The sequence below is a fragment of the Thermobia domestica genome, chromosome 4 (genome assembly GCF_964235325.1).
Source record: "Thermobia domestica chromosome 4, izTheDome1.hap1.1, whole genome shotgun sequence".
Lineage (NCBI taxonomy): Eukaryota > Metazoa > Arthropoda > Insecta > Zygentoma > Lepismatidae > Thermobia > Thermobia domestica.
Window position 1 is genome coordinate 232,348,661 of NC_137457.1, and position 72,089 is coordinate 232,420,749.

Below are 72,089 nucleotides of genomic sequence, written 5' to 3' on the forward strand. Positions count from 1 at the left end.
TACGTTGGCTAAAACAAATATAAAAATATCCGAAAGATATAATCACACAAAATTTTGTTGACACCAGGCAGGAAACTTCCAAAACTTTTACGGAAAGAAACGAGATTTTTTGAGAGCTAAAATTAATGAACTTGAAGATAATAGTAAAAATAACATCATTCGGGATATATATATATATCCCGAATGATGTTATTTTTACTCGCCGTTGATGATGTTATTCTCGCCGTTGATGAAGAAAGGACAGTAATTGTGCTAGTGCAGCCTAGCGGACATTGGCACGAGATGTATTTAACAGTAAAAACATTAGGCTTTCAGATATGTGTATGACTTTCGAGTGGAGTGAAAAGAACATATCTAATTATTTAGTGCCTTGAACATCTCGGGATTTGTATCTAAAATCAGTATTTGCAAGCAGTTTCTGTTCTGCTTCATCCCAAGAAATCTGCTGTAGAAAGTTATCATTTGTCAGTGGAGGCATATAGAAAGCATGCTCTCTCGGAAACAACCTGCACAGATTGGTTTCGACGATTCAAAGACAACGCTTTTGAGGTGAATGTCAAAGTGCATCCTGGTCAACCCAAAAGGTTGACGACGGATAGTTAAAGACATAACTGGCGGAAGATTCATGTAAAATGCTTATGCAGTTGTCTGGAACTCAATGTGGATGTACCAAATGTTAGTAAGCGCTTAAAAGCAATTGGAATGATTCAGAAATTGGAAAACTGTATCACATGAATTGAGAGAAAGAGACGTTGCGAAACGCTTAACCATTTGTGTATTGTTACTTCAAAGACAGAAACGGAAGTCATTTTAGCATCACGTAATGACTGGCGATGAAAAGTGGATTCGTTATGACAATTCAAAGCGCAAGATGTCATGATCGCATTGCGGCAAACTATCAACGTGAATGTCAAAATCAGATATTCATGGCAAGGAGATTATGCTAGGTAGTTGGTAGGATCAAGTCGTTGTGGTGTGCCATGATGGGTCAAATCGTGAATGCTGAATGCTCCGAAGCACAATTATTAAATTTGAATCGCGCACTTAAAGACAAACAAAAGTAATATGCTCAAAGACATGGCAAAACTATTTTGCTTCATGTCAATGTCAAACCACATGTTGCAAAACAAATGAAGGAAACCTTGAGGGAACTTCGATGGAATGTCTTACCGGACCCGCCATTTTCACAAAACGTCACCTGTTTCGACTACTATTTATTTCGGTCCATATAGCATGACCTTTCAACATTTCATATCATTTAACGATCTTGAAAACTTGTTTCATGAGTGGATCACTTCGAAAGATTTTTATTTATTTATTTATTTTTAGCGGAATCCATTTATTTCCCGAAAAGTGAGAAAAAGTTGTAGCTGCCAAATGGCTACTTTCAGTATATTATCCTGTATCGTTCAATCAGGATAAACGTGTGGTTTCTTTCCAACAAACAGCGAGAATTAATGCAAATCCCCAATATATATAAGAACATCAAAGAATTTAAGAAAAGCTATCAACTTATGTTTACATATTAAAAGAAAGCCGATGGAATAATTCTCACTGATACAGATAGTATCTTGACTACATTGAAAGATTTCTTTGACGATTTGCTCAACAAGCAGCCAAAAACTTCCGTGGAGAAAGAAAAATGTACATAGCAGAACCGTATATTAAAACGCCTTACCGAATAGAAAATACAGTAGGAATCCCTATAAAGAAATTAAAGAAACACAAAGCTCCGGGTGCAAACGAAGTTCCAGCTGGGTTAATTTTAGTTGGAGAGGGAAAATTGTGGAACAAGACACACAAACTCATCCTTCATATCTGGAACAAGGAGGAAATGAAATGAAATTAAAGCTTTGAGTTTTACGTCCCACAGTTATGCCGGTTAGGCTAAAGGAGACGGTGATGATGAGTGATGAATGAAATGGTGGAATGAAGAAAGTGGGAGGAAACGGGAGAACCCCGAGAAAACCCACGCACACGGTGGAACATGGAGGATTTGCCACAAGAATGGAAAGAATCAATCATTGTTCCAATTTACAAAAAAGAGACAAAACTTATTGTAGGCCTATACATATAATTATCTCTTTCTTCATTATCCTATAAAATCCTCTCAAACATTGTATTAGCAAGATTGATCTCACATACAGATGAAATTATTGGAGATTAAGGGTACGGATTTAGCCTAAATCGATCAACTATCGTCCAGACATTTACTATTCGACAAATACTCGAAAAGAAATTAGAATACAATACCCCGATACATCATTTATTCATTCATTTTAGAAAGGTCTATGACTCGGTTAGGGGGGAGACATTGTACAATATTCTTGCAGAGTTTGGAATATCATTAGGAAGACCTAGACGAAGATGGGAGTAGAGTATTAAGATGGATCTCGCAAAAATAGGAATACAATGTAAATGGGCAGAAGTAACAGAAGTAAATGGACAGCTTTTGTCAAAGTGGCATTGAACCTTATAGTTCAAAAATGTCATATCTATAGTACAACAGATTAGCAGAACCAACAGATAAATGAAAGCAAAATTCATTTTTCAAGGGTACTGTAATTAAACAAGATTTTGCAATTAAACAAGATTTTTTAAAGCTAGTCTTTCATAAGATTTATGGACCTAATGCAAAACTTCTGCTGTATTATATACTAGCAGCGTTCACCCCGCTTCGCTGCGGTCACCCCGGAACGCAATAAACTTTGTTACTTAGATAATTTTTACTTTTTCGCTTTCAAGTGATATGATAAAAACCATAGAAGATTGCAGTAAATCTTAACATTATATCGCCTGTCATTTATGTTAACCCGCCCCGCTTCGCTGCGGTCATCCCGGAAGTTTTCGCTTTCAAGTGATATGATAAAAACCATAGTAGATTGCAGTAAATGTTAACATTATATCGCCTGTCATTTATGTTAACCCGCCGAGTGACACGGTCATGCGGGTTGCATATAAATACGTTTATTTTTACCTATGATGAACTAACAAAGGATTTGTACGTTATGGACACTTGAATGGTCAATTATCTCAAGACACTGGTAATTAAAAATTAAAGTGATATGATAAAAACCATCTAGGGTCCAAATCCTAATAACCCCCCAAAAATAAAAGAAATTGGTTCAGCCGTATTAGCGTGATGAGGGAACAAAGGATTTGTGCGTTCTCTTTTATATATAAGATAAGATTAAATGTTATTTCAAGGAATTGAAGACATAGAAATGCATGACAATTTAAGAAAAAACAGTATCAACATTTTATTAATCTGGACACAGACAAACACCGTAGCACTTGATTTATAACTATAATAAACTCGAAAAGGTTACTATTGAATATACACATTCAAATAAAATTCACGTTTAGTGCTCTTTGCATTTGACAACATAACTTGCAACACCACATACTTGGATTGGATTGGATTTATATTTTTAGGCTTTCGGCATCTATCGCCATTTAGCCCGTCACGTACATGAGGGATCACGTCCCTAGGCGAGCACACTATCCGGGGAAAGGGAACGAAGAAAGGATTGGGGAAGGAAGGAAGCGGCCTGGGACCTGTAAGTTAGATACCACCCCGGCATTTGCCTGGTGTGAATGAGGAAAACTTTATTCAGGATGTCTGCCCTGAAAACTTTTTAAACACTTTTTCGACCGAGTGCCCCCACCGGGAATCGAACCCGGGACAACTCGCACCAAAGCGAGAGCGTTAGCAACTACGCTACGCGGAGCCACTGCAACATCACATATTAAAATAATGTATTGTATAATGTTAATTACATTCTCACAAGTAAATTAACTAAACAAGAATATGTAAGTTAGAGTACGGTTGTCAGAGATAGCAACCCAGAGCTACAGAGTTAAAAGTACAGTGCTATTTATAATAATTTCGTTACTCTAAAAAGAATTCGATATTTCATAATGAAAACAATTTGTTTGCTAAAATTATAACCCCCTGTTACTCACGAACTTTGTGAATATGTATTGCAGAATACACCAAGCACATTTTTGATTTAAAAGATGTATTATTTTGAGTAACAGCAAGAACACATGCATAGAACAACAGAATTCCTAAGGCTTAAAAAAAAAAAAAAAAAAAAAAAAAACTCGTACCATTTGGAAATATGTCAAAAAAGGCTGTTTACTTTCCTTGGTACATACTAATATAATTCAAATTCAAATAGTCCAATTCAATATTCAAATATTCAAGTATCTATATATTCTTTTGTATATTGAAGTAATATAATTATTAGAATAAGTTGAAAAGTTTAATTATGCAATTGGAATACTATTTGATTTATTCTTATAGACCCTACATAATATATTAATGCAGTATTTCTCTTAATTACAGTCTCGTCGCGTTATTTGTGATTACCTCCAAATCATAACACTGCACTTTAAATGTCGATCCTAAACGAGACATGAATCTAGGGTTTAAAATGACCAACTTCATCGAATTCAGATCGTGCACATTTACCTACGATGCATAATTTGCATTAAGTCTTTTTGTATTTAAGGTGCAACTGAACCGTGCTATGCTTAATATTTAATTCGTTCAAAGAAGGTAAGCTTGTAGGAGCTGATATAAGAATGAAGTGAAAATGTTTTAACTAAGAAAATGCCTTAGTACCATTCAGGTATGTACGCAGGAATTTATTTCGGGGGTCCAAAACTTTTCGGGAAGTTCAAATTCAATATGAGGATTATAACAAACTTTGTAAAACCATCCCTGAAATTACATTAGATTTACTGAAAGGTCAGGGTTCGGGGGTCTGGACCAAGGATTTTATAAAATAGAGGATCTGCCCCATATACATCTTCATCCTATTAAATAATGAAGCCAAAAAACAACCGAGCATCGGCACGTCTGATTGGCTACTCTCGTTTCCGACATCATCTGATTGGCTACTTACGTTTCCGCCATGTTTGTTGGCTCAAAACATTGCGATCCTATTGGGCTGAGCGGGCAGAGTAGGGGTGGCGAAACTGTGACATATGGTTTCAAGATTTTATTGTAAGGGCAGATCCTCTATTTATAAGATCCTTGGTCTGGACCCTCGACCACCCCTGCATACGTTCCTGGTACCGTTGAAACAAATTAAAAAGGAAAGAAAAAGAGGAAATAGATATTGATAATACCTTAGCATCGCTGAAAACAAAAGGAAAAAATATTCACAATCATTTTGTTGTATAAAACAATTATATTCCTCGTGAATAATAGTTTTATTGATATATACTTGATTTACAAGTGCATAAGTTCTGAATAAAGTGCTTAAAGATCAGTAGATATGAAAATGATTCGTCAAACTAAAGAAATTCATTAAGCTTCTCGCGATATTTGAAAATGTGATAGCAGAGTTATTTAATGATAATATAGTTTGCACATAAACAAAATCAAATTTTTCTCTCGAAGTTCAAGATCTACGGATGGCATTATTCAAGAAAATAGCAAAGCAATCTTCTTTGTGCTTCATATGCTAATGGCTAATGAATAATCCTTTCTAACGGTAACAAACCCTTGACAATTCATACGTGGAACTAATGTCATTTTGATAATTTGACTGTTGATACGAAAAGTTGGTTTAATTTGTAATTCCACTATACATAACAATATTTCAATTCAAGAATTTTATTTGGTAAAATCTGCTCTGTTCTGCAGCAACCCAAAACAATATACAGCAGCGGTCATTATATATACACACATGCCGTAGCATTGTTACAGATATACAGTATGTTGCTAAGTAAAAATTGATTCTATTAATATGACCGTTCTTATAATACGTCAGTGTAGATAAAATCGTAAAAACAAGTTATAAATTATTCGAAAGAAAGCTTACAAGCAATTATTTAATTATTATAATTTTCGAATGAAAAAGCCGAATATTTCCACAATGATTATGCATTGTCGTTATTGGCTTTTTGCTTTACACAACATTTGCTTATTTAATTTGCATACTATCTATCTAATTATGCATCTGCATACTATCTACTATCTATCTAAAACGTTTAACACGTCTTCAGCATTGTCGCTTGTTTATTTTAGCATTTATTTTATATGTAATAAGTTTCATTTTCACTTTTCATGTTTTATTTTATTTGTATTGTTCTGTATGTCTGTAACTCTTTAACGGGCCTAAGTGTGTATATCCTTTTTATTGTCGTAAAAAAAAGAAAAAAATTATTATGAGATCCGATTCTAAAAGAAAAAAATGTAAATAGTTCAGTGGAAGAAAAGGTTATGCCTTAACTCCGTCATTTTAAATAAGAAATAAATAAGAAATAAGAAATTAAATTAAATAAGAAATAATTTGGTCACTGAAAACTGGAGGTGAGAAAAATGTATAAATTTTTTACTAGCGGTCTTTATCTGGGTTTTATCCAAGAATAGTAATTAAGAATACAGTGCTTTTTACTACAATTTTGTAAAGTAGAACTAATCCTGAATTATCAATAGGGGTCTAATTAAATTTCTAAGGGAATAAAAAAAAAAAAAAAACTGAATCACATCTTCAAATATTTTAAATTTAAGGCCTAAATAGCAATTTACTTGTATCTAAGCTTAAGAGTCCCTTATCACTGCGAAATTAAAGTACCGGTAATTTCACAGTAATTATATCTTCAAATAGATAAAAGATAATCGAAACGTGGATCAAGAACTCCCTAGACGATGTTATTTTGCATGAGGTACCGTTATCACAAGTCACCTAGTAGCTTTGAGTTTGCACTTATTTAGAAACGTGAAAATAAATGCCAATTTTCTAAATTGCTGGAAATCGAAAGCAGATAAATGAGTCATGATAACGGTATCTCACGCAAAATAATATTATCTTGGGAGGTCTTGTTCCACTTTTCGATTATCTTTTATCTATTTGAAGATATCACATAATTACTGTAAAATTAGCGGTATTTTGATTTCGCAGTGATTAGGATTTCTAGATGTGGTTATCTTATTACAACAATTGTAACTCCCATTCTTTTTTTCTTTCCAGCACTTTTCTCCCTTTCAGTGGAAACAGTAAAAATGCGTCTTTAAGTATTTTAAATAGAAAGTTTAAATACTAACCTTCATGTTTCTTACCTTGAGAGATTCGGAGATATTGGCATTTTACTATAATGAATTGCACATTACCAGTGTTCGAAGTGGAAAAAAAAGCAGAGATGGTATGTTTTATTACGATTTTAACTCGATATACAGGTTATCTAAATGGTGTCTTCCCACTTGCGACAGTCCTATTAGCGACAGGAACTGTTAACTGTCCTATGAGCGACCGAGTCGATCTGTTAACTGGCCTATGAGTCACCGATTCGTTCATACTAAGATAATGGAAGAAGATAAGGCTCTCTCTTCTTTAACCTGTTTTATGCTCATGTGATTTAGAACCTAACAAAATGTACTATGAAAAATTTCGCTCTACCTGAATTTAATACGTGAGAATGCTCTCATTACATTAACAATCTTTTATACGTTTTTCCTAATATTATATTTTTGAATTAATTTCTATGAATACATTGACTCTATCAAGGGGAAAACTAACTAAATATTTAGAGTAGCTCCACCATTGTCTATGATTCTAATATAATTAAAAATTTCATGTTAAAATGATATGGAGCATAAGTTTAGATTGAATATGTTTATGACATAAGAAAGAAATCAGAAGAAGGTAGGGGCGCCCGAAGAAAATTTTCTAGGGAGGGGCATCTCCATGGTTGCTGTATCACGTCTGGTATATCTGGTATTTAATATACGTAGTTTGCTATATTACGTATACATTTTTGTGAACCAGGGGGGCGACCCCTGCCTTCCCATCGGACGCCCATGGGAAAAAGGTGTTCACCATTTGAGGATATGAAAGAAATTTAAAAACACGGTGTATTCGAAGAAATTATTACACAAGTTACAATTCTCTCGCAGGACTTAACAGTTCGTCTAGTTATAAGAGATTATTTCAGATTGCTACACGACAGGCTTTTATGTATAAGTCAAAACAAGGGAGGAAGGCAAATTAAGCAATTAGTTTATGTTTTAGTAGCTTGCGATAGGGAAGAAGGTAGTTTAAAGAGTTTGTTTACCTTTTGGATTGTTTAGAGTGTTCTGCATTGTAATTGGTGGAATTGGTTGAGAATAGCTAACCAGATGTAAAGGATCTCAAAAGCTGTCTTTTATCATTGACTTTTTTTAAAAAAAATTATTCAGTCTTTGGAAACCTAAAAAGTAGATAGTTAGTGAAACTGTTACACGTTTAAGTTTTTCAAAATAAAATATATTACTGTGCTTAGTGAGTAATTAGATTTGAATCAAATTAAGTACAGAAACCAGAGCTTTTGAAGAAAGGGGATATTACAACTGGATTTTCAATAATTACATAGGAATATACTTTTCATGGAAATATCCCTGTTGTCTCGTTAAGTTATTTGATATGTTTTATGTCAAATCTAACTCAAAATTAAAATAAGTTTTATTTGTACTCACAGTAGAGGAAAAATATATTTGACGAACAGTATCACTCGCACACACACATTTCATACCAAGGTTGTTCGGGCGCTAATAACGCCAGAGGCAAACATATTTTACGAGATGGAATCATATAATCTTCCATCATCTAAATGTAAAAGAATCGGTCGCTCATAGGACAGATAACAGTTCCTGTCGCTAATAGGACTGTCGCTTCTGGGATTAATTCATCTAAATGTTGAAATACAGTGAGGATATATTCCCTAAAAGATTACATTTCTACTGTATTTACATGAAGACTGAAAACCATTAGAGAGCTTCTCTTTAGTTACGGAGGGTGGAGAGACTTTAATTCCCCGCCAACTTTCTAATATATATATCCCCTTATGTTAACTGTATTATAGAGAATTATTCACAAATATGCTCAAAAACCGAGTTTTTATGTTAACAATTTCCAACGAGAAAACTCCCGGACCCCCTCACTCGACTGAGGGATATTCCAACCCCCCGGAGGATTCGTTTCCCACAGCAGACAACCCCTAAATCTTAAAAATCTTTCATTAGTGTTACATTATGTCACGAGTCCTGTGCACTGTCAACTTTTCGAATTTTTAGCTTAAACGGTTTGGCCTGGGCGTTGACCAGTCAGTCACTCATTCAGGATTTCTTTATATGTGGACATTTGAGTGCAGTATTGAGGGAGAAAAAGAAAAAAAATACCTTTCAAAGTAGAAAATAGAAGAAACGTTGCAATACGGTAATTAACCACCGCACCTTTCACATACTTACATAGTAGTTGCAGGACAAACTCAAAATTAAAATAAATCATAGTCCGAACGCAATTACCATTTCTCTAATGAAAAAGACTCATGACCGCACTGGAAATTACGCTTTCCAGTAGAGCATATTTAGTCTCCTTTAGTGGGAATAACTTTTCCTACTCCCTACGAAAGAGTTACGGTGCACAAAATACGCGGTAGCTCAAATTACATAGGCAAATATGGTACTCACTATTACTGTTCAAATTGATCTTTTCGCACATTCAAGAATTAACACGTACTCCGAATATCAAACGAAATTATCATTTGCATAATTGTTCTAACGATATATTAGAAAATCAAATTCGAGTAACGAATGCTAATTTTACGATTAATTTTTTACAGCCTTGCATGCATATTTATGTAATAGTCATCATCATAGGTATTCTGTCATTATTGGCAAGTCACTTGCTGCAACTGAGAAGCTTCCACGCTCCGCGGTCTTGCGCTATAGCATAGGAAAATTAAGCCAAAAATGGCTCGAAACGGGAAAAAAATATTAGAAAGCAAATTTTCATTTTAACACATTCTATGGACTCCCCCGATACTCCACAGAAAAATTCCCCAAAATCTCACGTGGGCAACCATCTGAAATGACGTCATCAATATGGCGGTCACGCAACTACAACTACTTACACTTATACGGTAATATCTCATCACAGAACTGAGATACAAACTTTGTTCTGTGTCAAATTAAAGACAAAGCATTATTTAAGTGATTTTAGGTAATATAGTTCTTAAGTGTTGCCGCCATTTTTAAATATGGCGGTTATTATCTTAAAAAATAATTTTCTAAGTTTCATTTTATTTGTTTTATAGTAGATTACTATGAAACTATCAGATATACGGAAAAACACCGCGAAGTAAACGTTATGAGGTAGAGTCTCACCTTTCTAAAAATACCAATATTATTTCTGTATCTTAACAATTAAGCAAACTAGTCCGTTTTATGTAGCACAAGGTTTTGAATTTTCAGCACTTAGATTACGCTAAACAGGTGAGAATATTTTTACAATTAAGGCATAAAAACGCTTCGAAAACAAACTTTTAACGCATTTTTTTTTAAACCGCTGACATTCCTGAGAAAATCGTCAAAAATAGCACATGGACAGCCACCTGAAATGACGTCATGAATATGGCAGCCATGCGAAAACATTCATTTGTGTTTATACGATAATATCTCATCACAGAACTGAGATAAGAACGTCGTTCTAGTGCCAAGTTAAAGGTACACGATTCAAATGATTTCAGTGAATATCGTGTTTATGTGTTACTGCCATTTTTAAATATGCCGGGTATTATCTTTAAAATCAATTTACTCCGTTTCATTTTATTTGTTTCAAATCAGATTACTATGGAACTACCAAATACATAGATACGAAATATTTTTAATATTTTAAAGTAACATTGACATCGCTAATTTGCTTGGCTTTGTAGTGGCAAAAAGTCTGCACTGTACATGATGATATTATCAAGCAAAATTAATATTTAAAATAATAAATATTAAAAATTTTACTGTTATAAAATAACACATATTTAAAATTTTGTTTAACATAACATATATATTTAATCAAACTTTAGAAATAATTTACTGTATTACAAACTACATAATTGCCATACTCTAATTTGCCATATCTTCACGTACGATTTCTCTGTTTTGATATCTTCTATTACTTGTGCTCTCTTTCGCCTTCTTCTTCTCTTTCCTGGCATCATACCCTTTAGCACGTTTCTCATGATACAATTCTTTCTTCGTCAATGTCCCAGCCTGTTTCTCTTTCTCTTCTTAGTAACATCTAAAATTGTTATTTTCTCCCCCACCATTTCTAACACCCTTTCATTCGTTTTCTGCTCGACCCAACTAATTCTTTCCATTCTTCTTCATGCTCACATTTCGAAAGCTTCCTTATGTTTTTCACCGTTTTGCGTAATGTCCATATTTCTAATCCATACAGCACAATACTCCACACGAACCATTTTATAAGTCTTTTTCTCAACTCTGTTCAAGGTCACACAGAAGAATTTTTTCTGCTCCGCTAAAGATTTATTTTGCCATTCGTATCGTTCCTTTTATTTCATGTTCATGTTTCATTATGTAATATAGTAGGCCTACTCGCACCGAGTCGTGAAGCTTTGGCTCTAAACCAATCGTAGAAATATTTTGTTTGAGCTCCAACAGATCGGAAAACTTCGGTACAATTCGTGGAGCCGCTTCCCGAACGCACACTTGGGGAAACGTCAAACTGCTGAAATTCACCACAATGTTGCCAAACTTTGAAGACATAGTAAATGAATATTTTTTTAAAAAAAGCATTTAAATATTACCACTAATAACACCCCACAACACCAACCAGTGTAAAAATTATTCTAAAATGGTAACAATAACACGAATAGTAACAACGAAAATATAACGCAACAAAAAAGAATTAACAAAACGGAACTTGACGCCAATCCGAAAACACTGTACTCTCGGGAGATATTTTCCGTATTTCTATTATGTTGGCAACCAAATACATAACTATGTAATTTATGTTCTTATAATAATCTGTTTTGAAAAGCTTTTTAAAAAGACACTCAAGTACAGAATTGATTGAAGACACACTGTTTTTTATTTAATTTTTTAATTTTTTAATTTTTTGGACTTAGGCCACTTGTCATTCAAGCGGTCCAATTTTGAATTTGTTGTTTTCAGTAGAGAAACATACTAACTTTACGACGTTATAACACGATAATATCACACATATTTCTCAACTGATTAAAATGTTTGACATATTTCTCAGTTTTCTGTGTTTTCCAAATTTAAATATTGTCTCTTGTTTCCTATTATTTCAAAAAGGAATGGATTTTTTTTCGAACGACTTTTAAAGTGATTTTGTTGAAAGGTACGTTGATGAAACCTTGAATCTAAAGAATCAAGTGATGCTTTTAAAAAGTCATTCTATTTTATGTTTTTTTTTTCTTTCCTTCTATTTCTCTGTATTTTCCAATCGTTTATGTCTGCCTCACGAGAAGAAAGGGAAGAAACACGAATGGATTTGAAATTAATCACTCTTTCAGTGTCTTTATTGTTTCCTTCGTCTTTTTCTCTTTTTCTTTTATTTATTTCTTTTGTTAAATCCTTTCTTTCCCATTGAGAAAGCCTGCTTGTCGGCGTCTGTCAAATGACTGACGTCATGGGTGGACTCGTGTCGCGCCCGCCTGCCGGTCACACGACCCTTTATTGTCCGTCTTCTTCTCTATTTTTCTCCAATCTTTCGAGGAAAGGGGAGAGGGATATAAGAACATCTTCAGAGGACATTCCATGAGAGAACAGAACATGAGTCGCCCATCCTCAGCCTTCACAGGAGTAAAGGACCCTCATTTTTCTCAGCACCTTACCGATGACAGTTACGGAATAGTCATCGCCGGCGTTCGTTCGTTACACTTCAGCTATTGGTATAGAAGAGGTTGTGTTGTTAGGAGTGATGGAGAAAGGAATCATTTCAAATAGTTCCGGTAACAGTAGAATCGGTGCACCTTACGGCAGTGCCAGCTCCTAAAGATTCAAAAGTACTATCCGGCTATATCCTACTGAAGTATTCCTATCACTGCAACAACACGAACTACTAATTAACTAACTTACTCTATGGTCTATTGAACCCGGAGGTTCAATGCCGCGTTCACAAAAGTTCTCCATTTATTTCTGTTCTTAGCCAACTGGATCCAATTTTTATTTTCTACTTCTATTTCTGCGAGATTCAACTTAATATTGCCCTCCCATCTGCTCCTAGGTCTTTCTAATGGTCGTTTCCGATTGGATTTTCAGCTAAAACTTTGAAAGCGTTCCTTCCTTCTTCCATTTTGGCTACAAGATCTGCCCACCTGAGCCTCTAGATTTGGTAACCCTAACAATGTTTGGTAAACGATATAAATTATGCAGTTCCACATTGTGAAGATTCCTCTATTCCCCATTTCCGTTCCTCTTGGGTCTAAACACGAACTACCATTTGGAGAAATAATAATAATAATAATAATAATAATAATAATAATAATAATAATAATAATAATAATAATAATAATAATAATAATAATAATAATAATAATAATAATTTCATCATCATCATCACAGTTACAAAAATGTAGTACTTCTTATGGTAAAGACATTGAGATAATATATAGACCTAGAGGTGCCCTAATGCGAGATCTTTGATGGTATCGAACTCGCAAAAATCGAATCGATCCGCCATATTGTGCAGGGAAAAAGAGATAATGATAGTGTATGTTTGTGTTATGTGTTGATTATCTGTGTTATGAAGAGAAATTTATGACGAATGAATAAACTTTCTTTGGAATTTCATAATATTTCAAAGGTAAGTTATTTTCTTTCCTTTAAGGTTTAAATAAATAATAAAACGTGATTGTGTAGGTAGTTGTAATAATATTGGGTGAATAGGCATATGCATTGCATTTACACTGTCAAAAGCTCGTAAAGACTACTACCTAGAGAATTGTCAAACTGTTATTAAGTTTGCTTACTCATTAAATTGTATGTTTATGAGTTGTTGGTAATTTTGCCAAAATTATAGAACCTACAAGTGTTCTGTGACACCTTGGCAAGGAAACTGTATGGTTGTGGAGGGAGTAGGCCTACTTTGCCTATGTTAAAAATTGCTAATGATGTCAATTACTGGATAAAAAAATCCTCACTCAGTGTTAAAAGCAGCAATATCTCTCATACAAGTAGCACGTTATTTATCGATATTCTGTACAAATATATATATATATATATATATATATATATATATATATATATATATATATATATATATATATATATATATATATATATATTTGTAAATGGGTTCACGTTAACTTTAGCAGGTGGTTCTAGCAAATTTTTACACATTTCTTACATTTTGAGGATAGATTAGAGCTTTGTATTTCTTTTAGCGGAGCATGCACTGAATTAGGAGCTCTATTACTAATTGTAGATTGACTTCAGGAGGGCTCTCTATAAGTACAATGTGGACGTATGGCATAAAAAGTGGGCAAGGTTCTAGAATACAGCTCCCCCTCCCATTTAGCTGTAATAAAGACAGAAATCAACGTGCCCGGCGGGGCTCTAACCCGCCTTCACTCGCTGGCGCTCGCTCGGCAATTCTCTGTGAATTAAAATTTAGACTGGCACAGAAAGGAATCAACCTTGCTACTAACCTATATGGGAGACCTGTGTTCTAGAACCCTCCCTTGCATAGCATTCGTGCCTTTTAGTGGCCACCTAGCACAAGATAGGGCTATTGCTTAGACTTGGGGGAGCAGCTTTTTCACCTACTTTTATGCGATATTTTATTCCGATTCGGTTCCATTCCGGTCGTTGTATGGTTTCATACCTTAAATTAGGATCCATAGCATATGTAGTTGTAGTAGTAGTAGTAGTAGTAGTAACAGGTGAGAAGGCCCGCAGGGGTTCGTTAGGTTCTGTTCTCGACATGAAATGGGCAATCACTACCACTTACCTTTATAGTTGGAAGAAGTCCCATAATGCCTACATAAAATTCTATTCGATACTGTCTTGACTACTTGAACACCACTATCAACTCATGTCTCCTGTAAATTATAGAGGTCTATTGTATTTTGCCATTATGGCCCCCCAATACTAAACATTTACTAAAGTTCGTGTTTTATGCACTGCAGTTTTAGGGAATGTTCTAGAGCACAGGTTCCGCCATAAAGATTAGTACCTAGGTGAGTTCCTTTCTGTACCAAAGTTTAAATTTAAATCACAGAATACTGCCAGCGAGTGGAGGCGGGTTAGAGCCCCGCCGGGCACGTTGTTTTCTGTCTTTATTACAGCTAAATGGGAGGAGGACCTGTATTCTAGAACCTTACCTCTATGCAACTGAGTCTGAGTAGAAGCGCAGCAAGGGGGCCCGAAAGGCAGCAAGAGGGTGCTTCCGTAGGGAGCAGGCGCGTCAGCGACAGAGGGTATACGCATAAACGATGACAGTATGACAGTGGAAGAGGACACTTACACATACAATACTTTCACTATAACTAAAAATTCATTTCAATATGCTGTGCACTGCCAGTAATTACTTATATTCACACTTCCATTCCCTCACGAAAAATGTTTCACCTATCAATTTTCTATTTGGTAGAACCGTCTGCTTGAATAAACCCTTTATATTTCATGTACAGTATTATATATATGTTTGTATTTGTGGTATTTGTTAGTTAAAAATCACAGGCGTTACGATTTACCTTCAAAAATAATTTCTGATTTAGTGTTGTAAAGCGTAGATCGGATAACTTAAAGGGTTGTTGCATTTGGTATTGTTCAAAATTACGGTAATCTTAGGCACTTTTTCCAAGTTTGCCTTCCACAGATTTTCTTGACTTCCACTTTTCTTTCATCTGCACCATTTGAGGGATTAAACTGAGTTAAATACCTCAAGAACAGAGCGCTGAAAAATATGACAAGTAATACAATATATGGCAGAGGCGTAGATAACTATCCCATCATATGTGTACCATTAGTAAGTGTAGTATTTTCTAAAAGGTAAAGGACCAAAATGTTACTTATTGGCAAGTTTCGCAGGGTTGTTGTGAAGTTGACGCACTTCTCACATACAGCATTGCCTATGGCTTCATACTACAAATTAGAGAGCTCCCAACTGAGGGGTCCTCACCATTATTTATACGCATAAACAATAGTGGGGGTTAAACACGCTTTTAAACACGTCTTACTCCGACTACTCTCACCCACTACACGCTTATAAAACATTTGAGGTCCTTCACACTTTGGCAGAGTTGACAGTGTAAATCATAATAATGTAGCAGTTTTTTTAACTGTGTTGGAATATTTTTTCTTGAAGAACACTGGCAACACTAGTCGATCTTAACGCCACTACTGACTATAAAGCGAAACAGTAGGGCATCGTAGCTCAGTGGTAGAGTACTCTTAAAGGTAGGATCCATAGTTCAAACAATGTCCAATTCAAACTTGAGCTTTTAGTGGACAACAACGTGCTCTCAGGTTTCCTTGGGTTCTCCAGTTTCCTCGCACATTCTCATTTCACCAATTCTTTCATTATTCTCATTCACATCCTCAGAAAAAAAAAACACCAGGTTTTTCCGGGTTGGACTCCTTAAAACCCACCTGGATTTTTTATATTTTGGTTAGTATATTATTGATACAACTAAGCTGATCTCATTGAAAGTGATTTTTACTAGATTTTGGAAAAGTACATGAGTAAATACAGCTGCATTTTCGAAAAAAAAAATGTGCTCGTAAAATATCCGTAATTGAACGCACAAAGTATTGGAAGTGAACTTCCAACAATAAAACAATTTATTTTACGAAACAAAAATCTAATTTGGAAATTTCTCAAAATCTCATGGCACCTATATAGACGTAATTATAATTTTTATGTATTGATTTATTTTTTTTTAAAAAAAAAATATCAATACTCATTGATTTTTGTTACATTGTTTCAGGCAAGAAAAAAGTGGAGATCTCCAAACGTCCGATGTGTAGATTTTGAAGATCAGAGCATTCATCGTGAGATTATTCAATCAAGCAAGTTAATTCCCAGACAAGTCGACAATCGTAATACGGTGTTGGAGTCGTGTAACACAACTTTACCTACCTTAAAGCAGCCTTCCCATGGTGTTTCTAATGTTGATACGCAGTCACTTGACCCTTCTTGCAGTGGAACGGAGTTAACACCACGAAAAAAAACTGTTGAAAAGGAAGTTGTTTGAAACAGAAACCAAATGTATGGAATCCAGAAAGAAGATGAAAGCATTGTACTTGAAGAAGAAACGTCTTAGAGAAAAAGACGTTAACGATGTAAAGAGAAAAGAATATTAACAATATCCTGTGTTAATATTCAGGATATTGTGCAAAATCTTAGAGAGAAGTGTATGATAACAGAAGGTACTTTAGAAATGATGTTAAAATCAGTACCCCTCAGTGTTGAAGGTAATGCAGTGGTGAAGTCGCTCTTGAGTCCGTCGGGTAACAAAAAATTTGATCCGGCTCTCCGAAGTTTTGCGTTAACACTTGACTTCTATTCCCCAGCTGCATATGCGTATGTTCGTAAAAAAATTTAACTGTGTGTTACCGCATCCACGGACTTTAAAAAAATGGTACTCTTCAGTGAGTGGAAATCCTGGACTATGTGAAGAAGCCTTCAATGCAATGAAAGAAAAGGTGCAAATAGCGAAACAACAGAACAAATGCATTCAAGTGTCATTAGTTGTAGATGATGTGGCAATAGAACAATATCTCGAATTTACTGGAGAAGAATTGTCGGGTTACGTAGGTTGCGGTAATGGAGTGAGTGATGAGAGTATGCCAGAAGCAAAAAACACTGCTGTCTATATGGTTGTGGCTTTGAACGATCCGTGGAAAATTCCTTGTGCATATTACTTCATAGATTCTTTGAATGGAAGTGAATGTGCAAATATTACGCGTAAATGCGTCAACAGATTGTATGAAATAAAAGTTCAAGCATTAACATTTGATGAAGCTTCATCAAATTTCAGTGGTGCTCATAAAAGTAATGGATCACTAACTGTTTATCCTTGTCATGTATGTACTGATAGAAGTAACGATAGCTATGGATTGTAACTCCTTTATTTTCTTGCTGATATAATATATTATAGGATGTTTGTGGTACTCACGAAATCACAGAAAAAAGAGCTTGTCCTTCACGTATATACCAATTCTTTATATTCCTTATTTTTTGCTGATATATGAATGCATTGTTTATTGAATGATCTGATTCAATTTCTTATGCTTTTCGAAATGATATTGCTAGTGTAAATTTTTCATTAACTGGTGACCTTGACATGTAGAATTCAAGAAAGGTTAATCAAGAATTTATTCTGGATTGTTAATATTACAAGGACTAACTATTTGTATACTTATTATTAAGCTATTTTCAGTTAATTTTTTTTCTTTAAATTGATAGATCCTATGAAGTGTAGGTCAATCTTATGTAACAAAAGATCAAATCTGATAGAAAGGAAGTGGGCAAAGATTTTTTTAAGCCTATTGACTGTCATGAAAACCGAAAGTGTTCATGGAAGCAAATATGTAGTATAAATTCAAAGTTCAAGTATTAAAGGGTACACCTATGTAACTTCTTAGGGCTCGAATTTTGTAAAATCTGTTCATAGTACGCATCTGCATCACAAAATGGACCTACTGACCAAACGTAATGATTCTAGCTACGGTGGTTTTTGCTGCTCGTTGATCAGTGCGTAAATCCCCCAGGTACCCTTTGAGGCTTTGTAAAATCTGTTCTTAATATGTCTGTACATTATAAAAGGAACCTAATGCCCAAATTTCATGGTTCTAGCATCAGTGGTTTTCTCTGCTTGTTGATCAGTGTGTAAATTATGTCCACCCCTCCTTATTTACCTCCTTAGAGTTCGATTTTTGCAAAATCAATTTTCAGTACGCCTCTACATTATAAAATGAACATACTGTTCACATTTCATGCTTGTAGCTTAAGTGCCTTTTGCTGGGGGTTGATCATTGAGTAAATGTGTCAACGAATCTGTATTTCGCTTTTATATGTTTAGATGTATATGGTTTATTGAACGCTTCATACAAAAATTGGTGTAAAGCATTAGAAAACATCTAAATTGACAAAAGAGAGAAAAAATGCTTTATTTGTGGGGTTCTTTCTGTGACTTTCTACATCATACACAGATGCAATATTTAAAGCTTTAACTTCACATTTATGACATTTGCTTGCTTTCATGAACGCTCATTAATAATGACTTTAATAGGCGAAAAAGGCCGATCTTTACGCATCCCATTTTAAAGTGGAGAATATGTGACAAGTATAAGACATTATATTCTGTTCTTAAGAGCGACGACATTTCTGTATTTCTGGAGCATTGTATATATAAATGTACTCAAACCTAAATGAATAACTTAATGAATATAACTATTATGAAAAGTAAATTATGTATTCGTTTATTGACGTATATGAATTACTTCTATGAACCAAGTTCATGGAAATACATTTGCCAATTTGGCTTCATTCTAGTCGTTTTGATAGAAACAAAATGTAATTACAGTGAATGAATTGCTATGACAGTATTTAGTCATTAGTGAGTGTAGTAACTGAAATGAACGAAAAATTTGCGCCGCTTTGTACTAATATAGTTCTGCTCATGAAAATGCTATGGAATGCATAACTTACTGTAATAGTGTACATATATTGCAGAATCATGTATGGTACTCAATTTAGATTACTGCATTGTGTGTGAAAATAAGCATTGATTGCCAGCGGGTAAATCCTGGGTTCGTTATTCAAATATGTGAAGGTAACATTCAGTTTTCTAAGAGTAATCCTCATGGTTACTAGGGACCTAATTCCTGTCTTCACTCGCAATTATTACGTCATTATGTTGGGATTGGGCATCGTAGTGTTTGTAAAGTTAAAAAGGCTGAAGTTGTCTCCGTGAGTTCCTTTTCTAAGACAATCTAATACAAGGTAGGAAATTTCAATAAACGGAGGAGGGTATTACCTCATAGCGAGAGTGATTTTTGCCTACGAAATTCTTAAAATAGCAACGAATTCAGATAAAGGCTACGTGCGACGGATGTAAAAGTGCGATTATTTCTCATTTCTTAGTTTTTATATATATCCCGGATCGGAAAATAACCACCTCTCGCTTCGCATACAGACTCAGGATACTCTATTTCTTTTTTTCACACTGAATCCGAGTGTCAATGATTTTCTCTGTTTGAAGTGAGATTGCCTTACCATATTACGCGCCTGTCGGTACAGTAATTCTTCCAGTAAGTAGTCCATGGATTCAGTCCTCAAAACTTTCAACATTTAGCACGGGGGCGCATATTACTGCATGTTATGCATTTAATGTTCAAAACTTACTACGTATTAGGGCAGATTTTATAGCGTTTAATGTTGTGTACAATAGCCCTCTACTTTAAATGTTTTATTAATTCAGCATTTGAATCGTTTATTTATGGAACAACGTTAACTCCAGAGACCACATTTAGGTGATTTTTCAATTAAATGGAATGAACCATCTTCGGGAGAATATTCAGGCACATTCATATAGAAACCTATCTTTTATTTATGAAAGAACGTAACTACATTTTTGTCAGAAAGTTAGTTATGAGTTTCAGATCATTATCCTGGTAAAAACTTGATTCTTTTTAAAATTATTTGTAGAATTATTTTTCTCTCCTGAAAACGCTTTGTCTCTGGAGTTTTTGTTTCATAAATTAACGATTCGAACACAAAATCAGAGGACTGAATTAAAAACACATTAAGGAGCTGCTGTACACAATATTAAACGCTGTGAGTTTGCTTTGAAAAAAAGGAAAGTTTTGAACATTAAATGCAGAAACATGCAATAATATACCCCCTCTCCGAGATGTTCAGGTTTTTTTTTTTTTTTTTTTTTTTTTTTTTTTTTTTTTTTTAATGAACTACTTAGGAGAGGAATTACTGCACCGAGACACTCCTACCTTATTTAGTTTCTTAGATTTAAAGGAAGGTCCACACTGCAAGTGAGTCACTTACCCTTCTGCTCACAAGAATTTGGACATCGCTTGATTTCCTGTGGAACGGATTTTCCATATCCTTCCCACTCCCCTCACCTCATGATCGAGATGCCTACATACGGGCATGCTGAAAGAAGCAATATTCCTAACAGATAACTTCCTACAACTATACCGGAGTTAAGAGAAAAGACTCGTCCATTTTCTTTGTCATTCTAGAAAACCGTGTTCACTAATATGTTCATCGATCTACAGGACCTCTATGAAGAATATGTGCGACATAATGTTCAACATTTTGAACACATGATATACAGGAACGATTCCTTGTAAATTTACAATATGTATTGAGTAACATTTAGTTGACATCCATTTGCCAACCTTTCTTATGTTTCATTATGTTGTACAATAAATAAATAAATTTCAACAATGTGATTTCAGTACTGTTTATTTTGCCGCATACAGTAGAACAAGATGTTAAAGTTTGTGACGTTTAGTTACAATGAAACCTATTTGCATTTTTTTAAAAGAATAGATTTTACAATTGATTGCAGTGAAAACGATATTGAAAAGGTATTGAACATATATATTACCGTCCTATGAAAACGTCTGACAATCATTGAAGAAAAAAACGATATGGACGCCGAGTAGCGAAGCATGGACATTGCGAGTAGCAATGATTTGTACGGCAATGTTTGCTCTGCATGAAGTTATAAAACATAAAATTTCGAACAACAAATAGTTACAAATGTACTGAAAGAAGTTTATTTACTGTGGTAAATTTCTTAAGAATATAGTAATCAATAACCGATATTAAAACTTCACATTGTTTGTTAGAATATTTGGCGCTGCAATATCACAGATATTTGCGCTATGCTTACTTTCAAAATAGTTATCATAGTATGAATGCACAGGGATAAAGATGGAATAAGGGGTACAGTCAAATTAGCAATACAAACTGATCAGTCATTAGAAGAATCATTGTCACGAGGTGGATCCGGTGACAGAGAACGTTCCTGGTTTTCACACATACGCACGCACAACCTCAATGTATTGAAGCCTTTGTGTGACACATACACATGGACACTCCTCTGTTCTAAACGTGTTGGTCTCTGTGCAAGAACAGCTAGCCATTTCCAATAATTCTTAGGTAATATTTTCTGTTGTCCATTTTATTTGGGCCACTCACCACTTGAACATTAACACTAAAGATGCATTTCCTAATTCTAAATGTTTCACTGCTTTTCCTGCGACGATTTCTTTTTGGAATATAGCTACAACTCTAGGAAAACTAGCCATTTGATGAAATTTAACTTAAACTGTCCCAAACAATCAGGAATGGGGGATCAATCACATATATCAGGCGACGAGCAAAGACCGATGATACTTTCCTCACAAGCTGGCAAATTGTTGGGTGCTCATGAAATTGGTTATCTTCAATGTATATCTGTAAAACAAGCACAGAAATACGTTACATAAAAAATTCAGGAATATTCTTTTTGGAATCTTTTTTGCTAATTTAGCAACTTCAAAATTTATTCAGATGATAAAACTGAAAATTATTCAGATACACCTTTCCCGTGAGAAACAACGCTACCTATAATTATGGCAAGTCACATTTGTGTTTACTTTTGATTGTATTTGGTCTAGGAATTAATTCGTGCGGGTGGACAAGAGATGGCGCAACGAACGGAGCGTCCCACAGTTCCGTGTATCCACACATGTGTTGCAAACCCCTGTCATCGCGTATCGTTCGTAGTATAGGGCAGTGGATTAAAGCGTCAACAACACCAGTTTGTAGTTAAGTGAACATGGCGTAATTTGTGCCTGATAAAGTGTTTTTGCGGGGTGTCCTGCTGCATTACTTTAACATGCAGAAAAGTGCGACTGAAAGTCATCGTATTTTGGTGGAAGTGTATGGTGACCATGCTCTAGCTGAGCGAACGTGTCAGAAGTGGTTTGCACGGTTTAGAAGTGGTGATTTCGGCTTGGCAGACCAAGAGCGAGCTGGACAGACAAAAAAATTTCAAGACGAAGAATTGACAGCATTGCTCGAGCAGGATTCGTGTCAAACGCAGGAACAACTTGCAGCAGCATTAGGCGTTGATCAAACAACAGTCTCCAAACGCTTGAAAGCCATGGGAATGATTCAAAAGATGTCACATTGGGTTCCACATGAATTGAAACACAGAGACGTTGAAAGACGAAAAACCATTTGCGAATTGCTGCTTCAACGACAGAGCAGAAAGGGGTTTCTGCATCGAATTATTACGGGTGATGAGAAGTGGATCCATTACGAGAACCCTAAACGAAAAAAGGCCTGGGTGAAACCAGGTGAACCAGGTCCATCCCAACCAAAACGAGATATTCACTGTGCAAAGGTTATGCTGTGCATATGGTGGGATATGAAAGGTGTGGTGTACTATGAGCTGCTGCAACCGGGTGAAACTATGAATGGAAAACGTTATCGACGACAATTAATGCGTTTAAAGCAAGCTCTGGCCAGAACACGACCAGAATGGGAGAACAGACATGATAAACTTATTGTTCAACATGATAACGCTCGCCCACATGTCGCAAAACCGGTCAAAACCTATTTAGAAACTGTCGGATGGGAAGTTTTACCCCACCCGCCGTATTCACCAGACGTTGCTCCTTCGGACTACTACTTGTTCGATTGCATGAACAACGATTTGATTGGACAGCGGTTTACTTCTTCAGAAGATATCGAAACATGGGTCTCTGACTGGATCGCTTCCAAGGATGAGGACTTCTTTCGCCACGGAATCCGTACATTGCCTGACAGATGGGCGAAAGTGGTGGCTAGCGATGGACAATATTTTTCTTAAGGTATTTATGTATTTTGTGTTTGTACTACAGCTTCAATGTGTGCGTACCAACCGCACGAATTAATTCCTAGACCAAAAAATAGGAATGAGTAGATGAAAAATGGTAAAAGATTAGCTAATTTTTAATAAAATCCCTTTTGGAGCAGCCTCATTGCCGTTAAGTTTAACAACTCTACTTTACAGATTTTTTGTTTATTATCTGTAAAATAAATTAAATTAATCAGAAAATGAAAATTATAACTAAGTTTCTTAGATTATGTTATTTTGCATCAAATGCTGTAGCTAAGACTCACCTACATAATTTTATCAATTAACAATTATGAAGATGCAATGGGAGAGTAGAAAGAAATACGTACGTGTATGTTCTTTTGTTTAACAACTTGTATAGTTCTTTATCTTGTCGAAAATCATTGAACCATGAATAAATTGATTTAATCTGTTATTTTTGTTCTGAGCTATTTTCTAAAAGTATGATATAAATTAATTACGAAAGTGACTTTCATATTAACAAACAGTATTGCGAATTATGTGGTTGATTCATCAGAGATAAACTTTGATATCTAGCACTGAATCGTGGTTTCCAGCTGCAAAACTTTAAAGAAAGGAAAAGAGTAATTATGGAAAAGATTAAAATATTGATTATTAGAAAAGATAAGACAAAGATAACAACATAAACCCTTCTTGTATAATTCGCCATTAAAATATAATCACATAATCGCTGGTATCTACTGTTTATGTGACAAAATTTTGCTGTGAAATGTTCAACACCATTAAATAATAGAAATTGCATCGTGTGTTTGGTGGTGTAACATTTTATTGGGGACTACAAAGCTTTATATTTTCTATTATACGAAGTGTAACCCAGTATACAGCGTGTATCAAAAAGAATCATCCGGTTTTAAACAATATCTATTCTGTCTTTTCAGAGATGTGAGTAAACAACGTACTGTTGGAAAGAGGAACATCTCTAGTTGTACATGGTTTCCGCTAGGTAGCAGCAGTGTGCTTGAGTGAACGCCCACTACGGTTCTGGTTAAAATGGCATCTGGACAACAGAAAGCGTTTTGTGTACTACGTTTTGCGGAGTGCAAGTCAGTGATAACTGTTCAGCGTGACTTTCGTACTAACTATGGTGTGGACCCTCCTAATGCACAGAGCATTAGACGATGGCATGAACAATTCCGAACAACAGGTTGTTTGTGTAAGGGAAAATCATCGGGACGTCCTCGAGTGCCCGACGCAGACGTGGAGCGCGTCCGTCAATGTTTTACACGCAGTCCGCAGAAATCCGTTCGTCGTGAAGCAGGACAGCTCAACATGCCCTCAATACCCGTCTGGCGTGTGTTGCGTCGTCGTTTACACATGAAACCATACGGAATTCAGCTACTACAAGCTCTTTGTGAAGGTGAGAAAAAACGACGTATGGAGTTTTGTAATTTCATTGTTGGCAAGATTGCAGAGGACGACAGTTTTGTTCAACGCTTAGTGTTTAGTGACGATGCAACATGCCATTTGAATGGACATGTGGACTGCCATAATGTGCGAATATAGGGAACGGAACATCCACATGAAGTTGTGAAACATGAGAGGGACTCGCCAAAAGTTACTGTGTTTTGTGCAGTTTCCCGAAAAAAGGTGTACGGTCCATTTTTCTTTGCCAAGAACACTGTGACGGGGATAACCTACCTTGATATGCTTGAGTACAATCTTTTGCCATAGTTTGAGACTGATTCGAATGATTTCATCTACCAAAAGGATGGGGCACCGCCACACTGGCATGGAGAAGTGCGGGGATTTTTAAATCGAACGATTCCACAACGATGGATCGGTCGCACTGGACCAAATGATGCAGCGTTACATTACTGGCCTCCGAGGTCACCTGACCTTACTGGATGTGATTATTTCTTGTGGGGGTTTATAAAAGACTCCATTTATGTGCCTCCGTTACCAAGGACATTGAATGAACTGCGACATCGCATAGCGGCAGCTGTAACTAGAGACATGCTAGCTGACTTTTGGGACGAATTTGAATACCGCATGGACATATGCCGTGCATCACACGAAGGGCACATTGAACATCTATGAACAGGTGCAATAAAAACTTTTTAAGTTTCACTGTCATGCAAAATAAAAACTATTTGTATATGTTTATTAGTTTCAGAAATACAGACTTGCCAAAGTGGATGAATCTTTTTGATATACCCTGTATAATAATATGGTCTGAAAATAATGAAAGAGAAACATGATTTTACTAGTGGTAATATTGAGCAATAAAATATTAAACTAGTTTTTGAAGAAAACATGGTGAAAATGGCAAACTACATTTTTAAATTCATATGTTATGTGCTTCAAAGAAAATAGCGCCTACCTGATAGTTTCCATTCACATAGAATCTTAAAATCGTGAGTACCGTCAGAATTGCTGGTAGTGAACGTTCCCGCAAAATAATATTTTCTAAATCGTCTCCCAGTAATGGAAAAATTTGTCTCAGAAATATTACTTTCGAAAACCTGAAACGAGAAAAGAATACAGTTTGAAACTAAAACCAAAATCGACACACTTTGTGTAATAAACCTATTATCAACAGAAATAAAACCTAACCTAAACATTTCCAGTTAATACTTGAAAATCAAATGAGCGTGTTAGCGGATTTTAAAGGTGGAAGACAGGCCATCACCAGTTTGGAGAAGGAAAATAAGTGTGATGTTAGTAGTTAGGTTAGGTTACTGTCATTTTATTTCATACTTAAAAATAAAATTCTACTTCTGCGTAGAAGTCATGCTACAGAAATGACCAGGGCGAATATATGAACAATGGAAGCGAGACCGGTTTTTGAGTACATGAACCTTTGTACATGTGCAGGAGACATGCTACGGAAATACCCAGGCGCGGAGATATGGACAACCGAATAGGCCTTTGTGTCCGCCCCTTATAATTTCCGTAACATTACTCCTACACAGGTGTATTCTGTGAAGGTCCCTGTATCTCTGCTGAAAATTTCATGAAAAACGAGGAATATCACAATGGTAAATGACACTCAAGATGAGCAGCGTTTATGTGACATACAAGAGAATGGAGCAAAACAAAGCTTCAAAAACTACCAACCGTCACTGACGCGCCTTCTCCCTTCGGACGTAGCCCCGTGCTACAAAGCGGGACCATTAGTTTCGCCTGCCCTGACTCGTTTAGATAGCATTCGTGCTTTTTAAAGGCTATGTAACACAAATTGATTTCTGACTTTTGAACTGTCGTTTTAACGGCATGTCTGCACAAGGTATGTCATATAATGTTTAAGTCCCCCTAAAGTTAATCTATACATATGAATGCAATTCCCTCCATAAGAAACAATAGAGTATATTTAGTACAAGGGGTCCAGAAGCACGTAAAACACAAAATTTACACGAGAAATGAATGATGCAAGTACTTAGACGTAACATAACGTAACCAAACCTAACATAAACTAACCTAATATTAGTAGAAATAAGCAAAATTCTATTATTTTTTGGAAAATTATACAGGACCTCTACACTAGAAAACACAAACTAAACTAACCTAACCTAACCTATCCTAAACTAACCGAATGTGAACAGAAATTACCAAAATTGTAACATTTTTTAGAGAAAAGAGCTGGACCCGTTCTGCTAAACATAGGCCGAAACAATTTACAAGATCCATTTCCGGATCAAAAGAAGTCATAATTAATGAATTCAAACATGTATACATAATCTGGAATAGTACCAAATTGTGAAAATTTTACATTGTGTACAATTAATGCCTGCCTAACCTAATCTTGTGTCTACTTCGGTAGCAAATCGTAAACATTTTACATTTTATGTAATTAGTGTCTGCTTCCGAATTGCATTATACTTTTTGGCTAAAGGCAAAAAAAAAAACTACCTTTTTAATCTAATGATACGAACGTGCCGATATATTGAGATACAAGTTGAGCACATAAATAATTTCCTTCTGCCAATTTAATTTTACACAAACACAAACCAGTATCAAGTATAAGATTTGTTTACACAAGTAATGAATTTTGGTAATAGACTATATATAAGGCCCTACTTCCCTTTCTCTTCATGTTCCTTGGTTCCTGAGTTGCATGATTTTCTGTCTTAACCTTGTGCAGCACCCATACGTATGGTTCTTAATTTATTGTATCTTGCACTAGATTTATTACAAGGCTCTGCTGTGAAAATTAAGTTATCCTAACCTAAGCAACCCTAACCTATTTTGTTATTGAAGTTAATTTTTCAAATAATATGTAGTTATTGTGTTAAGAAGTTTGTTGTAAACTTGAAACTATAAATTATACTTGGGATTTTCTACACATAGGCTAAATGAAAATTATGATTATAGCAATTTAAACATAGTATATAACGCCATGAAGTGAACGTTTCTTGGTTCAAAAACTGTGACGAAAAAGTTAAAACGAAAGGTCCAAAGAAAGAAGTACCCAACGAGAAAACTTCCACGATCCATAGAGAATACAACTGTAAAAATTGCCAGAAAAGTACAGGAAAATGAGTGAAACTACTCATACTTAGTGTGTAGAATGAATATTTGTTATTTTTGTCACTATGTTACTGTTATTAAATTAGCATAAAAGTTAAAATCAAGACGCATAGTTGACTTACCTGTATCTCTCAAAGAATTGATTATCGTTATAGAGTTCCAGTGGATTTATCGTTTTCCATGTGCCTCGTATGTCTTGACGCATCATTAGTCATCGCAAAGTAATATTTTTTTGTATTTGTTCTTCCACATTCGACAAAATCCATGCCAGAAAACGAATATAAACTCAAGGAAGGCTTAATGTTGGTCGATACCTTGACCTATATAATCCTTGTACATTGTATACAAATAGAGTTCGATATATGCGTTTTCTTTGTTTACATATATCAGCTGACTGTAAATTGCGGAATACGCCATCTTGGGAAGGGATATCTCGAATCGAACGCTACAATCGAGAGTTCGCTCGAATCAACACTGCGACATAGGGAAGGGCACCTCTAGGTCTATATATTATCTCAATGGGTAAAGACCGTAAGTTCACCCTAGATACCGTCGAAAGTTTAATCCATTTAAATTATCATTTCGAGTTACTAGTTTCTTTTCACACGCTACGTATGTGGGGTTTTCAACTGTCTCAATTTGGCCGGGATTAACCAGGAATTCTACGTCTTGTTTAGGAAGAGTTACCATCACAAAATTCAATCTTCCATCTTTTGATTAATAGATATTCGGAATGTGGGTTACAAAAATGAATAAATAGCTAAATAAAATGCAAATTTGCAACTACCACAATTGCAAGTCCCAGAAAAAAAAATGATTTAAAAATTCAGCTCAGATAACGACCTAGCAGTTGAAATCCATAGCATTCATAAAACGTATCTCATGAATTTGTGCAAAAGCTGAACACTCTTACAAGACTAAAGATTAATAACAGGTTTTATCAAGTATTAGAAATCCTCTAACTTCTAAGTTTGATAAGTAAGTAACCCATATCAGAGTCAATTTAGGGAATTTTATTAGAAAGCGTCCATATCTTTTTCTTCCATAAAATCAAACAACATTCATTGCGTTTGAAAAGTTCACAAGAAACATGGCCCACTGTAAACAATAACAACTCCCTCTTCACTCTTTCTTCTACATGTCATGTCTTCATTTGTCGATAAAGCCCTCAAGTACTATAAACTCTCTTCTTCCATGGTGGAATGGAAATAGATGATGTAATTGACACTACTTTACAAGAATATAATCCAAAAAGTCAGTAGAGAACACGTTATAAAATTTACTTTTTGAGGTTCGTTTCGGTGCCCTCCCTGACTGTGGCGCCCCGGGCAGTTGCCCAGTTTACCCGGCCCTTGATCCGCCCCTGATATTTAGTTTCAAGTCTTTTATACATGAATGTTTCTATTTTTGTTTCATTCTGCACAAATAAGTTAGACCAGTTCCAGGCGCAAATCAAGAAACAAATAAAGGCCCGGTTTTAAGATGATTTCTTAGTTTAAAGCTGACATTGCTCTTATTATCTGTTATATCTTCCCAAGCATTTGGCTCACTGTTAACTATAGACTAAAATTGTTCTTTATTAAATGTTGTAATTGTTTACATTTAAATTTTTTCCTTAAGTTTACTCACCAACTAAGTTGCTGTCACACAAATATTAATGCTCAGACATAAATATGGTTACGCCCATATCTTTCTTAACTATATATAAAACTACATGAGCTGACATAAATTATTGAGCACTTCCTGTAGGGCCACAATGATTAAATTTGGCATGATGGTAGCTTTCCGAAACTAACCGACAGGAAAATTACTAAAAGTGAATATTTTGAATTTTTAGGAGGTCTAAAGAGGGGATGAAAAATTTCCCCATGTTATTTAAATGGGCCTTTTTTGAACGTATAATCTCATATTTTAAGTACTTTGAATTGGAATAAAAACTTGAAATTCGGTACGCTTGTACGTTTTCGTTAGTACTACCTAAGTAAATCAGTAAAAATTAAAAAAAATCCTAGCTTTAGAGTGGTTCTATAGCAGTGCTGTCCAAATGGCGACCCGCCAAACCATTTACTGCGTCCCACAGAGCTCTCGCGATTTACGATTATCACTGATACTATTTTCATATATTCATTCTTTTAATGTTTCCACTCTTCTTTCGAAATAAGGCATTCATTTAGCGCTTCTGTACAACGGAAAGGCGCGGGCATACATGGCAACATGTTTCTCTTACTTTTGTGAGTTTGGTCAGAAAATAATGTCAATGTTTGGTAGCATTTGTTTCTGTGAAAGTGCATTTTCCAGCATCAAGATTGTGAAGAATCCCTTCAGAAGCTGTCTTGTAGATTATTCTTCTCTACATCTCCTTCGACTCGCAACAACAGGAATGGATGTAGATATCCCAGTCCTTGTTTATGCTGCGAGTCACCCTCATTTGTCACACTGAATAGATAGGCCTATGTAATATTTCAAATACATTTTTATTCTTTTCTTTTGTAGTATAATAATCATATTATTATTATTATTATTATTATTATTATTATTATTATTATTATTATTATTATTATTATTATTATTATTATTATTATTATTATTATTATTATTATTATATGCGGCCCTCCACCTTACTAGTAAAGGCGGTGATGGCCCTCAGGCTCACTACAATTGCATACCACTGTTCTATAGGAACTGAAAAATCTTCCCCATGTTATTTATATGGGACACCTTTTACACCCCCAAATTATTGAGCACTTCCTGTAGGGCTACAACGATTAAATTTGACATGACTGGAGCGTTTCGGGACTAACCCACAGGAAAATTCCCAAAAGTCAATATTTTTAATTTTTGGGGGTCTAAAGAGGGGATGAAAAATTTCCCCATGTTATTTAAATGGGCCTTTTTTTGGGACCTATAATCTCATGTTTTGAAATTGGAATAAAAATTTGAAATTCGGTATGCTTGTACGTTTTCGTTAGCGTTACTTAAGTAAATCATCAGAAATAAAACTTTCCAATCCTAGAGTGGTTTTATGGGGAACTGAAAAATCTTTCCCATGTTATTTATATGGGACGTCTTCTACACCCCAAAATGTTTATGTACTTCCGGCTGGATTAGAATGATGAAATTTGGCATGATTGTAACCTTCCGGGAGTAACCCACAGGAAAATTACCAAAAATGAATATTTTTAATTTTTTAGGGGTCTAAAACATGATGAAAAATTCCCATGCTGTTTATATGGGCGTTTTCTTGGGATACAAAATCTTACCTTTTAGATAGTTGAAAATAGGAAAAGAAACGATAGAATTGTGGGTTCAAAAGGTGGGAGGCCGTAGGCCGAGCAAAGACAGTGTGTAGGGGCGAAGCCCCAGGATAGGAAAATTCAGGAAATACGAGGAGCAAGTTCATGAAATTCAATGTTGATGCAAAGGCCGATAGATAAGAAATGCGAGGCCGTAGGCCAAGCAAACTCGGGAGACTGGGGGCGGAGCCATCAGCTAGCCAAAGGCTAGTCTTAATAATAAAAAGCAAAACACGCTCATGTTGAGCACACTACCCATTTTGAAATAATAACCAAATTGAAACAATACAGTTTAAGTTGCAATTAGGTCAGGCATGTAGCCAGGATTTCGTGAAGGGTGGTGGTGTCCGTGACATGAAATACCAGGGGCTCGATCATTCTAAACTATTTTACTGGAACATATATTGGTTCGTTTAGCAAGGATTTCATAACGGGGGTGGGGCGTGACATTAAATTCTGAAGGCCCAGGAACTCGATCAATATAAACTACTTTACTATCAACATATATTGGTTTGTTTGAACATTGAAATGAGGGTATGTTGGTAAGTATTTTAATAACAAACTATGAAGAAAATCTCGAGTAAAATAATAAAAAAAGTATTGAAAAAGATTATACAATATTTACCGTCCTTCCTCTGTTTATTCAAATATAACAATTTTCCTTTCATTATGACCTCGACTATTATAAAAGCACATATTCACTATTATAAAAAGTACATATCCAATAATGTCTTGTAAAATATTTTACAATATCTGCGTTCCTTTCTCTGTTGAATCAAATGCTAACATAACTTTCTTTCCACATAATTTTTTGTTTTTATTATTCCGTCAACTACTGTCTGTTCCAAATGACAGGTTAAAGGAGCAGTAGATAATTGTTTTTGAAATAACATGTTTGATACTACAAAGAGGCGATGACGAAAAATTATGATAAAAAAATATTCACACTGTTACAAAACGGCACTATGCTTTCGGAAGCTTGAAATCTCCCTGACTAGTAGCAGAAATTCTGAGAATTCTGTAACTTTTCTAGAAATTTCAAATTCCCTAACTCTTCTAGGATATCTCGCTCACATCGCCACTATGTATTGCAAATAATACAAATCTCCTCATAAGAAAGAGTAACCAAAAGCTTTCTGTAGTTTATTTTTAACGCTGATCCTTCTTTTCCTCATTTCATTTTGTTTAATCCTTTCTTATTTCTTTCATTTCTGGTCTCGAATGGGGGGTCCGGACCCCCGGACGCCCCCTTGGCTACGTGCCTGAATTAGATTATCACAATAGCTTGAAATCTGCAAATTGCCTGCATGCTAGCGTCTATTGATATCAGACAAGTAAGCAGGCAGCTGACATTGCGGAGCAGCAAGTGTTTAGTATTAGGAATTACAATTACAGACTGAGGAGCTTACATTTTATAACAAGAATTATTACTATTATTTCATTCATTTATATCTACTCTTATTTTCTTTCTTGAGGCACATCTTAGTTTGGCTCTTTGCTATAGCCTTACAATAATTGAAAATTTCAATATTTCTGGTCAATTAATCAGTAGGTTTAACATACTTCATAACATTAATTATATAAGTGGGAAGGTAATTAATTTTACAATAATTTTTATTAATCATCCATCTTGTTTAACTTATAGGGTGTAATCACGGGATGTTAAAGATGTTAAACTAAATAATAATGTCTGCACTGGCTAAATATTTGCTATTTTTTTATTTAAATGAATTATACTCTTTTTCATTCATTTATTTCGGGGTTCGAATCTAAATGGTTGTTCAATATTTTTCGATGTTAGTCCATTATTATATGAACAACTGAAAAGCTGCTTAACCCACAAACGCCCAAGACCAGTTTTATTCGTTAGCAACTGCCTGAACAATACCGTGTCACATCGAAAACCTGAGAAGAAAACTGAACGAAATTCCTACAAGAAGAGAACGGGTAGTGTGCCTGAAGTGGAACAACGGGGGTTTAGCTAAGTGAATGATATAGCACATGTAACGTAGTGAAAGATAAAGTGGGTCACTGGTGGACAAGGAGCGTTTGTGGGTTAAATGAGAGAAATAGGTACTATTAATTGGGAACTAAAATTTATATCACAACAATTCAATTGAAAGTGCGCCATCTAACTGGGCAAAGCCTTTAAGACTTTTCAAGGCAAAACATTTATTATTTGTTAATGCAGTAGAACTGCTGCTGCTGCGTAGGTAAATGATTAGCTTATGTTGTCATGGTCGCGGATTCGGCATCGGATAAAATATAGCTAAACATTGTAAGACGACGGGGGAGCTACGTACCTGAATAAAGAGGTATCAAACTCTGATCTGAAAAGCCAGAAATTACAACGATGAGATACAATGTTCTGATTATAGTCACATACTTTTTTTTAAACAAAATAATCACTTAGCTTACCATTATCCTTCGTGAATAATAAAGTTAGGAGTAGACTAATTAGCACAGATATCGTAATAAAAGCGATCAACTATCGGTCATTCATTCGACTGTAAGAAAATTTAAATCAATAATTGTTACATTGTATTCAAATGATCTCCTAGAACAGAGGCGGATTCAAGGGAGGCTATAGGGGCTATAGCCCTCTCTTGACGTTCAGGTATACACTGGATAGAATGGGCTTCAATCCTGCTTTACACGGGATAAAACTGCAAACTATGGTTTAGCCCCACTTTTGATCATATCCTGGATCCGCCACTGTCCTAGAATGTTATTCTACGTGTTATGACAACTGTTCTTTCTGTAAAATCTAAACCAGGCCAGCATACTTCATATACCAAGAATTAGAATTTAGATTTTGGGCTTTCGGCATCTATGGCCATTTAGCCCGTAACGTATGAGGGATGACGTAATAACGTCACTCGGCGAGCACACTATGCAGGGAAAGGATTTGGGAAGGAAGGAAGTGGCCTGGAACCTATATATGAGGTACTACCCCGGCATTTGCCTGGTACGAGTGAGAAAAACCCAGGAAAGGCTAGCCTGAAAAAGCTTTTTACACTTTTTCGACCTAGTGCACTTCATATATCTACTTATTGGGGATGACTTAGTGATACACACTAAGAATTATAACACAATGGCCATATGTTGTCGTAATTGTATTAAATTTTGAAGCATGTCTGGCGCTGCTTCAACTTCATTGGGTTTTTGGAGAAAATTGCCAATACAGTAGTAATCAACTAACTCATATGGTTGCTAAAAGTATGTAGTGATTTTAATATCTCATCATCGGTGTTGTTTTATATACTTACAGAAGCCAAACAACTATGATTACATAAGCATTTTCTTCTTTTATTAAATAGAGATGATTATTATTATAAGGGACAAGAAAGTGTTTGGTATAAATTATTTATGAATGGTTACGAGAAACGAAATTTAGTCGGTGAAGAAAAGAAACATCGTAGACCTTAGTGTTCTGATTTAGAACAACAGTCCATAAATGAAAGAGGATAATCAAGAAATGGCACAAAAGTAATCACACGCAGTGTTAAAATGTTCTTGGTTTAACGTTTTTTTTGTTTGTTTTTTTTGTTCTTTTTTAAGAAGTGGCGGCTCCTGAGAAAGTCACATCGGCCAAAAAAAAAAATCATTCAGAAAATCTACAGAATGTTCCAATTCTTGTGCACAAGAACAACAACAGACGTAGAGTTTTAGTAATGTAGGTGCAGGTTGGAGATGGATTAGACAGGGTAAAACAAAGCTATACGTAATAAATAACTTTATTCATATATTTAAAGAAACTGCATATATGGATACACGTGCTTGTAAACTATGGATGTGTTCACGGAAGTATCTGAAAAAATCCAAGTGTGTAAGGATACATGTTTCATGACATATACTACAACAACTGCAAGAGATTGTATAACGATATTCTTCTGTTAAAGGGATCCATGACCTTAAATTGTTCAATTCCATCTTAAAATTTATGTTGATAGAAATCGACTTTTCAGCAGAACATGATGAAGCAAACTGAGCCAAAGATAAAGAAGAACAGATTTTCAAAACTGAATGAATAGTTGTAGGAAAATTGAAGACCGGAATTAATGTAGGTATAGTTGCACCCATTGCACCCAGTATGCAGTCACCTATGCATAAGAATTAGTACACTAGGTGGATCCTGTTTCCTGAGCCCGCAGAAAAAAAACTTTCGCCGATGTAATTTCCCTCAAGAGCCACTTGGTATCGAGACGAGACGAGACGAGACTTTGTACAGTCTCGGCCGCGTCTCGGTTGATAAATAGCTGTCTCGGTCTCGTCTCGAGTCAAAAATCGCCGTCTCGGTCTCGGTCTCGTCTTGGTCAACAGATGCTTGTCCCGATCTCGGTCTCGATCTGGAGGGCCAAGTCTCGGTCTCGTCTCGAAAGCCTCAAAATAAATAGTGTGAAATTAAAATTCTGAAAGTATTATTATCGTACAGTCTATCGTTTCCGCTTCTTATTTTTTGCCTTCTTTTTCGAGTTAGAATTATGGTATGGTGTACCTCTTCATAGCTAATTTACTAGCACTAATACTTTCCATGCGTGTGTTTCAGGTTCAATCATCAGTGGGTATATCATACCTGCGATAAAACCCTAATAGTAACCCATATTTCACTTTCTGCAATACTTTGTCTCATATAACCTCAGTACTGCCTATACAAGTAAACTCTATTAAATTATCTCCAGTACTATGCAGTAGTTTATTTCCTTCCTTTGAATGAGAATTGTTCAATATCTCCTAACAGATAACGCAACTCATAGCAGCACGAATGTATTTAATTGTACCGAAATTGAAATTTTACAATCTCTTTTATTATCCAATACATTCTGCTTATTATTACTACAGTATATTTTGTTTCAAATTGATCAAATATTTTATTACCGTTTCACATCTCCGTGTTTAATTGACACTTCATAAACACGAACTTCCTGAACCTTGTGGTGGGAGCTACGAAACTCATCTTTGCTATGTGTGGTCTCAGGTTAGATCACCAAACAAGTTAGATTCAAAGTCCGATGTTTCCCATAGTCGTGTCTCAATTTAAGTACATTCTGTTTCTTTAATATGAACGACATTCAGTTCAGAAGGTCGTAATGCATTACATAAGCATATATCCGGTGCCTTAAAGCTTATTAAGTGCAGTAGCTTAAGCTTATTCCTAAGCTCTCAGCAGTACATGTGATCTTTATTTGAGGAAACTGTTGGTCGTTCATTACGTTGAAATTTTATATTGATTGAAAATTACATGCAAAACATGGACATACATATTATATACACAGCAAAAAATGAGGTGTTGAAATAACACAAAATGACTACCACTTTAGCGTGTTACTTGTGTGTCAATTCAACATTTTTTACCGGCCCACCATCGGTGAGTAACTACCCGAAGAGGGATAGCCTTCTGTAGGGGAAGAGTTGTGTGCTAAACAAGAATGGTTTGTAAACAATTGTTGTGGGGAGCTTAGGGGTTTATACATATTTGCATTTACCATCGGCTTTATTGAGTATATTACATCATTGGTCTTTATGATCTTTTGATCATAATCATGAGGAAGGGCAGAAGCTAAAGGATGAGAATGAAGTGCACTTTCACATCACATCACAGGGGTAAGTGTTAGATAGACAGATGCAGGTTAGCTTCTCACACTAGGCATTGATGAGAGACAGTGGGAGCCCTGTTAGATACAATAGGTGTTACTGTGCATGTGATGGCCAAATGTAAGGAAGAATTTCATCGGAGCAATATGGCTGGTAGTAAGCAAAATCTGGGTGGTCTGGAGAAAGAGTAAAGCGATAAAGAGTGAACAGCAAAGCGAGAGGAGTAGGAATAGCCGGTGTAAGCAATGGAGGGAGACTGCGAGCATGTGTTTCAAAAGTATCATGGAGAAGGGATTGATTGAGCGCAAGGCGGCGGCAGATGTATTTGGTGCGAAGGTCTTCAAGACGTTATAAGATGTGGGGAAAACTGAGTCGCTCATAGAGTTCTCGGGTGGGACTGGGAAGCTTAACTCGATAGGCAATTCGCAAGGCATGGCGTTCAAGAACTTTGAGTTTTTCGTAATACTGAGAGGAAGCAGACAGCCAGGCAGTGAAACCAAATGTGAGGATTGGACGAAGGAAAACTTTGTACGTTTTCAGAAGCATGTCGGCGTTAAGTCCCCAAGTAGTGCCTGTCAGACGCTTCAGTAAGTTGAGGCGAATATACTCTTTATTAGTAATGTCTTTTAAGTGAGGCTTCCAGGTGAGGTGATGATCAAATGTAATTCCAAGATATTTAACTGTTTTCGTAGGTACTAAGGGTGTGCTGTCAAGTGAAAGATTGAGAAGAGTATTGTTGCGCTGGATACGGGAGCGACCGTGAGGTGGAAGGAAGACTATTGTTTGAGTTTTAGACGCATTAATTTTCAAGCGCCAGTGATGACACCACGTGACGAATGTATCTATGACTTGTTGCATAGGGTCTATAGACATTGATCTAATGAATAGTTTTATACGTGGCTAGTAGGGCAGTATCGTCGGCGTACTGGAACAAATGGACATTTGTTGGAAGAGGGGGAAAATCAGCGACAAACAGAATAAAAAGAAGGGGAGAAAGTGCAGAGCCCTGAGGGACACCAGAGTGGATGAATATAGGAAAATACAAGGTGGAATTAATGCAAACGTAGGCCAGGCGACAGGTGAGAAAGCTGAAGATGAATCGGATGTAAGATATGGGAAGTTTAAGCTTATTGAGTTTATAGATCAGTGCAGGATGCCATACCTTATCGAATGCCTTTTCGAGATCAAACAGAACCAAACAGGAAGGGCGTGAAGTATTGTAGTGATTGGTAATGTAATTACTGAGCCTGAGAAGTTGATCGTTGATACTATAATATGGACGAAAGCCAGCTTGTTGAAAGGGGAGTAAGTTTCTAGACAACAGAAAGATATGTAAGCGTTTAACTATGATGCGTTCGAGTAGTTTACTAAAGGTAGATGTGAGATGGGTTGGACGGTATGACTTGGTGTCGGCGGGAGGTTTCTGTGGTTTCAAAAACATGAGCGTCTTGGAGGTTTTCCATTGAGCGGGAAAGTAACCAGTACGTAGGACGAAGGTATAGATGGCCGATAAAGGTATAGAAGGGAGAACGGACTCTCTTTGATCTGGCGATATGTAATGCTGTCCAGTCCAGGAGCAGTGTTGCGTTTGTTTGCGAGAATCGAGGTGATGTCTGGAACTGTGATTGGTGCTGTTAAAGGAGTGTCAGGAAGTGTGTGATCTATATGGGGTTGAAGATTAGGTGAGCTTAGGTTCAGATGATGTGGGCGATGTGGGTTTGTAGACGGGAGAGGAGTAAAGATGCCCTGCAGATAATTAGCAAAGGCATTGGCTTTCTCGAGATCAGTATGTAGAGGTTGATTTTGGTGTATGAGAGGATAGTTGGTACGAGTGTTCTGCCCAGTAAGAGTCTTAAAGCGCTTCTAGTACTGACTGGGGTGTGCTGTAGTGCCTAATTGATTACAAGTTTTGACCCAACAGTGTAACTTGTATGCCTTAAGGTAATTGCGGACTGTGAGAAGAAGTTGACGATGATGGCGAAGGGAATCGACATTGCCAGTATGTAAGTAATCTCTGTATAACTGACGGGAGCGCTTAATGAGAGGAAGATAATGTGGAGGAAGGGGAGGGCGAGAGAAAGAATATTTAGATGAAGGGATATATTGGGTTGTGGCAGAGATGATAGCATTTATGATAGTATCCACACAAGAATAAAGTTCAGACTCTGAATTGGGAGGCAAAACAGTATTTACAGTTTCCAGTGTACAGAGTCTTTATTTGCCCAGTCGGCTCGATCAAAACGCAGCCTAGTACGAGTAGAGGTGTTGGATCGATCAACGGTAGCTGGTCTTGGATTAAGTTGTAGCATGATAGGAGCGTGGTCACAGCCTATGAGATCTAGAACATCGATCGTAAACTGAGATGCGAGATTAGAGGAGAGTATGACGACGTCTGGGGTAGTTCGAGTATCTGGGCGAGTAGGTTTCAGTAGAGGAAGTATTATGCCGGTCGTATGACCGGTGATAAAGTTAGAAAAGCGGTTTCGTTGTGCTTCGGTACGGCTATAGAGATTAATATCTGCCATTATAAGATAGGTACGAAAGGTGTTAGATATATATTGAAAGAATGGTAATGGAATGTTATGGCTGGGCCCCACGTATATTGTACCTAAGGTTATGTAGAATTTTTATAGTAAACAGTTGTGAGAAGGTGTTCAGGAAGGTTGAGGGCAGGCGAAAAGTGCTGACGATATGGAAGGGCAGGCGTAAAGCCAATAGCAACACCACCATTGGCACGGCGTAAGACATCTGGATTGTCGTGGCGGATAACCTGGTACCCAGGGAGGCGACAATGGAGTTTGGAAGTAAGGCAGGTTTTATTCAGAATGAATGTATCAACATGTTCTTCTTGGAGTAAGGCTTGAAACAGTAGTTTATGCTGTTGCAAAGAACGAATATTTAGAAATAAAAATGTAAGCCCCATAATCAGGGCCGTGCTGGGATACTAATGAGGGCGGTGGACAAGTCTACTAAAAGGGCGCACATACAAACGGGAATTATATATATATATATATATATACGACTAAAACAAATTTGGTGATGACTTTGAAATATAAAGACGTCCATACTTTCTTTGAAAGAAAGTATGGATGCCTTTCTATATCAAAATCATCACCAAATTTGTTTTAGTATTAACGTAAATAGCTAATTTGTGCCTTCTAGACTTAATGACTGTAACAATGTTTTTGTAAACGGTATAAAATTATGCAGTTCATCGTTATGGAATTTCCGCCATTCACCATTCCCGTTCCTCTTGGATTTCGAATATTGGTTTAAGAAATTTTTTTTCAAATACTATCACTCTGCGATTTTCCCCCAGAGCTAGTGACAATGTTTCGCAACCATACAGCACAACAGGCATGATTATCGTTTTATATTTTAAGCTACAAATTACTCAACAGAATTCGCGACAACAAAAGATTTTTAACTGAATTATAACACGAAATCCTTGCTTTCAGTTGCCATCAAATTTTTTGTGATTATCGCTTTGGTCTGTAGGGATGCGCACGAGACAAGATTTGAGACTGTCTCGTCTCGAAAATGTGCTGTAAAAGTGATGTCTCGACTCGAAAAATATATATTTTTCTATTGGAAGAGCTGTGTCTCGACTCGAATTTTATCAGGAAAATTCTGTCTCGACTCGTCTCGTGCGCATCCCTATTGGTCTGTTAGTAATGATTCTAGATATTTGAACGTATCCACTTTATCGAAAGAAATTATTATTCGGTATTTTAACGCATCCATAAAAGACGGTATTACAATCCCGACAAACTTCCATTTATTTAGTTTTCTCTGTATTTACTTTTAAGCCCATATCTCTGCAAGCGTTAGGTAAGATTTCTGCATTCCTTTCTATTGTTCTATCATACCCTATTAAATTTACATCATAAGCATACGCCATAACCTGGTAAATACAATTCAGTTCTGTCTTTGATTTTCCTTATAGTGTTCTCCAGAACAAAGTTAAATAATAATGGGTACAACGCATCTTCTTCTTTCAGGCCATTCTCAACGTGAAAGCTCGTGAACAAGAATTTCTCTACTCGAACCTTACTTTGGGATTCATTTAAACATATCTTAATTAAACTACCTTTTTAGGTATTGCAAATTCTGTAAGCATGTTGTACAATGTTTCCCTCCTACCCAGTCTAAAATCGATAACTGATGTGCCAGGATATTGTATTCCCATTTCTTTTCAAGTATTAGTTGAATAGTAAATATCTGGTCGATAGTTGATCGATTTTACTTACATTCGCTCTGATAATCTCCAATAATTTCATTTGTGTATAGAGTCAATCTTGCTAACAGAATGTTTGAAAGGATGTTATAGGATGTTGACAGAAGAGAGATACCTCGATAATTATTAAATCTTTTTTTTTTTTTTTTTTTTTTTTTGCTTTTCTTCTGAACTGGAACAATGATTGATTCTTTTCACTCTTGTGGTAATTCCTCCTTGTTCCAGATAAGGAGAATGAGTTTGTGTATCTTGCTCTACAATTCCCTTCTTCCCTAGCTAAAATTAAGTCAACCAGAATTTCATCTACATTTGGAGATGTGTGTTTCTTTAATTTTTTAATAGCGATTTCTATTTATGTCTGGTTAGGTTCTGGAATATACGGTTATGCTGTATGCATTTCACTTTCTCCACACACATTAATTTTTGGCTATGTGCTAAACAAATCGTCAAAGAAATCTTTCCATCTATTTAAGATGCTATTCTGATCAGTGAGAACTGTTCCTTTAGCTTTCTTTAATATATAAGCACAAAATTGATAGCCTTTCTTAAGTCCGTTGATGCATTTATACATGTCCGGAATGTTTTTATTTTTTACTATTATCTTCAAGTTAATTAATTTTAGCTTTCAAAAATCGCTTTTTTTTTCTAAAAGTTTTGGAAGTTTTCCGCCAGATGACAGTGAAATTTTATGTAGTTATTTCGTTCGGATTTTGTAGCCAACGCTGTTTCTTCTGTTTTCTCTTCTCTGCTACTTTAGTGTATTCCTGGTTCAACCATGCTTTGATCCTACGTATTTATGCGTATCCCAGTATTTCTTTTGCTGAAATCTTAATGTTTTCTCTAATTTCAACCAAGTATTCTGAACACTAGTGCACTCCGAACCTTCTAAAACCGAGAATCTATTCGACACTTCAATCTGGCTCCCCTCTCACCTGACTCTCCTCTAATTTCTTTAAATTAAACCGCTCCGTTTTCAGATATTTAATATTTCCTTTATTCATCGATAGTCTTTCTTTTATTATCATAATCAACTCTTCTGAACGGCCGAACATCAGTTGTGCTAGACTGTTTTCTTCTATCTACTAAATCGATTTGACTATGTGTTTTTGTCTGGTGAGGTCCAAGTATATTTATGAACGTCGCGATGTGGGAATTTTGTAATCATCACGATAAGATTTCTGGATGTTGCAAAGTTCAAGAGTCTAACGCCATTGTCACGGCCTTTCTTACGCAGACATTTATTCCTTATAATCGGTTTGAAAATATCCTCTCGTCCTACCTTCGCATTGAAACCGTCTAACAGAATTTTCATATGGTACTGCAGGAGATGATCAAATACCCGTTCTATTCTTTCGTAAAAACTTTTTTTTTTAATTGTCATCCTTATTTTCTGTTGGGCATGTACGGTACATTTAAAACAATAACATTACACCACCGACCTTTAAGAGAAGTAAAAGAAAATGTATCATTAATAAATTCAACCCATGTAATTGGTGATATTATGTATTCGTTTCTGAACGAAAAGCCCTGATCCTAGTTGGTAATTTTTAATTCGTTCCCCGTAAAAGAACGTAACATTTCCCGACTTGACTCCTCCATTTGCTTCTCATTTAACTTCCTGATATCCCACTAGGCCCATCTTCTATTTCTAAACTCATTCGTTACACATTTTAACGCGCCTGCCCTATAGAGACTTCTTATCTTCCATGTTCCAATTCTCATGTCAATTTTACTTTGCTGAGTTTTTGCCAAGTTATCAGTTCTGATCCGAGGATTCTGCGAATGTATCTAAACAAGCCTTTTTTTTTTTTTTTTTTTTTTTTTTTTTACAGGATGAGTTGTTAGCCCCACATCAAATCCCCAAGCTGGAGTATCGCCCCTTGTCTGTCCGCGACTGCTTATTCAGTATATTCTCAGCTAACCTCTATATTCCAGAGGCCTTCTCCTCGATCCACAACCTGAGGACGCGCCGTGCCGTGGTGACAGGAAGACCACATTTTACGGAAATTAATATATAAGTAGCTATATTTCAGAATTACAATAGGTACTGATTATCCGAACACTGCTTTAAAACGCGCAGGAACATTCAATATAATCGGATATATGGATGCATATTAACACTGTGAAACCTTCGATGCCGTAAAAATCGTAAATTAGAGACTAGTGTCAGTGTAGTATTTCATGAATGCATCGTACGTTTAGCTGTCCGAACTATTCTTGATGTATCGCGTTGTTTCGTTTTATAGCTACATAACTTTATAATATTTTTGTACTCTTTACCTGTTCTCTGCCAATAGCTACTCTATGAATTTATAATACAAAACTGAAATACAGAAGAATAAAATTTAAAAAAAAAATGTGATATTTTGCAGGACATCTCATGTAAAGGGCGCCTTGTATTCTTCACAGCTTCTTTATTAACATGAATTTATTATACAAAGCTGGTACACAGGATAACTAAAACCATTTATCTATAATGTGATGTTTCGTAGGGCGCTTTATGTAAAGGGCGCACTGTACCTTTCACGGGTTCTTTACCAATAGTAACTGTATGTATTTATTGTACAGAACTGTGGTATACAGAAGAGTAAATAAAATCGTTCATCTTTGATGTGGACTCGCACGGACGCCTAATGTAAAGGGCGCACTGCACCTTTCACGGGTTCTTTACCAATAAAACTGTAAGAATTTATTACTAAAAACTTGTACCTTTATTTGTACTGTGATATTTCGGAGGGCGCACCGGGACACCGAAAAAGAATATGTATTGGATAATGAAGGAATTAAACTGCTGTTTCCTGAGTGCTGGAGTGAAAGTAAACATACGGTCCAGAGTATGTGGCATGGAGATTTGCATGAAAAACATATTTGGTAGCTAACTGTATATGATGTAAGATATGAGTTCGCAAGAACGGATGTATGTTCTGTAGTGATTAGGTGATAAAAGAAAGCAATTGTGAAATGGTGACAGGTGCGTCCAATGAAGGTGGTGATGCTGGTTGTGCTTGTTCCGGGGGACGTAATGGGACAACATTCTCTGGTTTGGACTGATCTGGTGATGGTTTAGATTGACATTTATAGCTATAGGTTGGATGTTTTTCTGGGCAGAGAGAGCACTGAGGGGGTTGCTGCATATTGGAGCATGTACGGGTCAGATGCGGACCTGCACAGTAGCCTCACTTTGGTTGATTATGACACTGATTGGTAGGATGTTGGCCATAAGTTTGGCAACGCTCACATCTAATAGGTAAGGGTTTAGATGTGTGAGACGGCTCGACACGGTGTCGTTTCTTGGAAACATAAGCTCCTAGATCCAAAAGATCATTGATGGTCTGCTGTGAATTGGTGAGAACCCGCACCATGTACGTCGGGCCTTGGTTATAGCGAATTCTCAGGCATTTAAGAATATTATGACCTTCTTGGGTGAGTTCCTCCTGAACCTCTGTGTTAATATACGTAGAATCTACTCCACGAATGACCACGGAGAGAGTAGGTGATCTACGAGGTGGGGGTGGTTGCTTTAGACGTGAAGTAGAGAGCGTCTTGAGAGTTGCCTTTGTGCCGAAGATTTCGTAGCTATATGAATTCAAAACTTTGCGAGAGAATTCTGAATCAGTAGTCTTAATAATAATACCAGTTCGAGTACGAACTAATTGAGTAATAGCAGAACGTGGCATGTATTTAGTGATATGCAGAAACAGACGTTTGAGGTCCTCATACTTAGGATCGTAGTGTTCTAAAAGAAATGAGTAGATTGGAGGCTTGAGTGTCTCTTACAAAGTTGGAAACTGGTTCGTGACAGTCATGTCAACAGACATGGATGAAGTATCTACTGGTATATTATCATGAAGCTTATGTGGTCTCTTGGCTGGTGGTTGTATAGTACTATTTGAAGCTTTAGTAGGTGAGCTTGAACAAGAACTACTATCTAGATTTTTCTCCAGAGATCGTGCCCTGCGTAACCCTGGTTTCCCAGACGTGGTAGAGTCGGCAAGGAGAACAGGTGATAGATTAGAATGACGACCAGCCAAAGGTTGAGACGCCATGATGAAGATGCAGGCACTCCGGCCTGATGTATGTGTCTACAGTGAACCAGGTGAGGTAATAATGTAGGCAAATAGAACCTCGTTCGGATAGGTTCTCAGGTAGGCTTGAAGTCGCTTATAGTCTGCGTCGGTTTACTCTGGTATTGGCTAGATCAGTCTGCCAGAACAAACACACAAGCTATCAGCTTCTTCAACGGGGAAGAGAATAGGATCGCAAAAAACAGCCGTACTGACGTATGGTACGTCACAGCTGATAAGGTCAATAGTAATATCGACCTGAAGATCCTCAATTCAACACCAGCCATTTTTTTACAATGCAAGAACCCGTAGAAGGGAATACCTTCTCTTGGGAGTGGAGTTATGCGTAAGGGGAATAAAGGATAAATTGGATGGACAAAGAGGTTTAATTTCATTTATTCATTTATTATCTTTATTCATTCATAATTGGGATTTTTATTCATCAATTGATCAGGAATCGTTATTTATTGTACGTACATTATCTATCAAAATGTTTGTGTGATGAGATGAAAGATGAGGTGCAAGTTAGACGCCACAACACAGTGATATTGCTAGTTAGACAGGTGAAAGGTTAACTTCTTGTGCCGGGGCGACTCGACACATGATGAGAGACACAATAATGCTCTTGTTAGTGCGAATTAAAGTGCAAAAGGTGGATAAATATTTGGTGATAAGTCTGGTGGTTGATATGCTAATAGAAATTCGTCTATTTGTTTGTCAGGATGTGGAAGAAGATACAGTGTAACTAAGTGCTGTAGTGGTGTAGATTGTAGACGGGGTGGAACATCTTGATCTGCATCGATGCGTATACAACTGCGAAGGATGGGGTGGCCTTGAGTCCAACGGGTAGTGATGTACCTGGTACGCAGTTTTTCTAAATGAAGAAGATGTGGAAATGGAATACGCTCATAGAGTAACCGGGTAGTACTAGGCAGTTTAATGCGATATGCAAGGCGTAATGCATGTCTTTCAATGATCTGGAGGCGGGTGTAGAATTTGTTACTGGCATTAAGCCATGCGATGTGTCCATGGAGTATAGATGATCGCAAGAAGACTTTGTAAGTGTTTAACACAGTCTCTTGAAGGCCCCAGGAAGTTCCGACTAATCTCTTCAGAAGGTTTAGTTTATTTTGCGCTAAACTTATAAGATGCTGAAGGTGTCCACGCCATGAAAGATGGCCATCAAAGATAACACCCAAATATCTCGCTGTACGTGTGACGGAAATGCGTGTGCCAGCTATAATAAGATGTAAGAAAGATCTATTGCGTCGGACCCTACTGGTACGTCCTGGTGGTATGATGACAAGTGACTGTGTTTTAGTGGAGTTGATTCGGAGTCGCCAAGTATTACACCACTCATAGAACTTATTTATTGCCTCTTGAAGTATAGTATTGATATGCTGAATAGATTTTCCACAGGCAAGATAAGCAGTATCATCTGCAAAGGTAAAGATGTAGATAGGATCAGGAGGAACAGGCAAATCTCGAACATATAGTATATATAGAAGTGGCGATAACGCTGACCCTTGGGGTACACCACTAAGCGGAAAAATAGGAAATGATAAAGATGAATTAATGCAGACATATGCTATGCGATTGGTGAGGTAGTGATAAATTAGTCTGATATATGCGAATGGTAATCGTAGAAGATGAAGTTTGTAAAGTAACCCATCGTGCCAAACTGAATTGAAAGCCTTCTCCAAGTCAAATAATAATAAACAGGAAGTTTGGATGCTATTGATGTGGTTGGTAAGAATAGTGGTAAGTTTGAGTAGATTATCATTGAGACTGCAGTTAGGACGAAAACCAGTTTGGTGTAGAGGAATTTGATTGTGGAAGAAGTGAGTATGTAGTCGCCGAACTACAATGCGTTCGAGGATCTTTCCCAGTGTAGACGTGAGTTGCATTGGACGGAACGACTCTGCCTTGGTGTTATCTTTATGCGGTTTCAGAAACATTAAGATTTTTGAAGTTTTCCAGGAAGCCGGATAATCACCTGTTCGAAGTATAAGGTTATAAATAGCGGACAGTAGGAGCAGAACCACCAGTGGAGCCTCTTTAATATAGCGGTAAGTTATACCGTCAAACCCTGGAGCTGTATTCTTCTTTTTGGCTAAGACTGCGATGATCTCCAAAGGTGTAATTGGAAACACCAGCCACATCGTCTTCAGAGCATATCAAAAATACCTCGTTACTGGCTGTAAGTATTTTCATTGTTTTTTATTGTTTGGTATCAGCAAAGCTTTGCGAAACATATTTCGATTTCTGGTAAGTAACTAATAACATTCTATGTTTTCTGTAATCGGTCATAATAATATTGTTGTAAACCTGTGTGAATCATCTGACTACAGCTACACAGATAGCTGTGCTTCCATCTATTTTCTTTATCTGTTATTCTTGTGTTAGCATATATGAACATAAGATGGCAGAACTTTGCCTGTGTAACTGTTGGCAGACAATTCACAGGTTTACAACAATATTATTGTGCCCGATTACATAAAACAGAACATTATTCGTTACTTGGCATGAGTGCTAAAGATATTTCGCAAAACTTCGCTCATATTAAACGATAAATACCAATGCAAATTCTCTCAGGTAGTAATTAGTTATTTCTGATATGCTCGGAAAGCGATGTCTTAATGCTACACTTTCCCAGAGCTTTGCTCTGAAGCGCCACTAAGAGAATAGTGACGAGTTTTGAGAAATCCTTCATTTTCCTGCTCCTGAGCTCTTTCTCTGTCTCTTTTGGGCGAACCGTCTGTCAGACTGATCAAGCCAAGGGCAGCCGGTTCTAAAGATCGAGGCAGGGGACCTGCTCCCCCTGGACTACTATCCGAACGGGTTGTCCCACCTTCACATCAATAGATTTCATCATTGTTATTCTCATTACACACGGTTACGTACAGAACAGCGAAGGCTTGCGGCAGTAATTGGCCTTTACGATGACCAACCCAGGCTCAGTTAGTGGACCACCTTTAGAATGTCGCCATGGATGATTACCGCCAGTCTTCGCTAGCCCATCTGCTCCCTCCACGAAGGTGGAGAAGCGGAAGGACTATGTTGAAAGACACCGACGAGCTTCAGAACGCTCGACTGCCTCCACTGTGTCAACTGCTTCTAACAGATCTCGATCCAGGTCTCCACGGAGCCAAGCTAGATATTCTGATAGGGACAAGAACTCGCCTCCCGCTAAGAAACACCATGTCGATAACGCTTTATCAGACATGGAAACCGATGTTACATCTGCTCGCCGACCATCATCATCATCTGATCCTGCTCTCCATCACTTCATTGCTTCTTACTTCAAAACTTTGACGCCAAGTTCACTAACGAAAAGTTCATCATTCTACAACTACGTAAATACCTTCCCAGTATTCCCATTACAGAAGTTGTGAAAACACGCAACGGTTTCATTTTCAAATCCACCGATGCCAATTTCCTAACTACCGTTCGTAATAAGGCTTCGTTTGAGATATTCGGCAAAAATTCCACCCTGGTTTCTCTCAACACCGCTCGCCGTAAGCAAGCTCCTCCACCTAAACGTCCACCGCTGCCATCTGTGGTTATCCGAGGAGTCGATCCCTCGTATTCTGACGAAGAAATACTAGATGAGTTACAGCAAGAAGGGCACACCATTGACAGAGTAATTCGCATCCGCAACAATACTGGCCCCACTTATATGATACGAGTGCTGACTATGTCTCAAGATACGATTGACTCTCTGTTCTCTCATGGGGTATTCATTTACGAACGGAAACATCGAGTTGAGCCTTCTCGATATTCTCCGCCTCTACCCCTCCGTTGCGAAAAGTGTCAGACATACAACAGTCATGCAACAGTAAATTGCACAAACCCACATTTGTGGGTATTGCTCTGGACCGCATCTCACTCGAGTTTGTCCAAGCATGCAGCTTCCACCTTAATGCTCCACTTGCTCAGAACGCCATCCAGCCTACAGTTATAAATGTAAACGTAAACCATCACCAGACGAAGCACACCCAGAGCTAGTAGTTCCGTTACGCACTCATTCTATTTCAACCAACACCAAAACTACAGTCAATGATCCAGTTACCGTTGGAAAATTGCTAGAATTTATCACCCTTGCATTGCAAAACATCCATCCTTTTCATCGTCCACATATCCTTCAACAGCTTACTCTAGCCGCCAAATCGACCTTTAATGTAGCTCTTTATGCCACATACTCTAACAATTTTGTTCATATTCACACTACTCCACTTGAAACACCAGTGTAACACTTTGCTTATCATGGATTTAAGTTTTCTGTTTTTGAATATCCGTTCTCTTCCAAAAAACTAAGTACTTTTCCAAGCACTTTTACTTGAAGAACATATAACCGCATTTCTCTTGAACGAAATTTTCCTCACTTCGTCCACACAGTGCAGAATTCCAAATTTCAACTTACTCCGACATGATAACCTTTTACCTACGTTACGGGCAAACGACGGAGCTGCCACAGGCTTCCAGCATCATCTTCCTTTCAGAGAGCATACTAGCCCTGTACTAAACATACCAGAATATGTTATTACTTCTCTCTACTTTAAATCCATTGCTATCACTCTTGCTACTATTTATATCCGGCCCGGAGTACCCATACCATATGATTTCTTCTCTCATATCTCTAACACCTATAAACATTTCATTGTTCTCGCAGATATTAATATGCACAGTCGCACTGATCAGGAACGTAAACACTTCCAAGATTTCATACTGACCAACACTACAGGCGCTCTACTTGACTTACCTTCACCCACTCGCCCAGCTTCTAATACCACACCCAATGTAGCAATTACTTCAAATACAATAGTTACGCATTGTACAGTTGCAGTTCTGGATTTGCTTGGTAGTAATCACGCTCCAATTAAACTTACTTACCATACTGGTCTTGCTCACTTGCCATCTGCACGATCACCTCATTTTTCTCCACGCTATGATAAGGCAAACTGGGTTAATTATCGCACTTACCTTTCTTCCGCCATCGAACCATATCATTCACCTACCAATTCCGAAGAACTTACTACCCAGGTTGATGCTATAACCACCGCTATTCAACAGGCCTCCACACTCTACATTCCACAAACTGAGTCCATACCCTTTCGGCCTAAGTTACTACCTCAATACCTTGCTATGGTACGTCGTTCACGTCAATGCTATAGGGAATATCTGCACACTAGAAATCCTGCTACCTTACGTCTTCATCACCAACTCCTGCAAACTGTACGCAATTACATTACCGCCTACAAGCAACGTCAATGGATAAAGACATGTAATCACCTTGCAGACACAGCACATCCCATCTTATACTGGAAACGTTTTAATGCTCTATGTGAAAAATTCACTAAGATCCCTTATCCAATTCTTATCAATAATATGCCTGCCTATTCTGATCAAAACAAAGCCAACGCTTTCGCTTCTCACCTTCAATCTATTTTTACTCCACCAGCACCAGATCCTACTACTCGCACTCATCCTGCCGATACAGTTAATACTCAGTCTCCACATCTCCAACCAGCTGATACTCATACACTACCTACACACGCACTCACCACACCCATTACAGTACTGTGTGTGCAAGGAAAGGTGGCTTTTGACAGTTGGGTAGAGCACGTGGAGTATTGGAGGAGCTGTTGCCAGAGGTTCCGCAACAGAGCCAGTAGCTGTGGCGACAAACTTAAGACGTTTAACAAGTTGTCTCAACTACTGGCAACAGCGCGGTGAGTGACCTTCGTTGCCTAGCAACAGTGTGAAAAAATACTGCTGTAATTGGCGAATAATGCTCTCACTCGTTTTGTTTACAACATGTGCAGCTATCTGTCAGAAGCCACCTTTCAGTAACTGGATAATAGAGGAGATTACTTCTGTCGTTCGGCGAAAACGTAATACCGATCCAGGGTTTGATGGTATCACTTATCGCCATGTAAAAGAAAGTCCCCATTCATTACTCACTCTTCTTTAATTAATCTACACGTTCATACTCCGCACTGGCTTTTATCCGCTAGACTGGAAAGTCTCCAAAACTCTTATGTTTCCCAAGCCGAATAAACCGCCGTTTGATATTTCATCCTACAGACCAATACAGTTAACATCAACCTTCAGTAAGATCTTTGAAAGGATTATGGTTAAACGCCTACACCCATACTTAGCCTCCCGAAATAAAATCCCCACTCATCAGGCTGGATTCCGACCTTCGTATTCCATAAACGACCAATTACTTCGTCTTACTACACTCATTACCAACCATTATAACTCTGTTGAACCATCTTGTCTCATTCTCTTTGATCTAGGGAAAGCCTTTGATAAAATCTGGCATATAGCTCTTATCTACAAGCTTACCCAGCTGAAACTCCCTGTTAGATATATCCGTCTCATCTACCATTTTCTCACCTGCCGTCTGTCATATGTAGCTATCAATGATGAACTCTCTCACCCTATTTTTCTCATATGTGGTGTACCACAAGGGTCAGCTTTATCGCCTCTGCTGTATATTCTTTTTGTAGCCGATTTTCCAGACTTGCCTCAGAATATTCACCTGTTTCAGTATGCAGATGATACAGCTTTTCTTGCTCTCTGCCGAACCATCCAACAGATCAATATCTCTCTTCAGGAAGCCATTAATCGCTTCACACGCTGGTGTCGCAAGTGGAATCTGACAATCAATGCAGGCAAAACTCAAAGTATAATTTTCATACCGCCCCGACGACGATCCAAAGTTCATCGAAATCCATCTTTGCTTTCCTTAACAGTTAACGATACCCCCATTCAGCCTTCTAAAACAGTAACATATCTTGGAATAGTTTTCGATCATCATCTCAAATCTCTCATGACCAAAGTCACAAATAGACTAAACCTTTTGAAACGCCTCACCGGTACTACCTGGGGACTATCTGCACATCTTGTACTGAATACTTACAAAACGTTCCTTCGCGCAGTACTCACCTATGGCTTTCCTGCATGGATCTCCGCTCCACTCTCCTACTATAAACAACTGGACATTTTCGAACGACATGCATTCCGTATTGCTTTCCGCATATCACTTCCTGGCCCTACTCGTGATCTGTACACTCGCATCTCCTTCCCGATTCTCAAATTTCACCTTGAAGCCCTCCGCCTCAACTTTATTGCTGGACGTTACGCTAATCATCAGCCTCTTCTTCTTGAGACTGTGCGCTACATCGCACTCCATCCATGTCGCTCTTGTTATTATCACACACCGTTACACCTCCTTTTTACACTATACTGTAACACACTTCCCCCTGATCATCCGGACCTTACCCTGCTCGATGACTATCATTTGCATGATCATCTTCCGCATCTTTTCCCAACATATAGTGCACAGTGACTGCCTTTGTAACTAACAGGGCTCCCCATGTCCTCATCAGCCTAGCGTCGCCCCTGGGCAGAAGATAACTGCATTTGTTTTACTTACTTCCCCCAAGTGTTGTGCCGTGCTTTACACCTCACCTCATCCCTCACGCCCATTATAATTCAGTCTTTGTATTTCTATTTATCATTATACTTTATTAACTCAGAACCTGTAGTTTCCCATCTCTAAGCATTTTCGTCATTTTCTTTCTCCACATTTTCTGGTATTACTGATGTTTTGTTTTCATTCATATTATTATTTAATGTCTGATTAATATGTTATATGTTGTACCTTCATCCACCTTACAGAATGATTATGATCGCAAAGATCATAATGTCCCTATGGAATAATCTTATATATAAAAGAGAACGCACAAATCCTTTGTTCCCTCATCACGCTAATACGGCTGAACCAATTTCTTTCATTTTTGGGGGGTTATTAGGATTTGGACCCTAGATGGTTTTTATCATATCACTTTAATTTTTAATTACCAGTGTCTTGAGATAATTGACCATTCAAGTGTCCATAACGTACAAATCCTTTGTTAGTTCATCATAGGTAAAAATAAACGTATTTATATGCAACCCGCATGACCGTGTCACTCGGCGGGTTAACATAAATGACAGGCGATATAATGTTAACATTTACTGCAATCTACTATGGTTTTTATCATATCACTTGAAAGCGAAAAAGTAAAAATTATCTAAGTAACAAAGTTTATTGCGTTCCGGGGTGACCGCAGCGAAGCGGGGCGGGTTAACATAAATGACAGGCGATATAATGTTAACATTTACTGTAATCTTCTATGGTTTTTATCATATCACTTGAAAGCGAAAAAGTAAAAATTATCTAAGTAACAAAGTTTATTGCGTTCCGGGGTGACCGCAGCGAAGCGGGGTGAACGCTGCTAGTGAATAATAAAGAATAAATAACTTAACCCCACTTAGACCTTTTTCATTCCACTCAGTTCTTCACTTCCTTTCCTGGAAGAGGGTGTACCCTCTAAGAGGTGGCTAGTTGTTAGCTAGCCTAAAAAAAAAACTTAATGCTAAATTAACACACAAGTAACACACTAAAGTGGTAGTCATTTTGTGTTGTTTCAACACCTCATTTTTTTACAGCGTAAGTATATTGGTAATTCGAGCTATCTGTATCTATTTTCTCACTATCGCCAAAACAAGTCATTCTTAACTTTCTAGTTTTCTTTTGTAGTAATTTTCGTAGTTTTGCTGCAACATGAAGGATTGAATAGTATTTTTTTGTTGTTTTTGCTGTACAACTTTCGGTAAATTTTGGATCCACTTTTACCCTACCTTACCTAGTAAAAAGTATATATATATATATATATATATATATATATATATATATATATATATATATATATATATATATATATATACGAGGGTCGGCTGATAAGTGCTCGGCCCGACCCCCTTCCGAATGTACTACCACGATTCTACCACAAATGGTTTTTATTTTACAGTTAATTGAATGAACCATGGCGAAGCCAGATGTCAAATTCACCAAAGAGGAGTTGCGAGGTGTAATGAAGTTCTTCTTCCTGCAACAGAAGTCGCCCAAGGAAATCCATTGTTGCATGCTAGACACATTGGGTGGACAGTGCCCTTCATACTCCACTGTGAAGAAATGGTGTGCGAGCTTCAAGTGTGGTGAATTTTCAACAGAAGATGGTGACAGGTGTGGCAGGCTAGGGTCAGTGTCAACTCCGGAAAAATTGGACCAAATTAATGATCTGATTTTGAGCAACAGACGGATTTCGCTTCAGGAGATAGCTGACAAAGTGCGCATATCCAAAGAACGTGTTGGGTCAATAATCTATAATCAGTTGGACATGCGCAAGCTTTCTGCGAAATGGATTCCGAAATGTTTGAGCGCGGATCAGAAATGCGAACGTGTGAGATCATCGCAGGTGATTTTATGGCATTTTGCGAACTTCAAGGACGATTTTTTGAATCGGCTTGTTATTCAGGATGAAACGTGGTTGCATTACTTTGATCCGGAAACTAAACAGCAGCCATGCGAGTGGCGCCACTCAGGATCTCCAAGGCCCAAAAAATTCAAAGCACAAAAGTCCTCAGGGAAGGTGCTTGCCTCAATATTCTGGGATAAGGATGGTGTTTTGCTCTCAGACTACCTCTTAAAGGGCCAAACTATAACTGCAGAGTGTTACTGCAGTCTGCTGGCTAAGGTAAAGGACGCTATTAAAGAAAAGCGCCATGGAAAGTTAACACGAGGTGTCTTGTTCTTGCAGGACAATGCTCCCGTCCACAAGGCTGGCAGAACAATGGATTTTCTGAGGTACCTAGGGTTTCAGTGCATCGACCACCCACCTTACACGCCAGATCTTGCCCCTTCTGATTATTATATGTTTCCAAAACTCAAACCAGCACTGAAAGGACAGAAATTTCACAGTGATGAAGAGGTAATAACAGCTGCGGAACAGTTTTTTGGAGACCTTGAGAAATCCTTTTTTTTGGGGGGGGGTGGATTGGAGAAGTTGCAGCATCGAAGTGCCAAGTGTGTTGACCTTCAAGGGGACTATGTTGAATAGCCTTACACTTTCATGCCTGCAGCTCAAGTCCTTCTGGGTCGGGCCGAGAACTTATCAGCCCACCCTCGTATATACATATATATATATATATATATATATATATATATATATATATATATATATATATATATATATATATATATATCGAGTGAGATAGAGAGAGTGAAAGCTTTATACATCAGCAGTGGATTTTGTTTCGAGAGAGGCTTGAGGAACGAGTAAGAAACATTTGTGTTGTACGTGCAATGCAAAAAATGATAACAAATTTATTTTAAGAGGGGCTTGAACTCGATAGCCACCCCCTAGATACGCCACTCTCTGTCAACCGTTCCCATATTATCAGTGGCGTATTTAGGGGGGCTTCCGGGCTTAAGCCCCCCCCCGAAATCTTACTTACTATAGTAAAGTATATGAAATATCTTGCAGAATTTTCACTTTTTCAGGCAAAGCCCTCCCCGAAAGTTAGCAAAGCCCCCCACGAAATAAAATCGTAAATACGCCACTGCATATTATCCAACACAGCAACGAAACGAACTTTGAGAAAAGGCAATTTTAATAGATATCAATATCAATATTCGAGACAAGACCGAGATTTTCGAAATTGACCAAAGTCTCGTCTCGGTATCGTCTCGATTTATAGACGTCTGTCTCGGTATCGTCTCGGTTTATAAAAGTCCGCCTCGGTCTCGGTACCATCCCTAGTTTTAAAGAGTCTTCATGGGCTGAAATACACAAAACAAATTTGAGAATATTGAAAGAAGATAGCATTTCCTCCTGCCAATATAAATTTGTTAGGGGACTGATGTACTCAGAAAACTACATTTATTTTCGTGAGATATTACAGAAAATATTTAATTTCTTTATAATATTGTTCTTTACTTGGTGTAAATGTCAAATATACGGCATAAAGCTTCGTTCATAACTTAAAATGTAAACAAATATAAATTCTCAATATCAATGACAGACATTTATAATCTCCTTGGAAGTCATGTGTACTCTGAAAGTTACAGTATAGATGTCTGATACAAGGGATTTTGGAAGCGGACGTAATACCTTTCCCAAGTCCTTGTTCTTCAATGACTTGAGTTCACCATGCAAGCTCGGGTGTTAGTAACAATACCTATAAGCTCCCTCGTGGCTAAGCGGTTAGTGCACGCGCCTTTGACATGGGAGACCCGAGCTCGATTACCGGCTCATGTGGTTCGGATTCCACGTTGAGCTATAGGGTCACGTCTCATATAGCCTCGCTGCTGAAAGGAATGCTAAACTAAAATCAAATAAAATCAAATGAGTATGTGTCCCGTCTTCCAAAGATGCAGTAAATATCTAAATAACTGAAGTTTAGAATTTGTATTAGTAGTCTTAGCTGTGGCCAAAGCTTTGTGTGACATTTATACAAAGTAACGAACAACGTATTATATTTTCTGTAACCTTTCACGAAAATGATTTTGCGAGCGTTTGAGTTTTCAAACAAAATTTGCATTAGCAGAAGTGTTGCTATTTATTTTCGTCCTTGTTAATTTTACAGTATATTATTTGTTGCACTTTAAATAAAGTAACGACACACAATGAATGAAGTGTTTATGATTATATTTTAATCAAAATAACAAAACACATTCAAATATTATTTCCAAACTTGTGTAAAGCATGGACTCATGTTCTTTTACACTTATTCTTGGCGTATCTGAATTTATAAAGACTCTTCACAATGGCACTCAGAGAAGAGCATTTGACAACGCGTTTGCTTACTTTTCTGTTCATTTCCCATGTTCCTCTTATATTTAGGAAACGTAGTTGCAAAATCACAACATCGAAGTCTACGATTTTTCTCTTCTTGCCGACTATATATCGTTCCTCTTAAACACATAGACTCTATATAATTTATGGCACATAATTTAGATACTTTCTTAAATCGATAGTTCATTTCTGTTTAATTAAAAGAAAAAAATATTTTTGTAAATGTGGTAATTTTTTGGTAGCTGCACACACACACAAAAAAAAAACAGTGATGATGTGTTACAAAATCACTTCCTTCTCCGGAGAACCATTTCAGGTAGTTGATTTAACCGTTACCATTTTAACAATTTAGTCCACAGTGTGACCGAGCTTAAATAATTCCAAGATTTAACAGAATTTGAGTAAGACAAAGCCATTGTAATGAATTAATCGCGTCAGGTTTTACTGTGTACCTAGAATATATAAAAATATATGATGTATAAAACTAAATGCTATCGGTAGTGTATGTTTAAGAAAACATGAAGTGGATAACTTTACTTTCTTCCTTTAAAATCATAACACAGTGGTTCTGACCACATGATTTGAGTGATAGTGACGTCATTTAATATTGATTTTAGGTAATTAGAACTAGCTTAGAATTCCAACTCATGTATGTGTAGAGTTGTATATAAATACTATAAGCAATAACAAAAGTGAGAATATTCCAAATAATTTAAACTTCAGCGTCATGTTCTTTTACCAGAAGAGTAGACTATAGCTTAACTACAAGGAGAATCTTGTAACTCTAACGACAGAATTGCCTAGGAAAGAATGGTCTCAGTATCAGGGCGCTCACATCTAGTGGCTCAGATATAGTGGGGCACTCCTAGGCCGTATGTGTTAGTTTGTGGTGATGTGGCCGTGTTCATGAGTTTTCTCAGGTTCTCCCTAGGGTTGCCAACTGGCGGTTTTTCACCGACCTGGCCGGATATATTGCTGTTATTTTGATTAAAGCCGGTGAGCCCGGTGACCGGTACAAACTTCTTAGAAGCCCATTGATAACCGGTTTTTTCAAGTTTATATCTAGTTTGAAGCAATTTCATCTAGTTCGAAATATCAATTTAAAAAGTAACTTTCATTCTGTAAGTCCAAAATTGTCACCATCTATCAACGATTAATATATTTTGTTCATCTGTTTAGATAATTTTAAAGAGATGACAGGGATTGTATCAAGGAAAATTTGAAATTTACTTGTAAGGAACTTTATACGTTTATTGAGAATGAAAAAGGACTTCTTAAAACATTTTCCTGTAGTTGAAGTATCAGTTTAAAGAATAAATTTCATTTTCCAAACCCAAAATTGTCACGTAAAGATTAATGTACTTTTGTTCATCTGTTTCGATATATATATATATATTTTTAAATGGCAGTTACTGGTAAATACAATAAAATGATCAATGTCTATTTCAGTTTCTCAATTATAGCACAATGTATCTATTAAGCTTATTAGTGAATGCACTAAGAGTATGCACAATACAGTTGCTAATGCACTTTTGTTCACGATAGTACATTTGCTTCCAATCGATGGGTCCGAACAGAGATACTTCACACGTAGACCTATATCATAGGAATTTTGAGAGGGTGCCGGTGTTGTATTTTCCAGAGTTGGCAACCCTCGTTCTCCCATCTCCTCTCCTATTCTCACACCACTATTATATCACAACCATTCACTTTCAACAATCATCGTGGGGGCACGGTGATTCACTAGTGGTTTGTGGTGCATAACATCGTACACAGAGAAAAATCCGTTCCTAGGACAGCGGTATACTGTACAAATATACGGTATTCTCTTGCTTACTACAGAAATCAGCGTACATAGGCACTGCCCTTAGGTGTTACATCATGCCGTTGCAGGATGTCTGACATCTAACAGTTTTCCGTATATCACATGCATATACTTATGTTACCTTCATCAGGTATATGTTATATACGTCCATTTGTATGTGAGATCCTTACCGCTTATATTGTTTCATACAGGAAGTACGTACAGATGGAACACTTATACAGAAAGTACTATAAAATATGGCGTTTTCAGTTATACGTCTGTTGTATGTTAAGTCCAAAAACTACAGGAATTACGCATGTAACCTACCTTTTTAAGTACGCCAGCTACAATCTTTTTCCTCACTGTATCTGTGAGTTTTCTCGGGGTACTCCAGTTTCCTCCCACTACCTCATTGCACTAATTCTACAACCATAATTCATTTGTCTCTCTTAACCTAAAGGGCATAATCCTGGGAAGTTAAACTGAAAGATTTCATTTCATTTCATTTTTCATCATTTATTGTTCTCCATTAACCTACAAGGAATCGTAGCACTTAAAAAAATAAAGTGATTTCATTTTTAATTGTACAATTGCCCAGTATTAAAGAAATATTATTATATCCAAAATGGAAATATTAAGTGGAATCGATGCTATTTGTGATCCATTTGGCAGAATTAAATTCAACAAATGGAAGTCGCAGAGATCTTTCAGTTCATACAATCAATTACCATGCGTGTTAAATGTACGTGTGGTCTTTGATTCTGATTTTTGCACGTTAAATCCTACGTAAATACACACCTGACATAGATTAATGTGTGTGAAAACAGACATTAAGCTTCAGTAAAATAAACGAGGATTTTACGAAATTTCATAAGAGGAGTGAAACTTTCCTTTGCGAAAGATATCGTTACTTGCTGGCAATGTGGCAGAACACTTACTTCTCGCGCGAAATTTCTCGAGTTCAATCCAAGTTTTAGTGAGTTTGTGCCTGGATATAATAGTTCTTGGGCTTCTCCCGTTTTCTTGCACTTCTTCATTTAATCAAATTTTCTCGTCCTCTTTTAGCCTAGGACAAGGGCGCAGATCCTGGGGTGGCCGAGGGGTCCCGGGCCCCCTTATTGTATTTAAGAATATATAATATTTGGTATAATTTGAATGCAATTCGTCTTAAAATCCTCATATATGCCTTCTGCATCTGAATGCCCCCCTCCCAAATTTACAGAGTGCCCTTGGCCTAGGAAATAACTTCATGTTTTTAAACTAAAAATTTCATTTTATTTGAAAAACAACAAGAGTTGAAAATATTCTATGGCTAGTAAGGAGAATAGAATTGTTTCAACAGATTCAGTTACTGTACAATTAAGACAAACACTCATAGTCATCATGCTTTCTAAGTGTTTAAAATCATGGTGTATTTTCAATTCATAGCCAGAGTTAAAGAATGGAAACTACATTCGAAATAAGATTGTAAAGCTAAAGGAAATCACTGAACTGTGATTCTTATTGTGGAACAACGTACGTGACGAATCGGACACTTCGTTCGAATCACTTTATTTCTCAGCGCGGATGCTTCCACGTCGGTGCCACACCCTTTGTGTCTCCTGACAATGGGATTTTGCCCGTGTCAAAGGTCACTGTCGAACGGCCGCCCCCTTCAATAACAATATTCACTGTGGATGATGTGAAAACAGTGCCGCCCACGGAATCGATGACGTCACGTAGTGAAGGTACCTGTCACCCACAATAATATTTTAGGTATGCTGTTCAGTTTCCTCTAATAGCTCCGGAGGGAGAACAATTTTTTCTTCCTTTCTCTTGAAGATTTTATCTCTATTGAAATCTTCTCTCTCAACAATGAGAAATTTCAGTAGGAACACAAGTTATTGGTTTAAAATTGCTCATCTTTGTAAAATTTCTCGTTCTATTATTTTTGTGTTAATAAATCTTTCTAAGTGGAAAACAGAATAATTTGTATAATAATTCTCAATTTGAAATAGGTATATGCTGTAAGAAATTACATTCTTTGGCGCAAGAAGGGCTATAACTGGTCACACAGCTTTAGGTTGACTGATATCAGCACATAATCTCTAACATTTCTTCATTGAAGTATCTCTTCAAATAGCCTATTTCAAGTCACAGTATCAACTCAAAAACTCCATCGTGAATCGAACTCGGGGCCACGTGGACCAAAGATATACAGGGTGACATGGCATAGGAGTATTACTATTTTGTAATTCTATATAGAGTATTTGTGATTTCATATGACTCTAAATTAAACTCGTATTTTTGTAGACTCGAAATTAAACAGGACTAATTTTGATACAGTGACATAATATGGAGGATTAATATCAAGTTAAAGTAACTGAAATGTCTATAAGGGCGATGTATAGAAATAGACACACTGCTTGAACTTAAGAAAGTAAGTAGATCAAAAGTTTCCTTACTAAAGGGCGCAGAAACAGAGCACACGATACACTCTGAACTTCTAAATTTTGATGATATATACAGTTACAACGTCTATTACATTTCTCTTCTCGTCTCTTAGCTTTTTTTTCAAATTCTCCTCTCGTCTCCATTCTCGAAGAATTCTTTATTGTCTCGTCTCGATCCTCGAAAAGTTTTTCTCGCGTCATTTTGTAAACTTATGTACAAAATTTATGAGTGATTTGTTCTTAACTTTATCTAAAAGTTATCAGAATTCTTCTGCACTACTAGAGATCCGCGAAGGGTGTAATATAACACCATTTAAACGATATTCATTATTGTAGTAAATTGTGTAATGATTTGCGTGTCTTTAAAAATTAATAAAACCTCTTCATTGTATTTGTAGAATTATTTTATTAATGCACAGTTCTTATGCTATTAGGAAAGAAATCCCCGACAGAAAATACTGGTCTTCCAGGTTGGGGGTTGAGACAGGTAGGCAGCCGGTTGTAAAAACAATTGTCTAATCAAATATGGACCAAGAAAGGAACGTGAGTGAAAAAAAGCTAAGGCATACCCAGAAGCAACGCGAGGATCGATCCGTGAGAAGTAAGCAACGGCTGCCCCTTAAAAATGGACGGAAGGGGCTAAAGAAGAGATTTCAAAAATAGCGAAAGATCAGAAACCTTGACAGGCAGAAGCTTAGAGTTATCAGATATACTGGCAAGAAACAGAGTAACCTGAAGTGTTCTAAGAAAAAGGAGACTAAATGGAAGGGTTTAAGATCAAAGAAAATAGTAAATGATTACAAACTTATATACACGGTGAATACCAACAGAAAGAATGGCGTTGGAATTATCTTACATAAGAATATGAAGAAGAAATTGATGAACATGAAGAGAGTAAGTGACAGAATTATTATAGTCAACCTCGTGCTAGGAGAAGAAATACCTTAAATATAATCAGCGCCTATGGCCCGATAGTGGATGTGATGAAGAGACAAAGCAGGAATTTTGGATGGAACTAGATAGTACTCTGTAGAATTGTTCATTACATGAGAAGCTTGTCCTAGCAGGAGATCTAAATGCGCATGCAGGACTATCAAGATCAGGATATGAAAGAATAAATTGAGGATATGGCTTGAAAAACAGAAATAAGGAAGGCGAGAACATCTACAAGTGGCAGAAGCATTCGATCTGGCTATCCTGAATACCTGCTACAAGCTGAAAGAAGAACACTTTATTACATACAACAGTGGCACTGCAAGGTCTCAGATTGATTTCATATTATGGAGGAGACAAAATTTACATGACGCAAAAGACTGCAAAGTCATACCAAGTGAGAGTCTAACGGAGCAACATCACTGATATTTTCATCAAAGAAAAAGTAGGAAGGAAACGACAAAATGTCCCTGTTCAAACGAAGTGGTGGAAACTAGATGGGACAAGTGCTGAAAAGATTGGAAAGGAAATTACCAAGGAAAGAAAGGAAGAAGACTTGCTCATAAAAGACGAGTGGACTAGAGTATCATTAGCACTCAGATAACAAGAAAAGTTGTGGGAGAAACAAGAGAAAGAGGCCTCATTGATAAGGAAACATGATAGTGGAATAGAGAAGTTCAAGCAGCTGTGAAAGTGAAGGAAAAAAAGAAAACATGGATTAACTTTTACAATCAACTAGACTTGTTGGATTATAAGGAAGAGAAGAACGCCAAGAAGACAGTGTAGCAAAAAGCAAGGCTTGTGATGAGTTGCACAACAAGTTGGAAACAAAATAGGGAGAAAAGATGATATACAAGCTTTCGAAGGTAAGAGAAAGGCAAAAGGAAGATATTTCGCTAGTGCGCTGCATCAAGGACGAAAATAGCGAGGTTCTGACAAGTGAGTAGAAGTTGAAGAAATGAGTGGAAGATAAAGAGTGGAAGGAGTATTTTCAGGAACTTCTCAATGAAGAAAACCCGAGGGAAACTTATGAAAGTCTGTTTACGAATCAGCGACTGGTTCAGCCTATGACCATGGTAGAGGTAAAAAATGTCATGAAAAAATTAAAAGTGCTAAAGCCCCAGGATCGGATAATATCCCACTAAAAATATGGAAATGTTTATTAAAAGAATGAGTGCAGTGGTTAACTCGATACTTTTATAGGATATTGAAAATATGAACTATATGAAAAGAAGGAGAAGCAGCTACATTGTACCGGTTTTTAAAAAGAAAGATGTGTAAGAACGTGGCAATTACAGAGGAATAAAACTTTGAATTTTCTATTGAAGCTCTGGGAGAGATAGTGATAGCAGCAAGATTGAGAGAAGAGATCGATAACAGACAACCAATTTGGTTTCATGCCAGGATGATAAATAACGGATGCAATATTTGAACTTAGGATGTTGATGGAAAAATACGGAGAATGTCAGAAGGACCTTCATATGGTTTTCATCGACCTAGAAAAAATGTATGATTGATTATCAAGGGATCTTATTTGGTGGGCACTGAAAAAGAAGAGTGTTCTGAACACATACATATATGTAATTTAAGATATGTATAATGCAAGTAGGACAGGAGTGAAGAGCGAGTGTGGAATAGCAGAAGAGTTCATAACTAAAGTAGGACTTCGTCAGGATTCAAGCCTTAGCTCATACCCTTTTTGCAGTTGTGATGGACGAACTTATAAAGGATATCCAAGAGTTAGCACCTTGGAATATGCTTTTTGCGGATAACATAATGCACGTGATTGAGACCAAGGCAGCATTGCAAGAGAAATTAGATGTCTGAAGACGAGCATTCGAGACCATAAGGCTTAAAATTAGTGAAACCAAGACAGAATATTTACTTTGTCCATTATCAAGAATACAAGAATACGACTGGACGAAGAAGAGGTAGTAATGACGAGAAATTCAAGTAATTAGGATTAATACTGCAGAAAAATGCAGGAATAAAATATGTAAACAGCAGAATTACCAGCGGTTGGATAAAATGGGGAGAAGCGACAGCAGTATTGTGTGACTGTAGGGTACCAAAACCCTTAAAGAAAAACTTCAGAAAACATCAGTGAGACCTGCCATATTATACGAAACGAAATGCTGGACGACGAAGAAGAGAGTAACAGAAATTGTATGTTGCGGAGATGAAAATGCTGCGGTGATTGTGAGGAATGACCGGAAGGACAAAGTTAAGAATGAAGTGATACGGGGAACAGTAAAGGTGAGACTAGTAGTAGAAAAATTGCAAGAAAATACATTGAGATGGTTTCGGCATGTGAGAAGACCTTTGAAATATTTCTATAGATCTAGCTCATCGAGTAGATCTAACTAACTAACTAACTAACTAACTCTATGGCCTATGGAACCCGGAGGTTCAATACCGCGTTCACAAAAGCTCTCCACTGACTTCTATCCTTAGCTAACTGCATCCAGTTTCTACTTTGTATTCCAATCTCTGCTAGATCCATCTTAATATTGTCCTCCCATCTGCGCCTAGGTCTTCCTAATGGTCGTTTTCCGATTGGTCTTCCAGTCAAGACTTTGAGAGCGTTTCTACTTTCTTCCATTCTAGCTACATGACCCTCCCACCTAAGCCTCCTAGACTTGACGACCCTAACAATGTTGGGTAGACCATATAAATTATGTAGTTCCTCTTTATGAAGTTTTCGAGTAGATCTATAGAACTAAATGGGAAGCGAGCCTGAGGCTGGGCAAAGAAGGAATAAGAAGATTGTGTTAGGAACGATATGGTGTAGTGTGGTGTCACAGCGAATATGGGATAATATAGAGACAGGTGGAGAACAATGATTCGAAACACCGACCCCAACTAACTGGGAAAAAAGGCTTAGAATGAGTATTTTTTGCTAGGGATCATATAACACTAAAACAGTATTAGAGATCTAAAACTTCAGATTTACGAGAAAAATGACGGTTCTAGTCTCGAAAAGGATACTAGAAACGAGACGAAACGACAAATTTCTCGAGTCATGTGCGCAACACTAGTTCACTCAAGTCTTGGTTTCTTCAACACTATTTTAGTTTCTCATGGTTCACAATAAAAAGTTATTCATTGATGTGATTGTATGAACACAATAAAGAACATTGATCAATGTTTAAAGATACAAAAGTCAGTACACAATACACTTGAATAATAAATGTGGTTTAAATGTTGTTACATCACATTCCTCATGGATTTCTCGTGAGGCAAACGAACTGTAATATTTTTTAGACGAACCTCGGCTCATAAATTTACAAAACAAAACAAGACAAGATAAATTTTCAGAGAATCGACACCCGAAATTTTAATAAAGGTGTATACATGACTCAGCACGAGGTACATAATTTAAAAAATTAACAGGTACATATAAGACCCGCTAGATTGATGATAAATAATATTTCTTCTGGCATTGGTATAAGCTCATATGATTCGGATCCTATTTTTATGTCTCAAATTACCTTGATGTTTCACTTAAATACTCAATTAAAAATATTTTAGTCAGTGAATGGAAAAATTTTCAAACTAAACATTTGTAAACAGAATTTTTAAATTAAAATTTTAGAACCAAAATTTTCACATTTTTAGTCAGTGCAAAACTTTGAAAACCAAAATTTTAAAGTAAAAGTTTTCAAACAAAATTTAAAATAAGGTTTTTCCTAACTAGAAATTTTTAAATGAAAATTTTAAACATTTTGTCAAATTAAAAAGTGAAATTTTCAGTGAGTACAAAACTTTGAAATGGAAATTTCAAACTAAAAAGTTTGAAACAAAATTTTCAAATTCAAATTTTAAAACATTTTTTTTCAAACGAAAACTTTTCAAATTTTCATTGAGTCAAAAATGTTCAAATGAGAATTTCAAACATAATTTTTCAAATTCAAAATTTTCAAATTTTAAGAGTGTAAAAACTTATTTATTCTTCTATTATCAATATGCTTATGCGTTTATTAATTTACTTTTTGTTGTGAATATTTCCTCTACAATTGGCCAATACAAGTAGATGTCACTAAGGAAATCCAAGATCTAAATAATCGAACTATAGAAAATGCTTTTGAAGACAATGTCAACCTCTCATTCTCTAGCTTTCATCAACCAAAAGGAAATGAAGAAACTCAAAACAGATTTCGTCAGAGACTCGAGAAAGATACCTTTTCTAAATGTTCTACATATTAACCAATATTTATGGAGATGTCTACATCAATCCACATCGATCCCATAATACCACCTCTTAAGCAAATACAAAACCATACAATGATGACACATACTACATGCAAACACACACATATATACATAGATAAAAGAGAAAGAAAGAAAAGAAAGGAAAATTAACAATTTGAAGGAGATAATTATACCTAGAGCAAGTAAACTATTATTAAGCAATTGGTAATGCTGAAACTACTGAAACAAACACGTTACATTATATTATAAAACAGTATTTAAATAAAATTTATAATTATTCTCAATTTTATTGAATTATATATGATAATTCAACCTTTATATATCGTATTCCAAAGTATGTATTTTCTATTAGAAATGTTCCTATACAGAAATATGCAACACAAGTCATTCCATAAGAATAGCTAAGAAATCATAATATAGATACACGGAAGTCAGCTGTCTCGGAAAAGAACGTAACTCAGGGATTTCAATATATTCATTAGTAAACTATGGAGAAAGATTCTCGCAGAAGGCTTAACAGCAGTTCGAAGAATATTTTGTATTATGTTTACTAGATTCTAATAGATAGTACAGAGTGTTTCTCTTAAAACTAACGGATTTCATTTGGGACTAGAATTTCTAACTGAGGTCCGATTTTCATGCGGTTTGTGGCAAATGATCAAGTAAGGATAGGAGATTTATGGTGCTATGTTTACTGGTTTAAATTCATCCGGGGTAATATCAGCCACACCTCAAGAAAAATAGCAATTCTCCCATCCTTCCTTGATCATTTGCCACAAACCGCATGAAAATCGGACTTCTGTTAGAAATTCTATATCTAAATAAAATTCGTTAGTTTTTCTTTTTTTTAAAAAAAACTCCCTGTATATGATTGAGTGTACGATGAAAATAATATAGACTAAAGATGGAATCAATCAGAGTCTAATATATGCAGATTTAAATTGACTGTTCGTTTCTAAAGGATGTCAAGAATAATTACTTTTATTTCTTTAACTCTCTATTGACATTTCAATGTAACCTTATACAGGGTGTTTCAAAACAACACCGACAACGTTTGGAAGGTGATTCCTGACACCAAGATAAGACGAAAAGTATAGATCAACCTGGGTGCACAAATGCTTCCTTTCAGAGTTACAAGCTGCCGAAAACATTTTAAAAAAATGAACTTTAAGGTTCATAGCTCCAAAACTATGGGACTTACCGTAGTCGGGTTAACATTTCACTTAGGAATTAATATGTGCACTATCCAAAAATACATATTTCAGAATCCTAAGGTACTCACGTAGCAATTTTTGCACAGGGAGTTTGGCTATAGGCATATAATTTTAAGTAGTCACCAGCTATTTCTATAAAAATTGATGCAGCAGTACCGCAGGATTGTGAAACATGGATATTTGGATACGGCACATACTAGTTTCTGAGTGAAGTCTTGACCCGACTACGGTAGGTCCCATAGTTTTGGAGCTATGGACCTTTAAAGTTCATTTTTTCATGTTTTCAGCAGCCTATAACTCTGAAAGGAAGCATTTGTCCACCCAGGTTGGTCTATACTTTTTGTCTTATGTTGGTGTCAGGAATCACCTCCCAAACGTTGTCGGTGTTGTTTTGAAACACCCTGTATAATTGTGTTACAAACTTCAGATGCACATCTTCGCAGTCAGTCTGTAGTCATCTATTTGAACATATTGAACAATTAGTCTTAAAGTGTACTGAGTTTGAATCACGACTAGAGTCCACAATTTAATCTGAAATATGTAGAACACATTAATATTGTCCTCCACAAATTCGCACGACCTGACATAAGAACCGTTTCACACTAGAGATTAGCACTCTTCCATTAAGCCGTATGTCTTATTATTATTATTATTATTATTATTATTATTATTACCTTCATGAAGTCCTTTATTTGTTTACCTTAATCTTGATGAAGTCAGAGTATCCAAATAAGTTCCATTTTTATTCTCAATTGTATGGCTTCTTCATCAGGTAATTTCAACTGTTATTCTTCTCTTTCAATGGTAATTTAAAATTCTTGTAAAGCCTACGATAGGAACCCTTGAAAGGAGAAAATAATTATTTGCGGTGGTACTGCATTAAACAGAGACCTCTGGTGATAGCAGAACAAATTAAAGTGTCATCGTGTTAACATGTTAAACGCTGAGCAGGTATCTAATCGTGAAGAAAGTCGTAAATCAGAGCATTATGGCCCCACAACAACATTGCACTGAGTGGGTGGTCGTTTTAACAGGAGGTAGGGAAAGGAGGGGGAAGTGAAAAACGAGGAGAACTCTTTGCTGATCTGAAAAGACACAAAGGAAATCTCGTATCATACATCTGATTGTACTTTCGAAAATGTTTATCAGTTATCGGACATTTTGAATACATTTTATTCATGGTTTCAAAATTAAATTCATAAGAGTATGACCTTCTACTGTTATCATTTTTCATTACATAGAGATGTTTCTTGACCCACGTTCATTGACATTTTTAATTTTTTTTTTTTTTTTATTCACACACATTTACACAAATGTTATTCTGAAGTCCACACATTAGGAAAAAAGTATTTGCGGCTGGCATTAAACATGTATAATAATATAATGTTTATTTTATAAAAATGTGTTGAGTAGGGAATTCAATTCTTTTTTTCAATTCTCTATAAATAATTGAGCTGAATCTGGACTTAGCGTAAGGACTTTACTCTTAAACCATTTATTGTTCAAATGATAATATTTTACTTGTCTATCATCAACCACAGGATTAGGAATGCGCACGAGACAAGATTTGTGGCTGTCCCGTCTCGAAAACTTGCTGTAAAAGTCATGTCTCGACTCGAAAAATGTATATTTCTCTATTGGAAGAGCCGTGTCTCGACTCGAATTTTGTCAGGAAAATCCTGTCTCGACTCGTCTCGTACACATCCCTACACAGGATATTTACTTACAATCAAACACGTCGAACGATTATTCACTCACAAACTCACGCAAAAGAAAAAAAAATCTAATAGTAACGAACATTAAAACTCATCTTCACTTCTGGCTCACTGATAAAGCATTCACCTCTGGTGCATAGGGTCCTTGGTTCGAGCCCAGCTCGCGCCAAGTGAACTTTGTGGCGGACAAACACTGTGGGCGTGTGTTTTCTCTTGATTCTCTTGTTTCCTCCTACTTTCTTCACTCCATTTCCCTCATTTCTTAATAATCACCGTGAGACGCTCCTTTAGCATAACCGTGGGACGTAAAATTTATAGATTTCATTTCATTTCATCTTCACTTCTTTAAATGTAAAATTTGTTATTATTTTATTGAATATCCACACGTCGACCAATGCAAATTAACCAAATTTATGGTTATAATTATTGGAAATTAACGATTATTGTTGCAGTGCTCTCGCATTAAATTTAAATTATCTCAAGAAGTACTGCGGGTTTGACCTCACGGTGGAAATCTGAGTATTCAATAAGATAGTAACAAGCTTTAAATTTAAATAGATATATGTATATAAGTTCCAATGTCAGTACAAAAGTACTAACTTCAACATAATTTCAGTAATTTACATATCTTCCATTTTATTCATTTAAATTTATATATATAAAATGTTGTTATATAAAGTTGAAATATGATCGTCTACAATCTCATCTACACACATGTTACACAAAAGTTGAAGTTTAGAAAACTGAGAGAAGCATTAACACATATTGTGTTGTTACAGTACAACTCTTCAAATCCGAACCCCGGAAATCCGAAAACCCGGCAATCCGAACACGTTCTCAGGAGAAAAAAATAACTACAGCTGGAAAATGAAAAAAAAAAGATTTAATCACACAAATTTAGTTTTTTTAAGGTTTTAACATCTTTAGACTTAATGCTTATTCTAAATCATTATCTAATTATATTCTTACAAGAAGACAGTTATAGATATGAGACAATCATTTTGGACATGACCACTGGGTCACCCTATCTAACCTCAGTCGTTGTTTTACCGCCAATTCATTGACGAAATAAGTACGTAATATTATTTCCCGGGTAATCCGAACCCCCCGAAATCCGAACAGGCTTCAGCCCCAGTTAGTTCGGATTTGAGGGGCTGTACTGTATTCACAAATTTAAAAATTGGAAATTGAATATAGAGTAATTCGGGGGAAAGTGACCATAGGGGTGAAGTGAATAGAGATAAAACATGATCGGCGCTGATCTTGCAAAACCCCTGTGTGTGTTGCGTTTGAGGCTGACGAAGAAGGTAGTGTACAAAGGAAAGAAATGAACTATTTTATGCAGCCAGCACGGCAGTGTTGCCAACCCAATCAGAAGATATTATCGTATATAGCACTTAAAATAATCGGTTTTGTCGCAAAATTATCGTATCTTTTGTTTCCAGCCTCAATACCAAGCATTATTATTATTATTATTATTATTATTATTATTATTATTATTATTATTATTATTATTATTAATAATAATAATAATAATAAGAAGAAGAATAAGAATAAGAATAATATGAATAAGAAGAAGAAGAAGAAGAAGAAGAAGAAGAAACTAACATGAACATTTACAGCTAAAACTATACTTAACAATCTGCGTAGGAAACAAGATTGAACCTTAATTCTTTACTAGTCTATAGAAAAGATAATCTGATTTTCTTTCCACACTTTATATGCTTACCTGTGAAAATTTATCTAAATTAAGTATCTAGTAATTACCTCTTCTTGATTGGTTTTCTGTGTACATGATAGTGGTCCCTGGTTTGATTACAGATGAGATCACGTGTCTGCTTTGCATTTGTAGTGCTTTAAATCAATTTTAAAATAGGTTTCATCTCACACAATCTAACTAGCTAATAGTATAACGTAAAAAATATTTGAATTATTATCCGATTAACTTTAATTTACCTGCATTATTTATCTTCTCAAGACTAAGCATCTTTTTAATATTTTGAGTAATTTTGTGACATCTCGTATTCACATTCTTTCTCACGCAATGGAAGTTTTTTTTTTCGAATTTCAAATAACTGCAGAATTATCTTTAGTTCTTACCAGGATTTATTAAATTAAGGTATATTTTCCTATTATCGTACATCATCTATCGTACAGCGCAGAGGGGTCAAAATTATCGTATGATTCGATAGTTGGCAACACTGCAGCACGGGCAGTAGAGAAGGTGAGTAGATTTGTTGCTATTGTAATATGGAACAGTAAGAAATTAGGGTAATTATTTCATGAGGTAATCGTGTTGTACCCAACACTTCCACATCAGTATGAGGCGATTATTAGGCACGCATGTACAATAAATGTGCTTCAATATATTGCTAACATAAAGCTACAAAACACGTTTAGAAAAAAATACGACGAGATGGGGTGAAGTGACTAACATATTTTGGGGTGATGTGAATAGTCCTGTTAATGATTTCATATATCATTAATCATTCCATGTATACAATATCGACAAAGATATATATATATATTTGCATCTATTTCTTGTCTGTCCTCCAAACCACAGTGACGTATAGGACAAACCTGGGTTCAAGACCTATTGGAAACTCAAATATAGCGCTTTTTCTTGTATACGTCAGACAACTCAATGCCCCCGAGACGGTACTTTGAACACGATCTCGGGTTGGTATGTCTATTTGCGTCTTTGCTTGGTATGTCTATTTCTACAACAATAGCTCA

At 36.5% G+C, this 72,089-nt stretch overlaps 2 protein-coding genes across 2 annotated transcripts; one reads left to right on the forward strand and one right to left on the reverse strand.

Annotated features, from left to right (window-relative positions):
• The first annotated feature begins 13,484 nt into the window (after positions 1 to 13,484).
• LOC145683904 (uncharacterized) lies at positions 13,485 to 21,076 on the forward strand. The gene is made up of 2 exons (XM_081755559.1): positions 13,485 to 13,619; positions 16,747 to 21,076. The coding sequence occupies exons 1-2, from the start codon at positions 13,581 to 13,583 to the stop codon at positions 17,011 to 17,013; spliced, it is 306 nt and encodes a 101-aa protein (XP_081611685.1). The 5' UTR covers positions 13,485 to 13,580; the 3' UTR covers positions 17,014 to 21,076.
• Positions 21,077 to 21,400: 324 nt separating this feature from the next.
• Positions 21,401 to 28,540, reverse strand: LOC145683902 (uncharacterized). The gene is made up of 3 exons (XM_081755558.1): positions 28,287 to 28,540; positions 26,018 to 26,159; positions 21,401 to 22,247 (listed from the first exon to the last, which is right to left on the reverse strand). Exons 1-3 carry the CDS (start codon positions 28,370 to 28,372, stop codon positions 22,110 to 22,112), a joined length of 366 nt encoding a protein of 121 aa, XP_081611684.1. The 5' UTR covers positions 28,373 to 28,540; the 3' UTR covers positions 21,401 to 22,109.
• Positions 28,541 to 72,089: the final 43,549 nt, after the last annotated feature.

Bases quoted from the DNA above. Each gene is read 5' to 3' on its own strand.
- LOC145683904 (XM_081755559.1), top strand. From the start codon at position 13,581: ATGAATAAACTTTCTTTGGAATTTCATAATATTTCAAAG. The intron at 13,620-16,746 runs GTAAGTTATTTT...ACATTGTTTCAG, and splicing joins AATTTCATAATATTTCAAAG to GCAAGAAAAAAGTGGAGATC.
- LOC145683902 (XM_081755558.1), bottom strand. From the start codon at position 28,372: ATGATGCGTCAAGACATACGAGGCACATGGAAAACGATAAATCCACTG. The intron at 26,160-28,286 runs GTAAGTCAACTA...TTCTCGTTTCAG, and splicing joins CAATTCTTTGAGAGATACAG to GTTTTCGAAAGTAATATTTC. The intron at 22,248-26,017 runs GTAGGCGCTATT...CTTGTTTTACAG, and splicing joins ATGTGAATGGAAACTATCAG to ATATACATTGAAGATAACCA.